The 72,089-nt window shown below is 37.1% G+C and overlaps 1 protein-coding gene across 5 annotated transcripts; it reads left to right on the top strand.

The window, feature by feature from the left end:
- The first annotated feature begins 13,981 nt into the window (after positions 1–13,981).
- Positions 13,982–43,157, top strand: LOC139736237 (uncharacterized). 5 transcript variants are annotated; one of them, XM_071646970.1, is made up of 19 exons: positions 13,982–14,081; positions 16,920–17,027; positions 19,552–19,602; positions 20,147–20,179; positions 23,816–23,848; positions 25,802–25,834; positions 27,102–27,143; positions 27,528–27,644; positions 28,965–29,006; positions 29,680–29,796; positions 30,990–31,031; positions 31,700–31,816; positions 32,929–33,042; positions 36,281–36,394; positions 36,830–36,946; positions 37,552–37,671; positions 41,013–41,177; positions 41,656–41,696; positions 42,165–43,157. In XM_071646970.1, the coding sequence occupies exons 1-19, from the start codon at positions 14,033–14,035 to the stop codon at positions 42,285–42,287; spliced, it is 1,578 nt and encodes a 525-aa protein (XP_071503071.1). In that variant the 5' UTR covers positions 13,982–14,032; the 3' UTR covers positions 42,288–43,157. The 5 variants fall into 5 exon arrangements, with proteins under 5 accessions (XP_071503071.1, XP_071503070.1, XP_071503073.1 ...); XM_071646969.1 differs by having other exon boundaries at positions 36,278–36,394; XM_071646972.1 differs by lacking the exon at positions 28,965–29,006 and having other exon boundaries at positions 36,278–36,394.
- Positions 43,158–72,089: the final 28,932 nt, after the last annotated feature.

Genomic DNA, 72,089 nt, shown 5'->3' with positions numbered 1-72,089 from the left:
TTTCTTTTAATAAAGCTGGAGATACACGTACAACGTGAAAAATGGTAAAAGTAAGACTTATAAGAATTCATACGTGTTGTACGAGCTTGAAGCCGATGAGAAGGATGCTGTTTGTATCAATTGACTGATGAATCCAGAGTAATAGTAATAGAAATGTTAAGGCATTTCCTTTTTTTTTCTTTTTTTTTTAATCTGGCTGTAAATCACAATGTTTTACATTTTCAGTAAGTCACTGGGTCACCTGGTGAAACCGCGCAAAAATATGACAAAATCCACTTTCATACAAATTATCACTGTCATATATGTTGCACATAGATAAACATGCCTTTACCAAAAGTTTTGCAACAAAAGACACAAGTATCGACTAAACATGGATACAAATCATCGCACACTTTGAAAGCTATATGAGATATGTCCAAAGTCATGAAACTTTTGTAGAGTAGCTTATTGATAATCATGAACTTGATGACATGCCCCCGTCCCTCCCCCTTTGGCAAAAAAAAAAAAAGAGAAGGAATAAATAATGAATTGCAACATAGACACAAGTATAAACAGTAAACATGAGGGCAAATTACAAAATATAATACATTGAACATACATGAAATATCTTAACGATTCCTACTACATAATTTGAGACTTTAATATTTGTGTACCTATTGAGCACACTTTGGAAGCTACGTTGAGATTACAGTTAAATAAAGATATGTTCGATTCGATGCTACTTACAGTTGTTTTCTGTTCTGAGGCTTTATGTCAAGAAAATGTGAGTACAATGTAATACAATACTTTTAATCAATGCAAGAATATAAACACTAGGTGTAAGGATAATCATCAAGGTTGTGAATGGTATCATAACAATTTTCCCTTGAAATCTTGGATGTATACATTACAGTACAATTAACGTTCTGCAGCTCATATTCGTATATCTGAAATTATATTCTCGGTAGTAATTTGAATAGATTTATGTATAAATATATGCAATTTTTTGTGAAATATAGGTATTTATTCCTGAGTGGAACATATTCTACATCAGTGATTCTCAGCAGTAAAATTAAGACCACAGACACCATCACTAGGTACCTTATACAGATAGAAATATAAGATGTGATAGTGGCATTATGGCAGCCATTTTGCATTTAATTGAATGCAAATATATGCAAAAAAAAATGTATAAAGGGAAGTTTGAAATTTACTGCTTATATCAAAATTGTATTCCCCGACCTAAAAAAACATAGGTTTAGACACCAGAATCTATTTTCTGCGGGTTTTATGTCCAGATATGTAGCGACTTAACCCTGAGTGTACTACATTAATGGTATACGAAGATACGGGCTTCCAAAGGCAATTTGGCGGCCATTTTGCATGTAATTATATGCAAATATATGCAAAAACTATATAAAGGGATGCTTGAAAGTTGCTACAGATAACAAAATTGTATTCCTTGACCTAAAAAACATAGGTTTAGACACCGGAATTTACTTTCTGTGGGTTATATATCCCGAGATATGGGCATAAATAGGTTGTATGGCGGCCATTTTGAATTTATGCAAATTAGACACTGATCCACCACTCGAATTTTAGGGAACTTTTAATATGTTATTTTAGTTGCCCTTCCAGTTCAAATGCAAGTGGAATCGTTTCTGTTGCAATTAGTTGGGGGTCATTTCATATTTTGACTGGACTATACGTGTAGGGATTTTCTAGCATACCGGACATTCCTGAGGGCGGAACAGGATTTGTGCGAGTCAGCGCATGTGTCTTACTTGCTGGACGCGTTATACTTGCGAGTATACTGTGTGACCTTTATACCAGTCGCGTGGGGGCTGACAACTAAATGACGGAATTCCTCTAATGGAATGGCTGAAATCTCACAGAATTTCATTATCTTGGCTGCATACGGGACTGCGAAGTACCTGCGTGGGAATTGCCTGGGAAGTACTGCCGCTAGAGGTCTCCTACTGGCGTTCTGCGTGGACCTCTACGGGCAATCCCGCGACTCACCCGGAAAAAGTTTTGGTCATGCTCAAAACTTGGCTGCGGTTAAATCGGACTTGCGTGAGCACCTCCGGGCAACTACGCGCTAGATACTGTCAGGTGCGGACCAACTGCGGAGAGCTCCTTGGAGTAAATTTGTTTCCCCGCAAGTCAAGCCGCAGAAGTTCCCCCGAACGGTATGACAAGGCATGAATGAAAATTGCAAACATTCTTGTTCGCCCGCTGAAAATCTTCAACGTGCTGGAAACTACCTCCTCGCCACAAGCCCGCGTTATGGTGTGACACGGCCTTTACCTGCTGGACCCGTGCTGTTTACGTTCTACTTTGGTCCATTCCGTTTGATCTGCGTGTAGGCGCATGGGTGGCGAGTGAGGACTGACAACTCGGCGAAGAAATTCCACTGAAGGAATTTAATATGGCAGATGTCCCATCGAATGTCATGCAGATGACACGCACTTCCGGCGCAAAAGCATAGGTCCACGGGCAATTTACGTACTTCATGCGGGTCAACTGCCTGTGACTTGCGGCAGCTACGGACCTCCTACTCGTGTTCTGCGTGGACCTCTGCGGCAATCCCCGCGACTCACCCGGAGAAGTTTGTGTTATGCTCAAAACTTGGCTGCGGTTAAATCGGACTTGCGTGAGCACCTCCGGGCAACTACGCGCTAGATACTGTCAGGTGCGGACCAACTGCGGAGAGCTCCTTGGAGTAAATTTGTTTCCCCGCAAGTCAAGCCGCAGAAGTTCCCCCGAACGGTATGACAAGGCATGAATGAAAATTGCAAACATTCTTGTTCGCCCGCTGAAAATCTTCAACGTGCTGGAAACTACCTCCTCGCCACAAGCCCGCGTTATGGTGTGACACGGCCTTTACCTGCTGGACCCGTGCTGTTTACGTTCTACTTTGGTCCATTCCGTTTGATCTGCGTGTAGGCGCATGGGCGGCGAGTGAGGACTGACAACTCGGCGAAGAAATTCCACTGAAGGAATTTAATATGGCAGATGTCCCATCGAATGTCATGCAGATGACACGCACTTCCGGCGCAAAAGCATAGGTCCACGGGCAATTTACGTACTTCATGCGGGTCAACTGCCTGTGACTTGCGGCAGCTACGGACCTCCTACTCGTGTTCTGCGTGGACCTCTGCGGCAATCCCCGCGACTCACCCGGAGAAGTTTGTGTTATGCTCAAAACTTGGCTGCGGGTAAATCGGACCCGCAACTCCGGCATCTCCGGCAACTGCGGGCAAGATACGCGCTAGCTACTGTCAGGTGCGGACCAACTATTCGGAGGTCCGGGTAGCAAAACATTTCCCCCGCAAGTCATCAAATCAAGCCAGCAAGGCTATTCCCCCAGACACGGTGTAACAAGGCCTTGAGCGTGCTAAAAACTCGTTCCGGGTGAGTCGCATAGCCAGCAGAGGTACACGCAAAACACCAGTAGGAGGCCCTTAGCAGCAGCACTTTGCATGCAACTCCCATGCAGGTACTTTGCAGGGGTGCTGTTCGTTATTCCGAAGGTTCGCTGTTCCGAAGGTTCGTTATTCCGAAGGGTCGTTAATCTGAAACACGCAAATTCCCTATACCTAGTCCTAGTAGAGGTTCGTTAATCCGAAAATGAAAAGGGGTTCGTTAATCCGAAAATGAAAAGGGGTTCGTTAATCCGAAAATTTGTGGCGTTATTCCGAAGGTTTGTTACTCCGAAGATTGGTTAATCCGAAAATGAAATTCGGAACAATGAACCTTCGGATCAACGAATCTTAGGAATAAAGAGCCTTCGGAATAACGAACCTTCGGAATAACGAGCTGTAACCCTTCGCAGTCCCTGTGTGTCATTCGTAGCTGAAAAAATAGATCGGTTTCGAAGCTCTCACGCAGGTCACATGGAATACAACCAAGTAGCAGGTAAATAACACGCCTCTATGCAGTAAGACGCGAGTGTTGCGACACGGATTGTCGCCCCTACACGGATTGTCGCCTCCTGCTCGGGGCGACAATCCGTGACGGGCGCTGGCGGCACGGATTGTCGCCCCCGTCACGGATTGTCGCCTGGCGACAATCCGTGACGCTTGTGCAGTTCCCAGTGTTTGACCTCGAAGGCGACAATCCGTGTTGGCAAAAAATTTGTTGCGACACGGATTGTCGCCCCGGGCTCGGGGTGGTTCCTCCGGTGTTAAGCTTTGGTGGGATGGGTATGACTGGTAAGTTATGCGTATGTGTGTGTGTGTGTGCGTGTGTGTGTGTGTGTGTGTGCGCGCGCGCGCGTGTGTGTGTGGGCGTGTGTGTGGGTGTGGGTGTGTATTGTGAGCTGCATGATATGTGATGTGTATGATTTTTTTTTGTGTGTGTATGTGTGTGTGTTTGGAGTATAATAATACAATTTGTACAAACTGTGCATGTGTGGTGGTTGTATAGTGGTAGTGGTTTGTTTGTCTCTGTGTATACGTGTACCTGTATACTTACGTGTGTATGTGGAATATAGTGGCGCTACTGTGGCAATACAAACGCCTTCAGAGTGTATGAGCACGTGTTTAAAGAGTTCACACCAGCGTTGATCTAAAAATAGTATGGATGTGTCAACCAATATCAGCGGTGAGGCGGGCTAGGCGACAGAGACCGAGAGAATATGGGTCAGAATTTTGAACGATGTACAATTGAGCCAAAACAAGGCAAATTTTAAAAAGTAGGAAATTCTCCAAATCATTTACCTTATCTGAAAGAGTATAACTCAAGCTTTAATATGAACCCAATTATACTGGGATTTTCCAAGAGGAACAAGTTTTTATTCACCGATAAAGTTAACCATGTCCAGAGCAGCGAACGTCCGTGGGGAATAGTACTGCACTTACATTTGAATACCATTTAACATAGTTTGCAACGATCTGATTCAGTTCAAAATCGTAACAAAGTATCTTAAGGGACAGGTGAACGTGTTGGGAGAATATCAAGCTTGTACTCTTAACCAGTACGTAATGGTAGACAACTGATGATTTAACCAAATTCGTCATTTCTGTTGAAATATTGCTCTTCCGCTAAACACTTCCTTCACTTTACGCGCATTTTATAGAAACTCAATATTTAGACCTCTTATTTCACTATCCAATACTTTAATCCTCACTCCCAAATAATAACATACCCTTCTATCATGTATCTGATCTAGGCAGTCTCGATAAACCAATAAACATAGCATAGTTTTCATCACGGAGGTTCACATATAGCTCACGGACGTTCGGAAGAAACAAGATATTGAACAATGCAGCTCTCTTGAGTTGGAAACGCATTCTACTCACAACCAACCGCAATTTCATGTCAAGAACAAACTCCTCCGCAAAATCCTGAATAGATATTATCAATTCTCAATTATAAAAGCTTGTTTATCTTCTCATACTGAGGAATCAAAGAAAACAACTTTTCCATTTCTCGTAAATGAAAGTAGAAACGTACGTGTAATCTCAGTGACGTATAGTCCATCCTTGAGAAGGAATATATCTATCAAAATTTCGTTATCACGAAGTAAAGATTCAGGTCCTAAATTTGTTATCTTAAAGGGAGGGTATAGTTTTGGTTGAGACCTAATTTCAGGTTTCTAACATTTTTTTTTTTGGTGAGATAATGAGAAACCTCTTGTGAAATATGAAAGAGCGTGTAATTCCACGAGGAATTCAACGTTTATTTGATGAAAATTGGTTTTGAAATGGCTGAGATATCCAAAAGAGAGCGATTGTAGTAAAGTGTGGGACCCACACTTTATTACGATCGCTTTGTTTTACTTTGTTTTTGGATGTTTCAGACATTCCAAACCCGATCTTCATCGAATAAACTTTTGATTCCTCCTAAAATGGTATGCACTGTAATATTTCGTAAGTGCTTTCTTGGTATCTTGCAAAAAGTTAAAATCCCAATTCTCATCTCCACCAATACTGTACCGTCCCTTTAAGTCTACAATGCAAAATTTGCTTTTAACGAACATGGTCACAGCTAATTATGACATAGAATTAACATAGAAAAACAAAAGAAATGTGCTCCGTTATAGAAATACATTGTACGAAGTTTAGCTGGAGAGGGCAAACGAATACGTTAGGAAGAAATCCCTCTGCGTTTGCTCCTTGTGTTACACACTGTTACCGAGGAGAATTTGTGTTATTATATTAGTCAGCAATTATATTTGGTTCGATACTGCGAAGTTTCGTCATACCAAGACACAATAAGTCCATATAACTTGGACGGATGTTTGTGATTTCGATATTATACAATTATGGTTTGTTATAACAAACATTTTGTAGCGCGTCATTTCGGAGGCTCGTTATTCATGCAGTTTGTCAATCCGAAAATTGATAGAGTTCGTATAATCATGAAGCTTTTTTATTCGGTAAATGATAGGAATCTCGGAAGATTAATCGAAAGGTTTATTAATTGGAACATGAACGATCAGGTTCGCTTATCCCAATGTGGAGAAACAAGTTAACAACCAAATCCTCCAAATTTCAAAACCTCATGATAACCGTTTTTACCTAAATGAATGTCAGGCCAATTCCACTTTTAGAAGAACGGACCTAAAAGTAATCAACCTTAATTTTTAATTTTTGGACTATCAAACTTTCGGAATAAGAACATTTTTAATAAGAAACCTTCTGAATTAACCACAATTTTTTTTTAATTTTCGGAAGAACAAACCTGTGGACATTCGGATTAACGAATCTTTGGAAGAGCGAACGTATCAAAGTGCAAACTTTAACCTATTCTTAATCACTGCTTTTTTAGCATGTGTTTCCAAAGTAAGCACAAAAGCACAAACAAATTTACGATCTCTCTGTCTCTTAAATGTAAAATGAAAAAAAAAATCTTAGAAAGAATTAAAAATTAACATTGCTTTTCATTGATGAGTATAAAATAACACTATGTCATGATAAGCGGAGGATTTGCGTGTTTTCATCAGACAACAATTGTATACTGCATTATTTTTGTTCGCTTGTGACGGCATTTCGATGAATAAAAATAAACAAACAAACAAACAAACAAACTTCTTCAGAGGAATTTGGTAAAACGAGAGTGCACTGGCAATTCTTTTCTCTGTTTGTTGGAGCTCGATCCCTTCTCTGTTTCTCCTCATTAATTTTTCATTCAACTGCTTCCACGTCCTTATGAAACTTTTCCGTTTCTTCTTCAACACATGCCCATTACAGACTTCATCTGTCATTATCCTGAATGTGATTGCGGAGCACTTTTCGGATCTGTTTTGGTTTGGTTTGTTTAGTTTTTGTTTTTTGCTTGGTCGCAGCATGTTCAGGCTACTTAGGGGATGAGAGAAAAATCGTCGTGAACGGAAACATAAGAATGAATTTTAACGCATTTAATATCATGACAATTAAAGCGAACGTCCGTTATGGAGACCAAAACTGGATGTGTTCTGTTTGAGACGGCAGCTACCATACTCAAAAGATAAACACTTGGAGCATCTGTCACTAAAAAGTGGCACTGTTCTTCTATCTCCTACTATGTAATCCATTGACTTATTCTACAAACGAACATCCGTGACCAAAATGTTTTCCGTTTGTTATTACAGGTAAATTGAGAGCTGAACGTTATTCACTTTTGGGTATGAGAGACTCGGTGGTTTGGTGATATTTTCAAGTAACATTAACTTACTGAGCAGTGATATATTTGTAATTATCAGAAATTTCCTTTCTCGGACAGAACGTCCGTGAAAGAAACTTTTAGAACTTGTAACAGTACAAATTGTCTCCAGAACCTCATTAGAAAGAAATTTAAATGCACCGAAATTACAGATTACACAAAATTCCATTTTCCTATAACTTTGTTTTCAGCGTTAAGCTGTTTTTTGTATAAATAGAGGGACACTGATCGTAAAACTGTAGGTAAATTTTCAACTGTTTGTTCATCATGATCACATAACGCCTTAAAATTTCTGAGACTACTGCTCTAAACTCATTGTTTATTTTGTAAAACTTTCCGTGTCGCTATCGTAGCCAAATGTTTTATAGAATACAGGACATTTTCGGGACAAATTATACCTATCGGTGGGGTTGCATACGTCACGGACGTTCGCTGGAATTGTCACGGACGTTCGTTCTACAACTAGGGTCATGTTCCAGGACGGATAACTAATCGGCAGAGAATACCTAGCATTCCTAGGTTTTTCAAAAATTTGAAAAGGTATTGTCAATCCAAATTATAAGAATTTTGACATCCTTACAACATATGTATTGCTCAGAGGGGGAACAGGAGGTGAATTTTCAGAGAAAAAAATTAATTATTTGCTTGGTTCTCGGTGAATTGCATGGTCCAAAAACTGCAGACAAACCTCAGTCCGCTCCAAAAATGGCATGCAGCTCCTCTGCTAGAGAGCCAAAGGCAAAATGTACCTCCGCCATCAAAGCAAGATGGTGTCCCACTCGAAAACGTTTCAATCATCACGGACGTTCTTTTTTTCTCGGAGGTTCGTCTAAAAATATAATTTCGGTTCCTATTCGAAAAAGGATGGACAGAAACTCAAAACAAACATATTATCTTGTGGCTACATCTTAGTTGATTACGACTCAGAACAATATCGCTAATAACGTTTAATGGGCTGCGATCTTTACTAGAAAATAGCGGAAGCACGTCCGTGACGAAAACTGAGTATAATTTTGTATAAAAGAATGTAACGCCCCATGTACAGCCAGCAGACGTACAATTTTTGCAGGATATGTTTATTAGGTGAAACACCCAATTTTTGTATACATTACAATTGGGACAACAAAGTAGAATTTGTAGCAGCGATAGAAATAAGAGCATCACGGACGTTCGTCTGTTTAGTGCTTTGATATTTCAATTGTTCTCTGTAATTTTATACGTGCTCATAAAGTTCTTATAATTTTGTCATACATACCCATGATATGTCAGATCCAGAACATGGTCAGATATTAGATGCCACGTACCATAAAAAAGGCACATCATTAGTTTGAAAAACAAAAATTATTGTGAAAATAGCGTTTTTACCGTATTTTTACGCTTTAAGTCCTTGTCAAATGAAAAATATCAGGCAAAAGTCAACCAAACCATACATTTCCTGAAAGGAAATTTACCAATCTTTGAGATGACATGAAAAAATCTGGTTTCTTAGATCATCTTGGCGTGTTCTAAGGGAAAGAATGTCATAAGGTGCGAAAATTGGCAATTGTACATCGTTCAAAATTCTCACCCAATATACATACGAGGGAGGTACCCTCCCCAAATGTTATTTGTCTTTGTTCATTTTTCACTGCAGTCATTTTCTTCCATCAGTCTTATAAACTAGAACGTCCATACCACTATTCTTTGTCCCAGAATAGGTTTGGCATGCTTTATGCATGAGCGAATAATTTCCACACGCCGTAAAAGATTTGTCAATCGTTACTTGATTTTAGCACAAACGAACTGCCATTGCACACCGCTAATACATACGTAATACAAACAAACACCAACAAACACTCAAACAAATCCTCATAATGCAAATAAACCAACTCAATACTTTTTTTCCTTGATATATATTGATTTCATTCAAATAATTCATAAATCGACCCATTCTGGGTGTAACATGAACAAAAAAAGTTACGAATGGCAATTCGAAACACAAACAAATTCATTTGTCAATCTATACCACAAATAATCTCACTTCAACATAGATAACTCGATTATAGACCAACCCTACTAATAATTTCTTCACGAGAAAGTTTTGACATGTAGGGCCCTACCAAACGTATATTCCTTGAATATATTGGTTTGGATCATGTAACACCTTCTTACTTACAAGGGCAGATACATAAAAAAAACCATAAATACATTACACAAATCTAGAATGAAATCAGTCATAAAAAAAAAACCGACCACCCCCTCCCCTCCCTAACCGAAACAAATCTAGGGCCTACATCTAACCTAAATATTAAATCCTACCAACATCTGCCATACCATTTATAACTATCCTTCTTCAAATCCAATCCCCAACCCACCAACCCATGATTAAACAAAACCTAAATCATCCCACACCCACATTCACCAACCCAAATACATACATACATACACACACACACACACACACACACACACACACACACACACATACGAAGGTTCGTTATTCCGAAGTTTCGTTTTTTCCGAGGCTTCATTTATCCGAAACACACAATTCCCTATACCTAGAGGTTCGTTGATCCAAAAATGAAATTCGGAATAACGAACCTTCGGAATAATGAGCCTTCGGACGAATGAGCCTTCGGACGAATGAGCCTTCAGAATAACAAACTTTTGCAATAACGAAATGTAACCCCCTTCCCACATACCGACGCACACCCGAACCGATACCAGATTACCACATTCCTTCCTGATGAAACGATTTCCCAATGTTTGATAAATAAGACATAATGGACCGTATGCTGAAAAGCAGCATCCGCCCGCACGCAAGCTCCACTCCGAATTCATATACAAATCTGCCAAACAAACTCATCAAATTCAAAGCTGCTGATAAAATCAATATCAACGTTTATGCCAGCAACAGCTTACTATAAAATCCCTCCCCACGCGCAGCTAAAAAAACACATACGCAAAAAAACTGACATAATAAACACATTCTTCTATCACACACACACACACACACACACACACACACACACACACGCACAAACGGACACTCATTATCATGTGCACGCGCACATACACACTTCCTTGAAACCTCACCATGACTTTCTACATGGCATGTTTGCATGGATGTAGCCATGTAAGTTATAAGTTAGTATTTCAATGATTATGTCCAGAACGATATTACCCAGCAAAATGTGCTTCGAGGGCGGGCGACAATAAGTGCCGCCAGCCCTCATCACGGATTGTCGCCAGGCGACAATCCGTGACGGGGGCGACAATCCGTGCCGCCAACGCCCGTCACGGATTGTCGCCCCGAGCAGGAGGCGACAATCCGACAATCCGTGTCGCAACACGCGAGTATGGAACTCGCCAGCATCCCGCCATTCTCCTGCGTGCAGGAAAATTCATTCTCGCAACTAGTCTACGTAGCTTACCCGGAAAGGTGTGACAGGGCCTTATGCAGTCACAATCTTAAAGCCCCGGTCACACAGCACTCCACGTCTAAATCACGTACAAAAAATTATGAAAATCTGGTGGACGTGGTCGTAAGTGGTAATTTTTTGGTCAATTTTGGTTTGGCCGTGCTTTGTACAGGGTATGGCCGTTGGCGGCTGTTCCACTGCCGAAGCACTGCCTAAGCACGGCTTACCACGTCCAGCCACGTGTATGTACGCGGAGAAATCCATTTTTCAGTGATAAGCCGCTAAACACAAGCTATTTCTCGTGATAACGACGAGTAATACGCGTCAGATGACCGTGCTCTGCCTGTGGCAGACCGCTAAACTTTCGCGTCTTCCCAAGCTTTAATCACTGACGGAACACGGATTATCACGTGTGTTTCACGTGTGTTGCACGTCTTTACCACGTGTGCCGCCAGTGGTTGTCCGCGGAATAAAATTTTGAGCAGTTCAAAACTTTTTACCGCGTCCTGCCACGTCTATGAATCGACCGTAGCTCGTCGTAAACTCGACATCAACGCGAACAACACCGTCTGCTTCACGGGAGACCACTTTTTGACGTGTTTTGGCCGTGATTAAGCCGTAAAGCGCTGTGTGACCGGGCTTTAACCGGAAGGTAACCGGAGGCTGCGTTGCTATTAAAGACGGGGTATGGAATACTTCTTCTGACTCACATCTGTAGGAAGAGCTGGTATTACTACTTTCTCGTCTCCCTCTCATTCTTTACACCGAATGACCCTAAGTTGTCTACTATCACGTTTACAGGGGTAACCATGTTGACTTGATGTTTCATCGGCAGTGTGCGAAATGCTAATTCTTGATCTGAGAAGTATTTCTGTTCCCTCATAGTAACATCTAGATAGATGCGGAGATCAGAAATATCAACATAGCAAGCACTCGATGACAAATCGCTAGTGGTCTATTGATGTCACGGAACATTAGCCAGCAAGAGAGTGGCATCCTATCTCAAATTAGGAATGAACTGTTTAGGAAACTCCGTCGTGAGAGCAGCAATTTGATTTCACCGTTTGTTTGTTTGTTTGTTTGTTTGGCAATTCGTTTGTTTGATTGTTTGTTTGTTTGACTCTTTGTTTCTTTTGAGGGTTCGCTTGGGGTCACCGACAACAAGCATAAGTTCCTCTATCTATCTATAGATGAAATAATTCAGCTTAACCATCAGAAATGCCAACAAGTTGCCAACTGAGCACTTAATACAATGATATCAAACCAGGGGATAATTGATGGAGAAATGTATGCTTTCTTTACTTGCCACGAATGTCAATCGAATCAAATTTCTTTACACAACGAAGTAACTCCCCATAGGCTAATGCATCAAAAAGCGCTAAAACTAATAGCCGTACACAAATTGAGTTTATGTAAGTCCACTTTGCAGTGAAATAAAGGAGAGTACACTAAAGGTTCTAATTAATCATGATATTGATTGAACAACTTATAATGTGTCAGATTTTTCTTTCTTTAAGTGGAACAAGTGCGAGAATACCCGTCGCCTTCTGAAACAAGAGAAAAAGAAAGTCGATAAAAGTTTATATTAAACAGCCTCACTGTTTTAATGCTAAAGACGCTGTCTTGTAATTCATATCTGCAAGCAGCTGTGTAAATATACACCGCAGCGTTGTTGGAAGTGATTACTTTCATATGACGTTAATAACGTTACTAAAAATAATGAGTACCGGAAAACATAAATTGTCGTGTACAATTGGGGTTACAATATAATATCATTTTCTTATTCCAGGCTTCAAGTGTGCAGAATGATGGCTTCACGTAGTGGATTCGTTTTCGGCGTAGTGCTCATAGGTCTTCTGATATCAATCGCAAATGCTGAATCCGGTAAGAGAACCATGTGTTCAATTTCAATATTCAATCTATTTTTTCCAACTTTCTTTTCAAGAATACCATGATCACAAAATAATGGAATGATAATATGGAGATTGTGGTATTATATGATTTTCAAGCAAACTCGATGAATCATTCAGATACAAAATGTACTAGATTGTTGCATCTTCACTTTCATGACATGATCCACTTTACAGGCCAGAGACGTCAAAATATTAAACCATATGAATTTTAATAATGCTTAATTGAGCAGCTGCCCTTGCCTTGTGACAAAATAACCATATAAAAAAATACAAAAAATGTTATTCTCATAATATCAGTATTCAGATATTGAAAAAGATAAAAAATGTAAAGACGCAAACCATTCGTCTACCGTCACACACGCAGACATACAAACTGGTATTAACAACAGAAATAAAAACAACAATTAGTAGACGTCTGAATGGACATCGACGGAGGTGATTTCCTCTTATCTATCTTTAAGTGTAACAAAATCGTAAATGCAACAAAATCTTAATCTATTTTCTATTTTCTCAATTCGGTAATTTGTTATACTCCGTGGTATTTCTTTGTTGTTGTTTTTTTTTTTGTGGACAGTGCTCTCATGAGACATATAGATAGAATTACTGTCAGTTATCTGTCTTGACTTGTGTATCAAAAAGTATTTAAAAAATGCGCTATAGAATGTCTGCAATCTGATTTGTCAATTATCATGCATTGGTGTTTACTAATCCACACCGAGTCATGCGTCCTGTAAAATTCGGGGCTCAAGGCTTGCATAGTGTTGTAGGTGTACAGGGCGCATGATGAGGAAAAATGTTGAATGTCATGAATTTAAGGGCCCACACACACATACACACTAATGATGCACAGGCCTATTTCGCGGATCGGTGAGAATTGGTATTCTCTTTTTTAACTTTGGAAACAGTCTAAAACCCACTCGCTGCTTCCCAAAGTTAAACTCGCGCATCCAATTCTCACCGACCCACACTGTCCTGTGCATCATTTGTATATTGACATTTCATTATATTCCACTGACAGATTGTGTGGATGAGAGCAACGATTGCGAAAGATGGGCCTCGGAGGGAGAATGTGATTCCAATCCCGGCTGGATGTCAAAAAACTGTCGCCTAAGTTGTGGAGTGTGCCAGGGCGTGATAGGTAAATGATTATTTGACTTCCCTGACAATAAAGATCTTTGCAAAAAGAATACTAATATACTCATAAAATGCGTTTCTATACTTGTTAAGTTATTTCTTTTTTAAGACGTACTGCTCGATCTTCATTCTTAGACGTCCACCGTATGTACCTTATTCAGACAACTTCAGAATGTCATTTCCCTAAACTGAGATTCGACAGAGCGCCCAACAAGGTCGTTATTAAATATTAAATGCATGATAGTCACAGTCGAAGGCGTGATTCATTCAAAACATAGAAAAGAATTGATGACTTGATTTTTACTGGTTAATAGTTTTCATTACACTTTATTTCATTATATTTCTCATTTCAAATTCTGCACTTTCACAAAGTAAATAATTATGACATAAAGAAAAAATTTCCAGCATCAGTCATACATTGGACAAAAAGCAAATATATATATGTATAATCATATTTATGTATATACCAATCATAAACTAGAGTATACGCAAACTGTTACACGAACAAGTGAAAATTCAATTCAATTCAATTCAATTCAAATTTATTCCGTTTTTCGACAATAAAAAATAACATGACACATCACTCTTTCTTCAGTGATAGGAATCATATAAAACAACAAACAAAGTGAGTTTAACAAAGTAAAGCAGTCCTTATTAAACTTACAGTAAAGATACATTGCAATGCCTGAAGTAAATTTAAATAAAGTGGAATATCAACGTACACAAGGCGAAAAACGGAGGAACCCACTGAAAAGACGGAGCTTGTAGAGTGTGGGCCCCTCGGGAGAGAAAGAATCAGTGGATAATATTGGTAGCAATCGGCATCAGAACAGAACAAGAATGACTGAAGCAACAACAGCAAAAAATAATTGTAACAGCAGAAAAAGAAAAAGTAAAGAAAGAAGAAAAGAGAAAAAAAAGAAATGTTTCAAACAATTGACAAAGTAAAAATAGAAATAAACAAAATGAAAATAGAAATGGAAGCCCACACAATCAGAACAACACAACAAAACACAACACAACACAACAAAATCGTTGATTATTCAATCTAATTATTAGTAACAAAATGTAGGAAACCTCTGTGTTTAGCGTAAGATTGATCTTCACTACAGCCTAGTAGAACTACGGTTTACTAATCGTTTCATAAAATACACTCAGCAAAAAAAGTAAACACTTTTTCAAATTCATATTTCTCATCGCATTTTTAGCTAAATATTTATGTTTTATGTACCATTTCAAAGAATATTTAATTGGCTATCATCCTGGTAGGTCCAGAAAGGGTGAGAATTTACGCATGAGTGAGCACATCTATTTTTCTCTTCCAAGGTACAAAAGTAAAAATTGCAGAATGGACAAGATGTCATTCATGTGTACGTATTCTTCCATATAACAATGAGAACAAAAGACAAGCTGATCGCAATAAGAAACACAAATTAAATTTCACAAATCAACCTTTGATCTATACAGTACAATGTCTATGTAGCCCCAAAAGATTAAGAAAGGCAAAGAAAAAATATGCAGGAAAATGAAGACTTTTCGGTCAAATCTAAATTCAAATGACATTAGAGACGAAACAATATCAACAAAGATGGTAGAAATTTGAAATATTATTTCAAATTAAAGAAATTGAAAATAACAGTTGATTCTTGAATTTGTCTCATGAATTTCTAAAATCCATAAATTAAACAAATGAAATAAAGAAAATTTGTCCATTTTGTCACCTTTGCGGCGTACTGCCTTTGTGATGTCAAGTTATAAGTTAACAGAAAATACTTATTTTCCCCTTTAGTTTCCCACTTTCTTTTTGTTTGAGGATATATAGAGTACAAGGGCACGACAACTTGTTTTTGTTTTTTCATTTATGTCTGTAATTGTGCAAAACTGATCTTTTGTTGTCAATGCCACCTTGAAGGGCATTTGCAAATGAATGACAAAATGTCAATTTCTGTAGTTTTTACATGTACTTTCGTGCCTTGGAGGACGATAATGAATGTCTTTGATCATGCGTGAAATTTCCCTTTGTATTCATCTATTAGGTTGATAGCCAATTGAATAAACTTTAATATGGTATATGACACAACGTTTGTTATCAAAATCTTCTACGAAAAAATGTTTACTGGAAAAAGTGTTAGTTGGTGTTCTTTTCTTCTTCTTTTTTTTTGCTGAGTTTTCGCATGAGTAAACACTTTCATTTCTGTCCTCCAAGGCACAGAAGTAAAAATTGCAGAAATTGACATTTTGTCAACCATTTGCGAATGCCCTTCAATATACCACTTTTTATTGCCGGGTGAGGTGAGCAGAAATTTCATCAGTGCATGGATGAGTTTGGGTGCGTGAATGGAGATGCAGTTTTGTTGTCAATAACTTTTGTGTGTGTTGCCAACTCGAAATATTTCCACGTACGTGTCTCCAGGGTCCTGATTTCTAAGGTAAGTCTATGGCAGCATGTGTGGTGAGGACATTTATAATCGATTATATATTTGATAAAACGGGCCCAGGAAGCGTTGCGTAAAAAAGGAATAAACAAATTGAAAAAAAATTATATATATATATATATATATATCAACCGATCAAAACAAGAATCAACGAAATGCCTGTATCAGCTGGGGGAAGATGGTGTGTGTGTGTGCTTGTGGGTGTGTGTGAGAGAGAGAGATGGAGAGTAGGCGCTTGTGTACCGTGTACAGAAATTAAAACCACTAGTTGTAAAAATGCAACAAACCAAGGAAAGCAGAAAATTATGACCCTACAAGGAATCTCTTAAATGAGGCAACCTTATAATGGAATTATCAACCCTTTTAAATCAAGCTTTCATATTACTATTTTTTCCAAATCGTTTTAGAGTGCATTGACAAACACCATAATTGTGCGAACTGGGCTGGAAGGGGCGAGTGTGAGACAAACCCGAGCTGGATGAAATACAATTGCAAAGTCAGTTGCAACCAATGTGGTAAGTTATCTTCCCTGCAAATCACCATTATCCATTAAGCTTGTCAGATAAAAGTATGTTTAAAGTCTATCCTGTTCTTGTTCTCATAATAGAGATGAATCATAATGATTATGATGATGATGATGATGATGATGATGATAATAATAATGATAATGATAATGATGATAATAATGATGATAATAATAATGATGATAATAATGATGATAATAATAATAATAGTAATAATGATAATGATTATCCAATAGTCATAGAGAAATAACGCATTTCATAACTTGATAATTTACTAAAGCAGGGCAGTATCACAGCGCTTATCCATGAGACGACATCTTTTCCAATAATTGGCCAGAGCATCAAAAATAACTAATAATAGCAGGCTTTCTTAAGACGTCAGTAATAATAATCACATCGACTACAAAATTAATACAAATGATTCAAACAACAGAATGGAAACTAAGAGGAGTATTTTCCTTGCACAAAAGTAACAAAAATATTTGAAATGAGTGCAAAGAATAGGCCAGCCACAAACCTGTGATTAGTTGTAACGTTGAAAGAGAGTGTAGTTCCTCATTGTATTCATTTTCATCAGAAAACAAGATTAAAATTTGCGGCCATCATCAGATGAAGCGATCATTCGAAAGGGGAAATCATATTAATAGTGTAGGCCCACAAAGGGGTTTTGAGTCTAAGAATTCAGTTTGGGTCATTCACAATTGCATTGACTTAAGTGAAGTTATGATCTTTCCGCTCTGATTTCAAGAAGCATTCGCCATTTATTCATCAGTACCAGGTTAGTTAAAATATTCAGAACACGAAGCATTACTACAGCATTCATTATGTGTTGATGAATATTCAAGTTGGTATGTTTCGTATGATACATGCCTCTGTCGTAGCTTGCATGGCACGTGATAATTAGTTAATGAGTTAGAGAAATCATATGTGATTGTCTTTACATTATTCATCCCTTTCAAGTGACTTTTAATCTAGGCCTATGACTAATTAGTTTATTGATCGCGGATGTTCCAAAAAGCCCGGTGGTTTATCTAGAATCATCCAGCCACGCGACCCAACCTCCTGGACTGAATGACATTATACCATGACATTTTGCCATTATTTTTGAAGTCAGGTACTTCATGAAGGGTGAACCCACGAGCCATACAGCCCACGAGTCATGCAGCCCATGATTTATACAGCCCACGAGTTATACAGTGCGTATAAAAAAAAGGTAATCCAACTATGGAGGGCTACTATCTTATAATCATCAGCTATGGAGAGTGCAATGTTGGTTGAGAGGAAAGGGGAACTCTTCCTCTTTCCATTGATACCTATTTATGTTGACAAATGTCATGCATGACTGAGCACATGAACTTTAAAGACAACAATGACAAATTGCACGTTTTCCAAGTTTGCATGTTATTGTGAAGGTACAATGCATATCTCACTGCATGGATGAGATATGTCAATGGAGGTGGCCGAATCATCAGGCCAGCCTGCATGACTGCAGGTTCGTGTTAAGGGTTTCTTCTAACCATTTATGGTTCATAGCCTTCAACATGGCCACGTTGTTGTAAACTTGGTCCTTCCCATAAAGGCTAAACCATTATCCATTTTTCTCTCTTCACATTTAAGACATGGTTTGTCACTGCGAGCTATGTGTTGAATATGAACAGAGAAAATGGATTGTGTGGGTTGACCTCTGTGGGAGTGACTTTAGTTATCCAACAGGTGGCCATATGAACCATAAAAGGTAAGGAAAAAAACCCTAAACACAAACCCTAAACACAAATCTGCATTCGTACAAGCTGGCCTCTTTGGCCACTTTCATTGACAGATCTCATCCATGCAGTGAGACATGCATTGTTCCTTCACAATAACATGCAAACTTGGAAAAAGTGTGATTTGCCATTGTTGTCTTTAAAGTTCATATGCTCAATCATGCGTGACATTTATCATCATAAATAGGTATCAATGGAAAGAAGAAGAGTTCCCCTTTCCTCACAACCAACATTGTGCTCTCAATAGCTGATAATTATGAAATAGTAGCCCTCCAAAGTTGGATTACCTTTTTTTGATACGCACTGCATTGCCCATGAGTTCGACACTCAGGAAAACAAGACCTACGAGACCGACACATGCCCCGTGTTGTATCTGTCAAACTCGTGGGTTGTTTTTACCAAGTGTCGAACTCTTCGGCTTTATTTGCCTAGCGTCGAACTCATGGGCTGTATGCCTCGTGAGCTGCATGACTCATGGACCTGTTTCCAATGTCGAACTCATGAGTCGCATGACTTTTGGGTGTCGGTCTCGTGGGATGACCCCCTTTATGAATCGACATTTCTGTTCACTCGCTTTTTGAAAAACAAACAAACAAACAAACAAACAAAAACTTCACGCTGACCACGCAGTGTTTGAGGGCAATCTATTACAATCTTCTAATCCGATATTCATTTTCAAGAATCCACATTTTCATTCTAATTGCGGGATTCGGCTTTGTTTTTTAAATATCTTTGTTTTCCTTATATTAAAGTTCCACGTTCTACTACTGAGAGTCCCTCCTACGCGACAACCATTATCATAGGTAACACAATTCAGGAGACATTTAGCATTTAATCCATGAGTGCAGTAACCTTTTGTGTTATGATATTTTAGTAGGTTTTCTTGGTAACCTTATAAAAGGTGGAGTAATTAATTTCTCAAATACCGTCGTGAATATCACGAGGTATGGTTAACTTAAATTAATCTTTTTTAAATCACTTGCTAACTCCGATATACAAACATAGTTACGAGTCCTTTTTCCGTATATTGTTTTATACATTACTGGATTCTGAGAAATACACCTGTATGATGACAGTCGATTCTAGTAGCTAAACCTGGTATGTATAAGCCTTTCAAAGGGAGACTCACCTCCTTGATGAGAGCAATGGATTATATAAAGTATACCCGATCAACCCACTTTGGTAGTAAAACAAAATTAAGCTGGTGTTTCATTAAACTAGTTAGGTGTGCACGTAGTGACTGTTCATCCATTCACCATCATTCCTGCTTTTTTAAGGCATGATGTTATATATTCTTGTCACGATGCTTCAAATTCATTTCATAACGAAATGCATTTTAACTTTCAGATGATATTACCACAGAGTACGCCAGTACGCCAGGTAAGTCATAATTACATTTAACTAGAGCATATCTTGTATTTGATAAAAATGAAGAATTTCTCATGTATGTATCCCCTGTATAAGTAAGTTGAGCAATCGCTTTCTTCGGGTTCCTTGTATCTCATTCAAAGAACTACACGGCAGGACAGTATACTAGGTCAGCAAATCATCTGACATGTTGTCTTAACTTGGTGGATATGAATAAGAAAATATCAACGTGCTCTTGATGTTTAAGCAAAGATAAATCATATTCGAAAAAAACAGGCTGTTTTTACAAATTTACACATTGTGTTACTGCAGACTGGGTGGATGTTTAATGGAATATAAAACATACCACCGGTCCTGTTTGAATAGTCGTAATTGTTTGCGAACGCTTGCGATGATCTACTTACCTAAAATGTATTTGATATCTATATTGTACTATTTAGGCCGACTCTCTGATTCTCACACATTATTACAGACTTATCAAGTCTCACGCCTTGACTCGAGAGTCAAACTTGTAGGGACCTTTCTCACACCCACAAGCCTGACATGCCTTTTACCACTCCTCACCGTCCCCCCCCCCCCGCCAGAAAAAAAAGGAAAAAGCCACCCACCAACACACGCACACACACACACACATACACACACACACACACACACACACATAATAGATTTGTAAACACCAAAAAGGCACATTTTGACATATTATTCTTTTTATATCAGGTTATCGTACCAAAGACATCATAGAAATTTAATGCGGAGGCTTCTTCGCTCTCCCTACCTCCCCCCCCCCCCCCCCCCCCCCTCCAGGCGTCGCAGAATCCCACGCCTGTTAAGATAACACTGCTATTGGACTTTGGTATCTTGGAAAATATAACGCCAGCTGTAGAACACGCTTCTATATAGTCGGCCTGCTATGAATCGATTTTTCATTAGACAGATGAGTTATAATATTGGTATCCTATATTCTTTTCAAAGAACGACAAGGTATTTTAAACTTGAAACAAATCATTCAGATAACATCATGTCAGAAAAATCGTAGAATACGATTGCTCTAAACCTGGTTCGTATGAAATGAAAAGACTTTGATCCTTTCATGTTTAAACAATGATAGACATTTCAAACAAATTATATTACGCTATTTAACATTTTTATACTTATCAAGACTTTTTTATCAAGACTAATTTGCTTAATCAAAGCTATTTCTGAAACAAAGAAAGAGCAGTATGTGATTGTATTTTCCTTTGCAATGAGATGATATTATATGAAAATATATTACATATATATATATATATATATATATATATGACCGTGCACCTCAAAATGAACATAAAGTCGCACACACTGATTTCGCGTGAGGACTGAAAATAAGTGAAACGGGTCAACCTAGCCGAACTTGACTTTTTCATATTTTCTGAAAGAGCGGGTCTTCTTTTACATTATGCTAAAATTTGGTATCATAGAACAGGCAGGAAAGTGTGTTTTTTTTAGCAGTTTATCTCGAACATTTTGGGCAAAGCTTAAAGTCTGCTCTTTTAGAATATGGTCTTAACTGAAAATTCATGTCTGGCGACTTTTTGTTTGTTTTGAGGTGCAGGGTCACATATATGACCCTGCACCTCTAAACAAACAAAAAGTCGCCAGACATGATTTTTAATTAAGACCATATTCTGAAAGGGCAGACTTTAAGGTTCAAAATGATGTATAGCTCAAATCAAATGGACTCTCCTAACCTATCGAAATATTGGGAAGAAAGCACAAACTCAGGAAAAGTGTGAACTGAGAAATGAGGCTGTGTAGTACAGTGTCTATTCAAGCGTTTAATCTTTAACAAACCGTGCTGGCTGTGCGATGAATGGGACAAAAAACAGGAAGTAAACCACCAGAGTAACAACAATGAAGGGATTATTAGATTAAACTGAAATTAAGCGTGCCTCATTAACACATTCTGTCCATAATCAATGCCAACTTTCAAAGCAGTAGCACTATCCTATTAAAAGTTATTAGAGTTGAAAGTGAAGAGTGTGGACGAGGTTTTTTAGAAATGAACAAGGGATTCTAAAGACACACCTAATCACACTCTTCTACCAAAAATGTTCGAGATAAACTGCTAAAAAAACACACTTTCCTGCCCGTTTTACGATACCAAATTTTAGCATAATGTAAAGGAAGACCCGCTCTTTCAGAAATATGAAAAAGTCAAGTTCGGCTAGGTTGACTCATTTCACTTATTTTCAGTCCTCACGCAACATCAGAGTGTGCAACTTTATGTTCGTTTTGAGGTGCACGGTCACACACATATTTATACAACACCTTTAATAGAATGATGTCGAATTGTGATTGGCCAAGAACATGTCACATGACATTCAATAGAAAATACCTATCAAACTCATTGAGTTGCATGGGCCTATTGCACGGCTCGAAGTTACTAGGCCTATAGCACGGCTTAGCGGGGGGCTACTAATGCACGGCCGCTCACATTAGCAAAGCGCCAGCAAACTACGTGCTGGCTGGCTGCGCTGCCGCCTGCCGATAAGTCTCACAGACCATACCAGGCGCGGCGGAGTACTACTGCAACGTTAACGTGTATACGCGCAGCTACTTTACCTAGCTAGTTGCATGTATAGCGGTCTTACCTACGCTGCTACGGCTGTGTTTTTACTTTTGACTCTGATCTGCTACGTGGACCACAGTGATCCAAAAATCAAGACTTCATATCAAGTTGAGAAACCGTAATTTGATTATTTTTCTGTATTTTTATACAAAATCATTTTCGGAAATAGACAAAGTCTAGACCTACTACTAGATCTACTGACATCTCAGATCGGCCTAAATCAGGCTTAACTCGATCTAACGTTAGTGTAGAATGGGTATAGACCCTGCAGAGTAATTGTGATTCCTGTGACTGTGTGGTCGAATCATGACGAGTGTTTGAAAGCAGTACACTGGGTGGTTTACAATTCTCGGCCTAATTGTTACATTTATTTTTTGGGATTCCTGGGTTGGTGGTCACTAATTTAGTGCTGTGATTGTGGACAATAATTTGTGATTTTGTTCGTGCATTGGAGCACGTAATATCGCACTCGGCGCGAGATTCGCCACTGGTCTATTCAACGCGGCGCTACGCGCCTTGTTGAATAGACCAGTGGCTTATCTCGCGCCTCGTGCGATATTCGTGCCCTAATGCACTCACAACTCATAAACAACTCATATATATATATATATATATATATATATATATATATATATATATATGTGTGTGTGTGTGTGTGTGTGTGTGTGTGTGTGTGTGTGTAAATATGCAAACTGATTTTGGTTTCTTGAATATTTTTTTTTCGATCTCCCTGAGTCCTTTTATTCTAAAGTTCTGTTCTTCATCAATGTTTGAAATGATAATTGACGTTTATCTTCCCCAGTATTCCTTATAATAGATGGAAGTCCCGCCATCGAGCTTATTTTTTTCCATTAACCTTATAGAATCTTGCTTGATCTATTTTGTTATGTATAACTACTTTCATACTTTTGATGATTATCATACTGGTGTGAAAAATTATTAGAAACTGTCATTTATCTCTCTTTAATGTTGTACTTGTTGTATGGAGAATTTATGGAATGGCACTGAAAGCAAAACAATAAATGATTTGAAAATTTCAGGTGCTTTCACCACAAAGTACGTCACTACGCCAGGTGAGTTACATTACGGTTTTTGTAGAGCCCACCGGAGGTGAGGGGAGATTAAGGGATTGGGTCTGTCCGACCGTCGTCCGTCCGTCCGTCGTCCGTCCGTCCGTCCGTCGTCTCTCCGTAACGCTACAAAAATTTCAATAACTCTTTACCCTGGGCTTCAATTACAATCAAACTTCGAGGGAAGAGGGCTCATACAAAGTTTCACATTTTACCATATATGAAGGTCAAGTTAAGTTTTTATGGCACGTTTCTATTATGGGTCATAAACTTTTGATCCATAAGTCCGTTTAATACCAAACTTGGATGGTAGATGTCCCGTAGGGAGTGGATGGTCACCACAAGGTCAAAGGTCACAGGCAGGGGTCAACGAACTTTAAGAGCCCAATGTTAAGTTTTTATGGCGCGTTTCTATTATGGGTCATAACTTTTGATCCATAACTCCATTTGTGACCAAATTTGAATGGTAGATGTCCCTTGGGGGGTGAATGGTCACCACAAGGTCAAAGGTCACAGGCAGGGGTCAATGAACTTTTAGAGCCCAATGTTACGTTTTTTATGGCACGTTTTCATTATGGGTCATAACTTTTGATCCATAGGTCCGTTTAATACCAAACTTGCATGGTAGATGTCCCTAGGGGAGTGGATGGTCACCACAAGGTCAAAGGTCACATGCAGGTGTCAGGAAAACTTTTAGATCCCAATGTTATTTTTTATGGCACGTTTTCTATTATGGGTCATAACTTTTTGATCCATAACTCCATTTGTGACCAACTTGAATGTTAGATGTCCCTTGGGGAGTGGATGATCACCACAAGGTCAAAGGTCACAGGCACGGGTCAACGAACTTTTAGAGCCCAATGTTAAGTTTTTATGGCGCATTTTCTATTATTGGTCATAACTATGGGTCCGTTTAATACCAAAACTTGGAAGGTAGATGTCCCTTGGGGGGGGGGGGGGATGGTCACCACAAGGTCAAAAGTCACAGGCCGGGGTCAACGAACTTTAAGGGCTTAATGTTTTTACTCTTTTATATCTCTTTTTTATCTGTTATATGTCTTTTTTATCTGTTTATATCCCATTCGCGTACAATTTCTCGTATGCGAATGGGCGAGACACATTCTGGGCACTTGCCTTGTTCATTGATGATTTCCTTTTTTTTTTTTGAGGAATACATTTCCTAGAAGTTAGAAATTTTTTACGGCATTAGCTTTCGTGCTTTTTCAATCCATTTGTTTAAAAAAAAAAACAACTTAAGTCTATATAAATGGACTGCAACTTTGTTAACCGTATAATGCAACAACTCAAACCCGTTTCAATTTTATCTTACAACTTGAAGACACATGTAACAATGTATTTACATCTTTAAATGATTGTATAAACAGCCGATTGAAAATTTAGCTTTCGTCAATGTAAATAAAGCGCACAATAATAATCATGATATATTATGTAGGGATGAGTTTATATTTTGTTAAATGGAACTGTAATTTCTGGAATCAAAGTGCAAAACTAACAAAGAAATTAATGATTTTGAACTCTCAGGTGTTTTCACCACATAGTCACTACCTCAGGTGGGTTATTCGATACGTCCTGATTTTTTTTATACATTTGTTTTAGTATTTTGTAACCGTTTTTGAATTGTTCTGTATTTCCGATAGAATTGTCGGCATGTTTTTCCCTACCACACATTAAAGTTAGTAAATCTGAATTGAAACGTTGCAGACCGTATAGATGCAGCAATTCAACTTGACATTCTGATAGACAACTTGAAAAAGAGAATAGTTACAATGTTTTTACTTGAATGTGATGGACAAATTGTCCTTCATCTCCGTAAATAAGCACCTACTAGTCAGTGCTTGTATATATGCATACTCTTACATCTTCTTAAATTGAAATATGATTTGTGGAATAGAGTTAACGAAAACTAACTAACAAACGACTGATTCGAACTTTCAGGTGTTTCCACCACAGAGTACGTCACTACCCCAGGTAAGCTATTCAGTACGTCTTTAATTTGGTCTTTACTATATAATCAGTATATAAAAATCATATTATGATTCTCTTCTTTTTTTGCGCGCGAATCTCGTAAGTTAAGTTTTTTGCAGAAGTTATGACTTTTTCTGAATTAGGGTCTTTTTCAACGTCTATTTTTTTTTTTACTTAGACATTAAACTTGATAAACATTACCTGTATGTCGTAGGCCGTACAATGCAGCAGGTCAACCCCGTTTATATCTTGTTTCGTGTAGTCAATAGACAACTCAAAAAAAAGCAACAACGATGTATTTCAACTGATTGACAAATTGACGTACATAACACCGTCTATGATAAGTGTTTTAGTAGTGCCCATGTTTTAAAGGAAAGGCATGTATATTTAGGTTGGACCAAACATTTGAATTTTAATTATTTGTATTAAGTTGTTGCTTTGTGTGTGTGTGTGTTTGTGTGTTTGTGTGTGTGTGTTTTAGTTATTCCCTGATGTGCTTCTTTAAGTTGGTTGGAGAGGGCCCAAGGGCCATGGTGATTTTGATTGAAAGCTTGACATCTTGTACCCTCTTGTTTTGCTTGTTTTGTTTTGTTTTATCTGTTATCACTTGTATTGTCTTGCAAATGCCTTTTGAATAATAATAATAATAATGATAACTAAGTATAGTTGGCATTAACGAGACTACCACCAAAGATATGTTTTCATGTACACTGCGGTAGAATCATTTGTTTTGATTTTGCAAACAGCAACGGTTCATTTTTGCGAACATTCTCCATCTTTATATATTACAACTTATACCTCTCATGGCTACCAACCTGTAGAGTTCAACTACTTTTCTCATTTCACTATTATAGACATGGAGTGATCAACGAGGTAGATGTTTTGTTTTTGTCTTTGGAATAATCTCCTTGTGATCTATTACCTGTTAAGAAAAATACTGTCTTGAAAACACGAAGACAAGGATTAATTGTCAACGTAACTACCTGGCTCATCTACGTTCATTGATAAAGATATTACAGAAGAGAGGAAAAGGTGGTTTCAACTCAATAACATGTCACACATATCCTCATTGGCACTAAACAGATCATCTCCATACCAGGCTTTCTTGGAGTAACAGCAACTTAACTATATTTCTCCCCTCGAGTCAGTCCGCAGAGTCTCGAAACTTCCTCTGCCCCTCGTGGGCTCAACACGTTACTCTAATTTGCATATCTTACATATTCATAACAAAGGCATACTATCCTTAATTATCACTATTGTTTTTGTCTAGGCTCTACAACCACTGACGAGCCTGAGATAAGCACTACACCAGGTGAGAACGTTTAATTTGTTGCATTCACATGTCGGATCGTGATTCTAGGATAAAATAGACATACAACAGACCGGGGCCATGAAGTCCAGGTTGTGCACATGCGTGCTTTCAAAAACAACATGATTTCAGAAATCCCTCTCTGACATTCACTTCAAATCGCCAAAAGGCAAGGAAAACTTTACATTCAAACTTTCAAAGAAAAATGAATACAATATCACTGCAAAATCCAGACTTTTATATTAATAGCATTAACAATGAACAATTTCCACGTCAACGTACCGTATGCATTTTAAGTATTTTCTTAATGCACATAATAATATTTGCCAAATACATTAAATGTCTTCTTCTCGATAATTTCGGAACATAATTTCCATCTCTTGAAAGGTATTCCTTCTTGTAGTGACTCGCAATTCGCATGCCCTAATGGTCATTGTATACCAGCATGGTGGGTTTGTGATGGGGACAATGATTGCGGCGATTTGAGCGACGAAAACAATTGTGGTAAGTTGTAAGCAACAAGCCTTATGATCAATATCCCCGTAGACTCTAGGAATCGATGAGCTTGAACAATTACTCGAAGCAATTTTGCTATGCTGAGAGTGCATAGATCCTGGACGTCGATGTTGGGAGAATTACATCTTTAATATGTGACCCTGCATCACAAATCAAACAAAACCTCGCAAGACATGGATTTTTAGTTAAGAGCATATTCTGAAAAAGCAGACCGGAAGCTTTAAAAGGATGTACAACTCAAATCAAATGGACTCTCCTAACCTATGTAAATATTGGAAAGAAAGCTCATACTCCGGAAAAGTGTGAACTGAGAAAAGAGGCTCTAAAGCACAAGGTCTATTCAAGCGTTTAATCTTCACCAAGCCGTGCTACCTGTGGAATGAATGTGACAAAAAAGCTGGATGAAAACCACCGATTTAACAACAATGAAGGGATTATGAGATTAAGCTGAAATTTAGCATGTTCTATCAAGACATTCTGTCCATGTAAATGCCAACTTTCAAAGCTGTAGCATTATCCTTTAAAGTTGAAAGTGACAAGTGTGTACAGGGTTTTGGAAGAAAATAGGGGGACTCTAAAGACGCACCTAATCACACTAATCTCAAAAAAAGTGTTCGAGATAAACTGCCACTTTCTTGTTCATTTTATGATACCAATTTTTAGCAAAATGTGGAAAAAGACTTGTTCTTTCAGAAAATATGAAAAAGTCAAGATTAGCCAATTGACCCTTTTCACCTGTTTTCAATCCTCACACAAATCAGTGCATGCGACTTTTTGTTCGTTTTGTGATGCACGGTCACATAATATGTGAGATATAATACGTCGAGATATATCCTGAAAGGACCAACTATGTTAGAGTTGGTCCTTTCAGTATATATCTCAACGTTGCCACAAAATTAAAAGATAATTCAGTGCCAGATTAATCTGGAGCTCAAGTAGATTACATTAAGATTTGTTGTCCTTTTAAAATCAGAAAAGCATTACTTTAGGTCACAAAGAAACAAAAATAACATTTTTTGTTTGTTGCAAATAGCGTCCATCTCAATGGATCAAACATGCAACTCTTATATCTATCGATAGGTACAGTTCAACTACTTTTTTCATGTAAATAAAAGGACTGATCGACGTGGTAGATATTGTTTTTTTTTTCTTTGGAATAACTTTCTTGTAATCTTTTACTTGATAAAACAAATCGATAACTGTCATGAAACCACGAAGACAAATTTCCATTGTCAACTAAACTAACTGACTCATCTATGTTTATCGATAAAGGCACACAAACCTTAAATACCACTTGTTTTTGCCTAGGCTATCTAACTACTGAAGAGCCTGAGATAAGCACTACACAAGGTGAGAACGTGGAAGTTTTTGCATTCATATGACGGAACGTAATTCTAGGATGAAATAGATATATAATACAGAAGGGCCATATTGTATTCATACGTGCTTATAAAAACAATAGGATTTCAGTGGTCGCTTTATGACATATACCTTCAAACCGCTAAAAAGCAAGAAAACGAAAAAAAAAAGAATAAGAAGAACAAAAAGAATCAGCTCACATTATAACATAAGCTGACATTAATAAGCGTTTTATTTTTTCTCTTTTTTTCAGCGTTAGGTTTTGCTTTTTTCTATTTTTTTTTTTGCTTTTAAAGAGACACCAAAGTAAAGTCAACCTCTCCCCTGAAGAATTAATTAATCAATGTAAATGCATAAGAATAATTGCTGAATTGGTTGAAATCGGATGTTTAATGATGATAATGTTCAAAATCATATATAATTTCTCATTCAAGCAGACAAAGAGAAATGAATATAGTATCCCTCTGTAAATTCTAGACTTTTGTATAACATCAATTATGAACATATTCCAGGCCAACGTGCCGTAGCCATTTCACGTGTTTTATTGACACTGCTTATGAAATTGATACAAAGAACCAATATCATGCACATAATAATATTTAGCCGATACATTAACTGTCGTCTTCTTGATGATTTCCCCAACATAATGTTCATCTTTTCAAAGGTGTTCCTTCATGCGGTGCCTGGAATTTTCAATGCGATAACGGTAATTGTATAGCAGCATGGTGGGTTTGTGATGGGGACAATGATTGCGGCGATTTGAGCGACGAAAACAACTGTGGTAAGTTGTAAGCATCAAACCTCATGATCGATATCCTTGTAGACTCGCGATATCGATGAGCTTGAACCTTTACCACAAACAATTTGCAATGCTGACATATGACAGATCCTGGAAGTCCGTATTCAGAGAACTTCTTCAAAATGATCATTTCAGGATATGCCTTTAAGTTGCCACAAGATTAAAACAACAATTCAGTGCCAGACTGTTAAATTTGGAATACAAGTAGATTCAAACAAATATGTTTGACCCGCCTTGACAAAAGAATCCGAAAGTCGCTGACGGCTGACTAAAGAGAATCGAGTTTAAAGTCCGATCTTCAAAATCGCTCAAAACCGGTCTATACCGTCCAATTTCTATTTCGGCATGATTCTGCAGTCTAATGTTTCGTCTACCATCTCCTGAAATTTCGAAGCTACACATGATCAAAGGAAAGGCAAGATATTGGCATTTTTCTAGTCCATGATTTCAAACGGAACAGAAACGTGTCCGCAGATTTGGACTTAGCGCCGCCGATAGACTCCGCCCCTAACAACGAGGGAGTGATCTTATTGGTCAGTGTGTGGCATCCTGGTTACTGACTGGTCGAACGTAGACCGCTGGCACTAAGCTTGAATGAACATCGCGGAGGTTGCTAGGAGCACGAAAAGTGTCTTACTTTCCCTTGATCACAAATACGTCGGAAGAAATCTTGAAGGGGGCTTTTCTCGAAATGCTGATTTCTTACACCATTCAACATAATCTCATAAAATTGTTGATATCTCCGCAACCGAGTACATTAATGAGTCATGTTATATATGCTATAAAAGCAGAGGAGTAAGGGAATAATGTCATGCCATTTTTAGAAAATCTGCCTTCCCGACTTTCGAATTCTTTTGTTGAAGCGGGTCACATTTTGTTTTCAACTCAGACAAGGATTTATGACCATACAAAAGGCAATTGTTCATTTTTGCAAACATTCTCCATCTCTATAGATTAAAACCAATAACTTGCATATCTAGCAATATGTGCAATTCAACTATTGTTTTTAAATTTGTATTTGGAATAATCTCCTTGTAATTTATAACCTAATAAGACAAAAACTGTCCTGGAAAAAAGAACCCCAAGACAAAGTTCAATTGAAAGCCAAGCTAACTGGCTCATCTATAATCATCGATAAAGACATACATGTAAATATTACTATTGTTTTTGTCTAGGCCATCTTACCACTGAAGAGCCTGAGATAAGCACTACACAAGGTAAGAATGTGGAAGTTGTTGCATTCATACGACGGAACGTAATTCTGGGATAAAATAGATATATGATATTGAGAACGACCATGAAGTCCAGATCGTGTTTATGTGTGCTTTCAAAAATAACAGGATTTCAGTAATCGCTTTATGGTGACATATACCTTCATATCACTTAAGGCAAGAAAATGAAAACATAAATAAACAGGGAGAAATGTGTAATGTCTCACAAAATCAATCAGTGTTTCAATTTGTTTATTTTTTTAGTGGTTGGTTTTCCTTTTTCTATTTTTGCTTTTAAACTTGGGGCGGATCCAACTAATTTTGTAGAGGGAGGGGGCGCAGAAATGTTTCTGGTGCCACATCTGGTGAACAAAACTAATACAGTTTTCTTTAATTTCGTCCAAAAAATAACAGAAGGGACATCCGGTACGCCCCCGACACGTCATTCAAATTGAAAGAGAAATGAATACTATCACTCTGTTAAATCCAGAATTTTGAATAGCGTCAATTATGAACATTTCCCACGTCAACGTACCGTCTGCATTTCTTGTGTTTTCTTGACTCTGCTTATGACAATGACACAAGGGACCTCATATATATAATAATATTTGCCAAATACATGAACAAAGCCTTCTTCTCGATAATTTTCCAACGTAATGTTTATCTCTTGAAAGGTGTTCCTTCTTGCAGTGACTCGCAATTTGCATGCGATAACGGTTATTGTATACCAGCACCGTGGATATGTGATGGGGACAATGACTGCGGCGATTTGAGTGACGAAACCAACTGTGGTAAGTTGTAATTAACAAACCTTATGATCAATATCCTTGTAACATAGTCTCTTGGAATTGATGAGCTTGAACCTTTACCACCAACAATTTGCAATGCTGACATATGACAGATCGTGGACGTTCGTATTTAGAAAATTACTTCTTCAAAATTATCTTTTCAGGATATGCCTTAAAGTTGCCACAAGATTAAAACAACAATTCCGTGCCAGACTAATTTTGAATACAAGTCGTGCAAGTAGATTCAAATAGATATTTAGTTTTCAACTCTGACAAGGATTTAGGTCTATACAAAAGGCAACGATTCATTTTTTGCGAACATTCTCAATCTCAAGGAAATAAAGCTGATCTTTTGTCTCACAAAGCGAGGTAAACACAAAAGAATGAATACGACGTTTCGGCCGCGAAATCTGCTAGCCTTCGTCTGCCAAAGTAGACCGAGCGATGTAGTGCGTGCCTATCCATATTGCTCGTGGGACAAAAGATCAGCTTTATTTCCTTCAGTTTCTACCACGATGATGAACATCTTCCGTACTATTCTCTATCTTTATAGACTTAAACCAAATTAAGTCTCATATCTATTGATATGTCTATTTCAATTACTTTTTCATTTCACTGATATACATGAACTGATCGTCGTGCTGGACATTTTTGGTTTTGTTTTTTTAATAGTCCTCTTTTGATCTATCATAACATAAAGACAAAGTTCAATTGTCAACTAAACTACCAGTGTCCTGTTAATTTTTTTTTATTTATTTTAATTTGATAAAAAGGGGCCCTGGCTCATCAATGTTCAACGATAAAGGCATGCTATCCTTAAATATGCCTATTTAAAATCGGACGTCAATTGATGATAATGCACAAACACATACATGTACGATTTTTTTTATTCAAACTGTCGAAGAGAAATGAATACAATATCACTTTGTGCATTCTAGACATTTGTATAGCATCAATGATGAGCATATTCCAGGTCAACGTACCGTATGCATTTCACGTGGTTTTTTGACGCTGCTCATGACATTGATACAAAGAACCAATATCATGCACATAATATTTGGCCATTACTGCCTTCTTCTCGATAATTTCCGAACATAATTTCCATCTCTTGAAAGGTGTACCTTCTTGCAGTGACTCGCAGTTTGCATGCGATAACGGTAATTGTATACCCGCACAGTGGGTTTGCGATGGGGACAATGATTGTGGCGATTTGAGCGACGAAAATTGTGGTAAGTTGTAAGCAACAAGCCTTTAATGATCAATGTTTGTTTGTTTGTTTGTTTGTTTGTTTGTTTGTTTTGTTGTTTTTGGTAGACTCCTGATATCGATAGGCTTGAACAATTTATTACTTTAAGAAATTTGCGATGCTGACATTAAATACATCCTGAACGTCGATTTTTCGGAGAATTACATCTTTGATATAGTTGATCCTTTCAGAATATGTCTCAACGTTGCTACAAGATTAAAACACAATTCAGTGCCAGATTGATCTGGAGTCAAAGTAGACTCCAATAGGATTTTTTTTTCTTTTTTTAATCAGAAAATCATTTATGACTGCTGCGAATATTCTCCATCTCTGTCGATCTAATTTATAACTCTTATATCTATCGACACGTACAGTTCAACTTCTTTTTCATTTCAATAGAAGTCATGGACTGATCGACGTGCTTCATATTATTTTGTTTTTGGAATAATTTCCTCGTGATCTCTTACTTGAAAAGACAATGCCAGTTCTGAAGACACAAAGATAAAGTTGAATTGTTAACTTAACTACCTGGCTCATCTATGTTTATTGTTTAAGGCATAATTATCATCAATCATTATAGGTTTTCCGGGTCAATTTCATACTTTTGTCATTCAAGTTCCTATTCCGAGCATTCAATTTCACGCATTCCACTCTCGCAGCACTGAATCAGCAATCAAATTCAAAATCCGGTCATTCGAATTCACTATCCGAACATTCAAGTTCACTGTCGGAGCATTCAAATTCACTATCGGAGCATTCAAATTTAAGAGAGGAGCATGCATTTCATCAATGAGCATTCAAATTCATGTCAAGCTGACGGCGGAATCTCGTCGGTCATTCAAATTCGTGAATAGGCAACCATGTTCCAAATACATGTAAGTGCATTCAATTTAAAAGAAGTCTGGAATTTAGTTAGTTTGGGGCCGTGTATGCATGTGTTTCTCATTTGGCTTTGAATATATTGGGATTTATGATGATCATTTATTTTGCAGTAGAGGTCCACCTGTTTATTGACAATTTTGGACTCGCGCTTAGCAAATATGAATATACAGGCACATGTCCCTCGGATTAGACATAAAATGGAGGTTCGATGTGTGAGAGAGTCACAACTCATGCACGTAAAAGATCCCACTTCATTTATTCATCGCAAAGAGCAGAACATCCAACTGGACCTCATATGGAAGACCAGCTTTTGCAGCTGAATATGGGCTATCCAGCCATCTTCTTTGATGGAAAATGTAACAAACAAACAAACATTAGGCACTGTAATAGGCCTACAGACGAGCATATTACGGAGGGTTAGTTGACACTTTCGAGGAAAAAAAGACAATTTCGACTATATTGAAACTGATACATGAACATTCTATACGTGTTTTTTTTTTGTGTATTGCTGTTGATTTACTTTTGCGAGACTATGTGAGATCATTGTGTGTCAGTTTGTCTTTTAATTGACGAATTGTCGTTATGTGGTTGGTGTTGGGGCTTTGTCAGCATGCAGTATCATCAAGAAATATGATTACTAGTCGTTGCGTTGTTTGGATGCACTGCTGATTGGACATTACAATTTGAAATTTATTGACACGAAAAAACAATGAATACAAGAAGAGATAAGAATGTAGAACCCGTAAACAATAATAATTACACTACATGCAAGCCTTCATTGGTTGTGTTGGCCCTTTTTCCTTTCTTAAAAGTCCACTCCATGTTCCTCGTTAAATTGATTGCACGAAGTAGGAACTTCATCACCTGAAAATGAATTTGAACGATTCAAACAAGCTTATTGGGACTATCACGTGACTATCGCATGAATGTGAATGCACGAGTGGGAAAGTCGGTGCTCGCATTTTGAAATTGAATGCCCAATCGTTCATTTGATTTCACGAAAAAGAAATAGAACGCCCATAAATGAAATTGATCGCTCGGATTCTGAATTCGAATGCCCGAATATTTTCACGTGCGTGCGCTGCGGGAATTTGAATGCACATTAATGAATTTTAGTGACAAAAGTATGAAATTGACCGGGAAAACCTATTATTATTTTTGTCTAGGTTATCTAACCACTGAAGAGCCTGAGATAAGCACTCCACAAGGTACTTGTATGACGGAACTTGATTCTAAGGTTAAATCAGAAACATATCAGAGAAGGGCCATGAAGCCCAGGTTGAGTTGAATTGAATTTATTTTATTCATACACGGAAGTAAAAGCCTGCTTTCAGCTGGACAGCTGTTTTCCAGCAAGGCCGTGTTTCACATCGAATAACAAGTATACATACACACGGCGAAAATACAAACATATGCAATGATATACAATAAATAATAAGCACTAAACAAGTTACAAAGAAGATCAATGACAAAAAAAGAAGAAAAAATTCAGATATTAAAAACAAAAGAGGAAATCGATATACTTCTTTGGACACATTAAGGGATTTCCGCTAACTTCATGATCTCTTTCGAGAAACTTTTGATGTCACTAATTGTTCTTAAATGAACAGGAAGATTATTGAAAGTTTTACATGCAACATATAATGGGCTATTTCTGACAAAAATTAGATCGAGGTTTTGGCATCACAATTTGAGTATTTGAGTTTCGTAGAGTGTAATTTTCAAATGATCTGAGTTGAACACTAGAGGACAAAGTTGTTGGAGCAAGGTTGTATTCACGTGTGCTTACAAAAACAATAGGATTTCAGTAATCGCTTTATGACATATACCTTCAAACCGCTAAAAGGCAAGAAAACGAAAAAAAAAAAGAAGAAGAACAAGAACAAAAAAGAGAATCTTCTAAGAAAATACCAGAAGCTAACATTAATGAGCGTTTCAGTTCCCTTTCTTTTTAAGAATTTGGTTTTTTGTTTTTCTTTTTATCAGACGCTAAAATGAAGTCACCTCTTCCCCCGAAGAAGTAATCAATTAATGAGGATAATAGATGAATTCGTGGAAATAGGGTGTTCAATGAAGATTGTGGTCAAGCACATATCATTTTTTTTTCATTCAAACTGACAGAAAAAAATGAATACAATATAACTCTAAAAAAAACACGTTTGTATAGCATCAATAATAAACAATTTCGACGTCAACGTACCGTTTGGCTTTGACGTGTTACTTGACGCTGCTCAAGACAATGACACAAGGAACCTCATATACATGATAATATTTGCCAAATACATGAACTGCCTTCTTCTCGATAAGTTCTCAGCATAATGTTCACCTTTTCAAAGAAGTTCCTTCTTGCAGTGACTCGCAATTCGCATGCGATAACGGTCATTGTATACCAGCACCGTGGATATGTGATGGGGACAATGACTGCGGCGATTTGAGCGACGAAAACAACTGTGGTAAGTTGTAAGCAACAAACCTCATGATCAATATCCTTGTAGACTCTTGGAATCGATGAGCTTGGACCTTTAGCACAAACAATAAATATCTATAATGCTGACATTAGACAGTTTATCTTTTCAAAAACTATGCCATTCGAGAATAAATCAATTGGAAAGAATGATTGATAAATGCGTGGAGATGGGATGTTCAATGAGGATATTGCTTAAAACATATCATTTTTTAGTCAAACTGTCAGAGAGAAAGAATGAAATATTATTCTGTAAAATCCTGGTTTTTATACTCATTAATAATGAAAAAACGTCCGTGTTAATCGTATTTATTTTACGTGTTCTCTTATTACAATGGCACAAAGAATCTAATATATTATTAGCAAAATATATTAGATATCATCTTCATTATAGTGTCCAAACATAATGTCCATCTCTTCAAAGGTTTTCCTTCCTGCAATGAGTGGCAGTTTGAATGCGACAACGGTTATTGTATACCATCACAGTGGACTTGTGATATGGACAATAATTGTGGCGATTGGAGTGACGAATACAACTGTGGTAAGTTGTGAAGAGTAGTCGCCATGATCAACTAATGAGGTTGTCGCTGTCATCTTGTGCAGATTCTTAAATCAATGAGCCTAAAGATTTAACAGCAAAACACACTCATATATCCAGGCATACACACACCCATCCACACGCGCGAACACGCACACACACACATACACACACACACACACACACTTTGTTATGGTATAGCATTGGCAGATTGGACAGACACTGGTAGTCGACGTGGAGAGAAGTACCTTGCACTGTATCGTCAAGTTGATTCTTTCGGGATATGTTGCGACTGAGCTTGACGTCATACTTTCATTTTGGAGTTCTAATATGTTCAAATGGCATATAACTTTACTTCTCTACGAAATTAAAACCAATAGATTGAATTGATTCACTAGAGAATGTTTGTTTGATAAACTGATGTTCGCTATTAGATAGTTGGGAATGAAAAATCCACGTGTTTTATATTTGGAATTAATTAATTAGATGGGAAGTTTAACCTACAGACACGTTTAGGAGGAATTGTGTGATTATGTCCATACATAGACTTATTTTCTTATAGATACGACATTTAAACTCTATAATCTACATTCTAATATTTTGCTCAGATCCAGGATATCATTGTGGGTCAAGTGAATTCCAATGTACCAACGGTCAGTGCATACCATACTATTGGGAGTGTGATGGGTTCAATGACTGTGCCGACAACAGCGACGAGCACAACTGTGGTAACTCAAAAAACACTTTCGTTTTCACCGTCATTTCAGTTTTCACCCTGCAAATCGCAAAATGAATAAAAAAAGTTTCATTTGTTTCAAGGGTAATCGGCAATACTCTGCCATTATCAGGAAAAAAATATGAAGGAAAAAATACGACTTTTTATGTTAAGTTTTGTGAATTTATGTCTTTGAATGCTCTCAGTCATCCAGATAAAGTAGGTCATGACTTAAATGAGTAAATCTAGTCAACTGGACTAGTTTTAGAGTTGTGACGTTTTACGTTGTTTTCAGGACACTTCCAAACACCAGTTAGTCCCGGAGAGGACGTGATATGTCGCAACTCCAAAATACAACTAAGTCCGCCTGACTAGATTATTCTTATGACAACAGGGTGGCTCAAAAAGAACGGAACGCCTAAGCTATTTAATTTAAGCAATATTGTTCCTAGTATGTCATTGTTTTGTATACTATTGGAAAGGTCAATCTTTTTCCAAAAGAATGACCCCAAGTTCTTTAGTTAATGCATCATGGTTTTAGGACCATTTTTGTCAACCCTTACAATTGTCAAAATGTGATTATTTTGCACTCTCAGAGACACCGAAATCGGCGAGAATTCGGCTTGCCATTGAAGCAGTAACCTTCACAATGTATGGAATGTGGCTGTCATTGTCCGTTACCATTGTGAATGAGACGACCTGACGACAATAACACTGTCCACCCCACATTCCGCACATTGCGAACGCTACTGGTTCTACGGTAAGCCGAATTTTCACTGGTTTCTGTATCTCTGAGAGTGCAAAATGATCACATTTTGAAAATTGCAAGGGTTGACAAAAATAGGCCTAAAATCGTAACGCATTAATCAAAATTAAAGAGCTTGGTGTTATTCTATTGGAAAAAGAATGGCCTTTCTAATAGTATGCAACATGATGACATATTTGCAACGATATCGCTGATATTAAAGATCTTAGGCGTTCCGTTCTTTTTGGGCCACCCTGTATAGGCCATGATAATATGAATTAAAGCTGAAACTGCTGCAAACTGTGTTTCTGTATAATTGCAGCTTAATCTAGATATACCTTACATCATTTAAAAATATGTATTTTAAACGACATTGAGTATGACGGGCTACCACTTGATCGTACGTCTCTACAACAACGTATGAGTGGAAACTTTTGATTTTAGAGGTGCCCTCAGTATCAATTCAATTCAATTCAATCATAGTTTATTTCCAATCATCGAAAATCAAAAAACATAGTACAAAGTATACATGTGATGAAATATTGTTCAAACGTTTGCATAAGATTCATGTAATATATATGCGAGACATATTATAGAACAACATATAACATGTACAATATTTAGGAAAACACTGTATCAATACTTCGTGGGCGAGCGGAAAATAAATTCGACTATGGAAAATAGTGATCCACTAAAAAGCATAGCTTGTCGGACGTGGATCGCTAGACAAATAATGAGTAAATTATATACTATTCTATAACAATATACATGTAATTATTTTGAGATACACCGGATGGGAAAAAATATAGAATACCAATGCTAGTGCCCGGACACTGCTCACTGAACCACGTGTACCGGGAAAATATGACAAGGACAACACGTTCGTACACACATTCGATTACCCACACGTATACACTGTAAGACGCGAGAGAGTACTGAGAGGAGAGAAGACAGTAACAATACAAGTCTACGAAGAACAAGAGACAGGAAAGGAAGAGGAGAGAAGAAAGAAGAGAAGTCTGCACACAGAACACGCCAAGTGCTGCGACATCAGGACAAGTGAAGGCTCAAACATGAATCAAAACAATTTAAATTATCTAAGATTATAAGTAGAAAGTAAATATTTTCTGAGTTTGTATTTAAATGTAACAAATTTGGGGGAATCTTTTAAACTATTATCTAAATTATTCCAAAGTCTGGGTCCGGTATAAAGAAATGTATTTTGGGCATGTGCGGTTCTCATTAATGGAAGATGAAATTCGTCGGATCGTCGCGTGGGATAGTTATGAACATGACTATTTCGATGAAATGAATCATGGAATATTCTAGGTAAAAAGTTACTGTTGTAATTAAACATAAACTGGCCAAGTTGAAACACATACAAATCATTTACTTTTAATATTTTATGGTCAGAAAACAAAGCATCTGTATGTTCTCGGGTATGTAAATTAAAAACAATTCTAAGCTCTTTCTTTTGCAGTAAAAGAAGTTTATCAAGTAACATCTGACATGTATTACCCCAAGCAAGAATCCCGTAGTTTAAATAAGGTAGTATCAAATTAGAATAAAGAGTTAATAATGCAGATGAAGGAAGAGAATATTTAAATCTATTCATTACGCCAATGTTACGTGATATAATTTTACATATGTTATCAATATGATTCCTCCATGAAAGCTTGTTATCGACGCAAACACCAAGAAATTTAAAGGAAGAAACTTCTTCTAAGGGAGTAGTATCAAATGTTATATTGCCTGGGAGGCTATTTAAGGAATTAGTAAAAAGCATAACTTTTGTTTTTTGAATATTTAATGACAATTTATTTTTCGTATATCCATTGTATAACCTTTTTCAGTTCTTCATTGACTGTTCTTATTAAAATGTTTGGGTCAGGGTGAGAAAGAAAAAGGTTAGAGTCATCCGCGAATAATATGAATGATAGTTTCTCCGAGGATCTATGAAAATCATTAATATAAATAATGAATAACAATGGGCCTAATAAACTCCCTTGTGGACACCAGATGCAATTGTTTTACTTTGAGAGTCAAAGACGTTGACATGTACAAATTGGGATCTTTCTGATAGGTAACTCGTGAACCACTCCAAGGCCTTTCCACGTATTCCATAATGAGACAGTTTGGCGAGAAGTATTCCGTGGTTGATCGTGTCAAAGGCCTTGGAGAAGTCCAAGAAGATACCTATTGTGTGTGAAAGTGTGTCGAGTGCGTGTGTGACTTTGTCGATGAGGGCAAGTAGTGCGTGTGTTGTGCTGTGATTTTCCCTGAATCCAAATTGAAAGTTTGAGAATATGTCGCAGGTTTTAAGAAAACGTACTGTCCTGATATAAACTATTCTTTCAAGAATCTTAGAAATAGAAGATAATAGAGATATGGGTCTATAGTTACATCAAAAGCTACATCAACAAGGGATTCTCCTTAAATCTTGCTTAGAAAGGGAATAAAAATGAAAACTACAGATTAACGAGCCCTGGTCTTTTTTTGCCCGTCATGTACAGGATCATATTATTTATCCGACACTAATCTGAAACAATTGTTGTCAGATGCTCAGTTGTTGTTGTTGCTGTTTTTTCATTCCCATCCATATCAATTAGCGATATACACGGAGCCGATCCCCTACGAAGGAAGTTGCAATGGCTTTAGTTGTGATTGTCAGGGAACTGACTGCCGGTCATCGAACTGTTACTGCGATACTGCGTGCTCTGTATTCAACGACTGCTGCAATGATTACAGCCTTTACTGTCCTGACAATGCACTAGGTATGATGAAATAATCGATATTCACTAGTCCTTGACATTGTTGGTATAAAAACGTCACAGGTAAAGGTTCATGAAATGTCAATAATGGTAGATTACAATTCAGATAATGTTCATAAATTTTCATACACACACACACACACACAAACACAGTGGCGGATCAAGGAGGAGCGTACCGGTCGCTCGCCCCCCCCCCTTTTTTTTTTTTGTTGTTAAAACAAATGAAATAAAAAATTGAGGCGGGTGCGTTAATCCCCCCCTTAATTTTGTAAAGGCGCTCCCTCTTTACGGAATTCCTGGATCAGCCCCTGCAAACTTAATAACACTACCTCATAGTATACAAAAAAAAATAAGGATTCTAATAATGTCCTAGAATGTAACGTCGTTCAATGCAAATATACAGCATGAAGACACCGTCCTAGTGAAAGTGAAGAAAATATCGATATCAAATTGCACTCTTGTTTTGTTTCATTATGTGTAGTGAATGGGATATACCTTTTGCAAGCTGTGGACTCCTTGCCGGTAAGTGTGAATAACTTACTTCCATCTTTGAAAAAACAAACAAACACCTAACACCTATACCGACCAAAAACGACAAAACCGATATTTATTACCTTGTTTTTTCTTGTTTCTTGTTGTTTTTTATATTGTTGTTGTCTTTGTGTATTTGTTTGTTTGTTTGTTGTTGTTGTGGATTTTTTTTTTGGGGGGGGTGCGCGTGGGTTATGAATCGTCTACAAAAGCAAATACAACCTAACTAATTTTTCGTAATAGAATTAGAGTACACTCATGTCATTGTCCATGTCGCCTATTTCTAGCAACTAATGTGTTATCCGAACCGTAGAATGTTCAAATGAAAGTATGTATTTTCTTAATTTCAAACACATCGAAATTGCAGTATTGCCCTTCATGGGCATAATGTAAACATTTATCTGTGATGACGATAAGCCAATTCATCCCTATATTATTATCTTTCCAATAAACTATTAGGTCGAAGTTCGACGCCGACGTGAAGTTGATGCCGTACGACGTCGAAAACGTCGGGATGCTTTGAAGGAAGGTGTCGATGGCAATAACAAAAACCGTCGTCGTAGACGAAAGGCTGTTGCCTAAAGATGTTACCTATCGAAAAGGAACCGAAATACCGAATCTGACTTAAATGTGTATGAATGAATCGTAGTTAGGCTAGAATTGATAAATACCTAAGAAATGTAACAAAAAGAAATGAATATTTGCACATAGTAATTGTATCTTTCTTTAGACGTTGATTTTTTTGTTGTTGATTGCGTCAAAATGATTTGATATGAGGAACTTTTCAGTTCATAAGTACAAGTTTAATAAAAGAACTTTAGCTTTGCGATTACAACAATGTGCCTACCAGGTATATCATTTGCATCACGCTTTATTTCTTTCTAATGTGCCTGTTCCTCTCCAACATGGTCAATGAGGACTATCAAAGCAGCCTGAAATGAGTAGAGATAAAAGTATCTCAGCGACAGAAAGAATTAAAAAAAAAAAAACCACAGCGGTATGTCTTCAGCATGCCAGATTTGTAAACATTATTGTAGATCAACATAACGGCAGTCGCTACAATGTGTTTTGCATAAAAAAATAATAATAACAACCATTTGTTCCTGTCATGAAACCCCTTTGGGAAACAAAAAACCTAACTATTTGTTCACTATGGTAATAGCAAGAAACAGTGAGAGATATCTACATGAACCATCATGCTTTTGGCAAGCAAATACTTTTTTTATTTTCGATCTTTTATCGTATGGGTTTTCCTTGTAATTCCGCATCTCTACTTATGTTTTAAAGAATGTTTTCCATTCTGTGTGTGGTAGTTATTATTGTTTTTGTTTTCTCTTTAAAACTCCTTCATATACAAGTGGATATCATTTTCTCCACTTGGTAGTTTGGATAGAGGAAACACAGCAATGACTTATAATGCAAAAACAATCAATAAAATGATTTTAAGCATCACCTTTTTGTTGTTTTCTAGTAACGTATCCTATACCGTCTGTCTTTTAATGCATGCTGTCTGGTATTACGCCATAAGGAAAATATGCAAAATGCAAAGAAAAATTCTCAGCAGTCAAAGCTTTTAATACAGAGTTCTCTTTTTTGAAACCGAAGTCATATTTCCCTGCAGCTGCAAAGTAGTACATTCGAATCCAACCAACTCATTTCCTTGATTTAAGGCTCTGTATAGAATATTGTACTATCAGCCTCCATGTGGGACATGAAAAAGACGAAAATATCTATTTCAAAGACTGAAAACTGAAATCTGAAAGGCAGAAAAGGAAAAAATAGATCACACGACACAAAAACAAGAGTTATAGACTGTAAGCTTTATAGCAATTAGCGTCCTATGCTTAAATCACCACTCCATCCTTATGTATGCACACGGTATGTATGTATATATATATATATATATATATATATATATATTACATATAACGTGAGTAAGGAGGCGGTAGACGTTGCTTTTGAATCCTCACAAGTGATTTTACTTCAAGCTTTCGGGCTTTCTGCCCTTTGTCAAGACTGAGGACAAATCGGACAAAATACAAAACATGGATATCATATACATAATATTATATATGCTTGTTTATGATTGTATGTATACAAGTTATATTATGTAAGATTAATGCATATAATATTATACACTCCCATCTGTGTATTTATTCTCTGCCGTCTCTGCCTCTATCACTGTCGTTATTTCATTATTGTCTTGATCATGATTATTTTTTGTATATGATATCCATGTTTTGTATTTTGTCTGATTTGTCCTCAGTCTTGACAAAGGGCAGAAAGCCCGAAAGCTTGAAGTAAAATCACTTGTGAGGATTCAAAAGCAACGTCTACGGCCTCCTTACTCACGTTATACACACTCCTAAAAAATGCGACAGCCCAGGGGTTTAGTAGCTGAAGACACACGACTCAAACTTACATATTACATATGTATATAAATATGTATAATATGTGACCGTGCACCTCAAAACGAACATAAAGTCGCACACACTGATTTTGCGTGAGGACTGAAAATAAGTGAAATGGGTCAACCTAACCGAACTTGACTTTTTCATATTTTCTGAAAGAGCGGGTCTTCTTTTACATTATGCTAAAATTTGGTATCATAAAACGGGAGGGAAAGTGTGATTTTTAGCAGTTTATCTCGAACATTTTTGGTAGAATAGTGTGATTAGGTGTGTCTTTGGGATCCCATTTTCATTTCTGAGAAACCTTGTCCACACTCTTCACTTTCAGTTCTAATAACTTTTGAAAGGATAGTGCTAATGCTTTGAAAGTTGGCGTTAATTATGGACAGAATGTGTTAATGAGGCATACTTAATTTCAGTTTAATCTGATAATCCCTTCATTGTTGTTACTCTGGTGGTTTACTTCCTGTTTTTTGTCCCATTCATCGCACAGCCACCACGGTTTGGTAGAGATTAAGCGCTTAAATAGACACTGTACTTCAGAGCCTCTTTTCTCAGTTCACACTTTTCCTGAGTTTGCGCTTTCTTTCCAGTATTTAGATAGGTTAGGAGAGTCCATTTGATTTGAGTCATACATCATTTTAAAGCTTAAAATCTGCTCTTTCAGAATATGGTCTTAACTAAAAATTCATGTCTGGCGACTTTTTGTTTGTTTTGAGGTGCAGGGTCACATATGTGACCTTGCTAGTCGCTATAGACATGAATTTTTAGTTAAGGATAGATTCTGAAAGAGCAGACTCTAAGCTTTAGAATGATGCATAAATCAATTCAAATGAATTCTCCTAACCTAGACAAAAATTGGAAAGAAAGCCCACACTCTGGAAAAGTTGGAACTGAGAAAAGAGGCTCCGAAGTACAGAGTCTATTCAAGCGCTTAATCTTTACTGAGCCGTGCTACCTGTGCCATGAATGGGACAAACACACGATGTAAACCACTGGAGCAACAACAATGAAGAGATTATTTGATTAAGCTGAAATTAAGCATGTTGTATTAACACATTCTGTACATGATTAATACCAACTTTCAAAGCAGTAACATCATAAGTTCAAGAGTTATTAGAGTTGAAAGTGAAGAGTGTGCAGAGGATTTTCAAGAAATGAAAAGTAGCCTGGGAAAAACCTGATCACACTTCTCCACCGAAAAGGGGGTTGTAGAAAAACTGCTGAAAAGGAACCTTCCCATTCAATTCATGATCCCGAACTCAAGAAAATTGAAGAAGAAGAATAGTTCTTTCAGAAAATATGAAAAACTCAAAATTGACTTGGTTGACCTTACCTTTCTTGAGTCCTCACGTAAAATTATATAATGTAAGTTATATATATATATATATATATATATATTATGGATATGATATCCGCAGTATACATTAGTTTACATTATGCATGTACGTGTGTGTGTGTGTGTGTGTGTGTGTGTGTGCGTGTGAGTGTGCGCTAAAGAAGAAAAGGGGTATTATGTCAAATGAATGATATTATGTTCAGGTTTGTTACAAAATTAATGATAAAAATATTGGAGAAGCCGTAAGGTTTTTATCTGTTAAATCACACTTGAACCCAGCTGTTTGCGCTCTCAATTTCTGCCACAGTATTTAGAATTCGTCCTTCTTTAAAGACATTGGGGTGCTGTAACAGCTGGTATTTTTATGTTCACTGCACTGCAACAGGTTGTTGGATGTCTTCTTTTTGTCTGGATCAGGTGCATGTGTTCTCTTCTCTATCCCCTCCCTGTCTCTTCTGAAGACACGAAATGCATGATTTTCTATAAAAACTGTTATAAACCGTGTACCATTGTCATCATACATTGATCCGCATTTTGTTATTACTGCCAATGATAACGGCTCACCCGCTTACAACATGTTCCTTTGATATCCGACCCCCAGACCTGCATAAAAGAAGTATTTGCAATATCCCTGTATATTTGTGTGTGTGTTTGTTTGTTTTTCTGCATTTTTTCTATATTTCGGTCATTTGTTGCACCCGTGCTCCTCGTATCAATTTGTAGCTCGAATTTAATTGGGAACTACGATTCACAAGCTTGCTTTTTAGTAGGTTCCTTCATATCTCTTTAGCATTCACTCCCATATTCCAACTTTTATCGATCGACCACTATGTAATATATGTTTACAGTATTCTATGTATGTCTCCTAGTTGGACATCATGTATTATTCAATTTTGTTACATTCAATGAATTTTATAGTATTAATTGAGAAATATGAAAATAAATGAAATGAGAAAAAAATGAAATGAATAGACGATTTTTTTTTTCATTCTTTCACTAGAAACAACTTTTTCTTCCCCTTTTTTGTTGTTCCTGTAGACTTTGAAAAGGCTTTTGTTTCGGTGGATCATAATTTCTTTTTCAGAGTCTTATAGGTTCGGGGAATCTTTCACAAGTTGGATAAAAGTCATGTATAAAAAATATCAGTAGTTGTGTTACGAATGGTGGGCACCGGACTGGATATTTTTGAAATCAAAGGGGGTGTTTATACTTGGGGATTCATTACAGTGCTATCTCTTTTTGTTAGTCATTGAAATACTGGCTCGTGTAATAAGAAAAAAAATGTTGTGATAGTAAAGGAGTTAATTTCAGGGAACATGAGATTAGGCAAATATTGAAGGCAGATATTAATAATTATCATTCTGTAAAAGACAAACTATCTATCAATAACGTGCAGATTATTTTGTGAAGAATTTGAGAAAATCATTGGCCTTAGAGTAAGGGAAGACATTTTTCTTTTTTTATGGAGTACATATAAGTACATATTATAAGTATAAGTACATATTCAGCAGTTTTTTCTACAACTCTTTTTGTAGAGTAGAGAGATCAGGTATGTCTTAGAGGTCCCTTTTCATTTCTTGATAACCCTTTGCGCACTCTTCACTTTCAAGTCTGATAACTTTTCAAGGGATAAAGCTATACTGCATTGAAAGTTGGCATTACAGATGGTCAGAATGTTTTGATAGAGCATGCTCAATTTCAATTTAATCTGATAATCCCTTCATTGGTTTACATCATGTTTTTTGTCCCATTCATCTCACAGCTAGCACGATTTGGTAAAGATTACGCGCTTGAATAGACACATAGACCCTATACTTCATAGCCTCTTTTCTCGGTTCACACTTTTCCAGAATGCGTACATTCTTTCCAATATTTAGATAGGTTAGGAGAGTCCATTTCAATTGAGCTATACATAATTTTAAAGCTTAGAGTCTGTTCTTTCAGAATCCGCTGTCACATATCCGCGGTCACATATGACAAAATATTCATACTCACATCCGCTATGTATATAATACATATAATATAATTTATATATCGTGCGCATGGCAGATTGTCGTTAGGGTGTGGGAGTGCGCATAGGGTTAAGAACATTCTGCCATGCGCACGGAAGTGCGCTAACAACAATCTGCCATGCGCATGACGATATATATATATATATATATATATATATATATGTATATATGTATATATATATATATATATATATATATTATATATATAGGTAATCATATTTTACTGATGCATTTGTATGCAAAAAGACTTAAATACACACATACATGTAAAACATTTATATGTGACCGTGCACCTCAAAACGAACATAAAGTCGCACACACTGATTTTGTGTGAGGACTGAAAATAAGTGAAATGGGTCAACCTAGCCGAACTTGACTTTTTCATATTTTCTGAAAGAGCGGGTCTTCTTTTATATTATGCTAAAATTTGGTATCATAAAACGGGCAGGAAAGTGTGTTTCTTTAGAAGTTTATCTCGAACATTTTTGGTAGAATAGTGTGATTAGGTGTGTCTTTAGAATCCCTTTTTCATTTCTGAAAAACCTTGTCCACACTCTTCACTTTCAACTCTAATAACTTTTGAAAGGATAGTGCTACTGTTTTGAAAGTTGGCGTTAATTATAGACAGAATGTGTTCATGAGGCATGCTTATTCTCAGTTTAATCTGATAATTCTTTCATTGTTGTTACTCTGGTGGTTTACTTCCTGTTTTTTGTCCCATTCAACGCACAGCCAGCACGGTTTGGTGAAGATTAAGCGCTTGAATAAACACTGTACTTCAGAGCCTCTTTTCTCAGTTCACACTTTTCCTGAGTTTGTGCTTTCTTTCCAATATTTAGATAGGCTAGGAGAGTCCATTTAATTTGAGTTATACATCATTTTAAAGCTTAAAGTCTGCTCTTTCAGAATATGGTCTTTACTAAAAATTCATGTCTGGCGACTTTTTGTTTGTTTTGAGGTGCAGGGTCACATATAATATTGACTGGCCCTGAGGGAGGTACCAGAAAATATTGCCCAAACTGAAAGCATATTGCCCGAGTCGAAGACGAGGGCAATATGTTTTCAGTGCGGGCAATATTTATCTGGTACCTCCCGAAAGAAAGGCCAGTCAATATCGTGATTATTACCTATCCCCTAGGTAAATTAAGGAAATATGTAAATACGGCTATACACTATATATGATACAGATCAAGCCACATTTGACTACCTGTAGACCATCAACATGTTGAATAATTGCAAAATTGTTCATCAATGTATAGCATTCAACTCCAACTTCAAAGATACATGTAGTTGTAACAGGCAAACTTCAAACTTCTGAACGTTTTACACTTTATTTTTACTTCTCTGCTTAAAGTTTGAGAGTTGTAAATCTGATGGTCACTGTGCTATTACTGATCACAAATGGACTAGTCATTGCCTAGTGCTGCTGTAAGTGGTCGACCTTGTATGAGTTGATTTATCAGCGTTCTTCTGCGGTGCGTGTAACTGACACCCTGGACGTCCTGGAATGTTTTCCTTTCGTGGACGATCGGAGGTGGGGAGAGAGATTCCACTCTTTCTCTTCCCACCTCCCCAAACCGGAAGATTGCACTGCTTGCTCATACTGTTACTGTTACGCAGCGACGTGGCGAAAAGCATATTGACTGCTGACCTTTAACCCTGCAAAATAACAACTCCTGACCTTTAACCCTGCAAAATAACAACCGGAATTGCCTCCCAAAACTCCCTCGTATAGGTAATAATCATTAATATCTTACAAAGACAAACTCGTGAGCCATGCAAGTGTGTCATTGACTCGATGTGTGTCAATCAAATTGAAAGGGGAGTTCAGGCTATTTAATTGTAAGATAGGTTTAATCGTGTCGTAGCAAAACCGCGCCATTTTATTATAAACAAAGCGAACGCACCCTCTTCCGAGAGATGAAAAAGAAGCAATATTGGTGTGATTGAATTTTCCTGCAACGATAAACTAAAATGGAGGTCGCAAGATCGAGTTATGTTAAACACTAGTGAAGTCCTTGTACAAGGTGTTCTTACCCCAAATATCCCTGTTAATAGTTTTGCACTAAATATTCAGGCCAGGCGATATGGTGCACTTAACTCCTGCAATAAGACGCAACAAACTTTTGAATTCGTAACGGTCATGGAAGCAGTGTGCGAAGCGAAGGGCCACAAATCTCAAAAGTTAAACCTCCGGTATTTCCCTCAATCTCTTGAAACTTCATTTATGTATTTAATATGGATATGTCATTCTCCAGATGAATTTTGGGCGAAAATGCAGATGCATCTTTTGAGATATTTGTATTTTTCTGTTTGAGTCGATCGTGGGACAGTGACGAGATTATTTCCCGCTACAGCATGAATATGCATTAGTAGTCTGTTTGTCAATTTGTTTCCGTTGGGAAGCCTCGTCTGCGATTATCGGAAAAAAGCATAGGTTCTCAATGACAGTGTTTAGTGAATGATAAGCAAATAATCAACGTTGGTGAAGGTGATGGGACAAACTATCACTTCCGAGGCGATCTGGATGTAGCTATCTTTCCGAACCGCAGCTGAGGGAAGATACCGTACACATTCAGATCGCCGAGGAAGTGATAGTTTGTCTCATTGCCTGAAACTAAAAGTTGATTATTTGCTTTATATTCCACATCTAGGGTCCTAGAAATTCCCATTTTATTCCACATCTGAAACCGTTTTAGCTGTCTTTAGGTCAGCTTAGGGCTTAGGATACGTGTGCGCGTAGATGACAAAACCAGTGCCGTATATTAAGAGAGTCTGGCCAACTCGGTTTTTGGCTTACGTGTTTTGAAGCCTGTGATTGGTCAAAAGCTGGTCCCGTGATCTACAGGCGCCATGTCGTTATTGAAGTGCGCTCATACGCAGTGCCCATTGTTAACTACCCCTTATTTGGCTTGGTTATTTTGTTACGTCTGAGCGTACACGCTAATCCTGTGACGCGTAATACGCGCGGTAACGACATGGCGTCCAAATTAGCAGTTGGCCAGACTCTCTTTATATACGGCACTGGACAAAACCAAAGAGATTATAATCTCTTTGGACAAAACAATGAATTTGCTGCGCGCACCGTGGACGGCACTGAAGAGAAAGTGCGTTGCACTGTGTACTATCAAGCGACCTACTTAAATGATAGTCCACAGTACAACGCACTTTTATTTCGCGCGTACTCGCGTTAAGACTGCATGGGCTGCCAGGGATCAGCAAAACAAACAGCTGTCTTTATAGATGACAAAACAATGAATTTGCTGCGCGCACCGCGCAACACTGAAGGGAAAGTGCAATGCACTGTGTACTATCAAGTGACCTAGTTCTTCTCAGGTGATGTGATGGGCAAAACTACGCTTTATCACGTGATCAGCTCTTGACCAATCCTATAGCAAGATTCTTAGTATGTGGAATATAAAATCAAAATAACAGGGGGGGGGGGAGATACAAAGAAAACCGACCAAAATCGTTGAAGAAAAATTTTGGGCCAGTGAATAGTTTGTGTGATAAGAGAGAATTCAATTTAAAGGAACAAAACTGCTAACTTGTTCAAAGTGGATAAATTGTTAGAGAAATAACGCAAAAAAATACCGTAAGATATCTTTTATTTTCACAGTTGATCTGCATAATATGGTAATGCGTGAGCTTATACGATTTAATTCTTTCTTTGCACACTACAACTACTAACTTGTAACCAGTCTGGAACACCCCCCTTCCCATTAAGGGAAACAAAAGCACACAACACACAGCCCTATCTGTTGGTAAACGGCAGACAGCCCTGCTGAAAAAAAAAAAAAAAGATAACGGTGTCCCACAATGTGAAAGTGTGGACACATTATGTGATAACTCGTCACACTGTTGAACTCGAACGTTTTAACATGGTGAACACATTGTGAATTAATTCACATTGTGGGTGAAACAGAACATTACCATGTGCACACTCTGGAAAAACAAAACAAAGCACAATGTGAAATCATCTTTACACTATCAAATTCAAGCGTTTGCACATGTTCGACCATGTGAACACACTGTGAACACACTGTGTTCTTTCCAGTAGGGAGGGAACGGAAGGGGGGGGGGGGGGGCTCTTGGTCCTGGAGCTGTGAAGGATGGTCCCGTTTATCTAATTCGAAGCAGGCATACTGCTGATTGTTACACCTCCTCTCAGAAAAAAACGAATTTAAGTAGTTACAATTTTCTCTTTTCTATAATACTATTTTAAAAATGCACATTCACACACACACCCGCACACACACACACACACACACACACACACACAGAGGCACGCACACACACCTACACACGTAGCTTGAAGCTTGAATTACTCTGACAAGACCATAGACGGCGTTCTGTAGAGGGTTACACTATGCTTTGCTGTGCCTAATTGCTCTGCTGTGGTTGACGTGCTGGTGCATGAAAATCCGTGAGTTAATATGTACAGAGTAACGGTATGGCGCCCATGTTTAGCACTGTGAGCTTCTCAGCTACATCATTCTTAAACACACACACTCACACACACCCTCTCTCTCTCACACACACACACACACACACATGCACACACACACATACACACGTATATGCTGCATCTTACATAACATCAATATAATTCTCACTCGAACGTACCGACCTTGTCTGGACCAAAACGGCATTTATTTAAGGAAGCAACGGGAACGGGAATTCATGTAGACAGAAAGAGTATCTTTATTAAATAGTGACTAGATATCAACGACGTTGATGACAATGTTGTTACATGTATTTCCTGTATGATATGATAAGAGCACCCAGAAACCCAGATGGACTTCTTTAATAAATTAAGTTGTATAGGACAACCATATTTCAATAGCAGAATCAAGAGCTAGTTGTCAATTTATAGCACTCTCATTAGACGGCCGAGACAGGTGGTTATAGTCAGAGTTTTAGGTTCACAGTATGTTTTTATAGATTATTTCATTCTGGTAGCCAAGACGGCCCGTCACTTCGAAGGAAAAGAAGCTCTTGACCTGCGCCCACGAACCACATAATTACCTATCTAGTTAAAGGAAGCACTTAATGATAACTAAAATAACCTTTTTGAGACACAGGTTCATGCAATGTGACGGAGAGCATGGAGCCAAGCACTTCTTAACTACGATCAGCTTTGTGTATCAAAGAAGCTAGATTCGGTATACAGAGTTCAAATGGTAGCAGTCTTGAGACCGGAAAGTTTATGAATTAGAATGGGATAGGAATATCATAATATGCGAAGTTCTGGCTGCTTAGATCTAATAACCACAAAGTGAAGTATTTTCTTAATCGCGGTCACACTATGGCGATGGATAAAGCAACTTATTTTCTAGACCATTCATCTATTCTTTTTCTTGGCGCTTAGCTTGCGCGCTTCGCCGTTTTCGGTTCAGATGGGCGCGGCTCAGCTTTGCGCTTGACTTTTTCTGTGATCGGCCACGGGAACGATCTCCAGCTCGGCGTCGTCTGCGTGACTTCTCCGCGCTCTGTGCATCTTTGGCACCCGCGGTGCGTCTGGCTCGGAGGAGTTCCTCTTTCTCCTGGGCGTTCATCATTTTCCCTTCCACTCTAGCGTCACCAACTGCTCTCTTTGTCATCGTTCCTCGGTTGCGTTGTTGTCTGGCTTCTGCGCTTCTTCGACGTCGGGTAGGCACCTGGAGCAAATGCGGTATTGAGAAAATAAAAGAAATGATTGAAATAAATCCTATACAGATCACTCCTTGCTGATGACTAGTTTACTGCACTTTAGTTACGTCCCACAAGATTATTACAGCCACAAACACACACACACACACACACGCACACAAACAAACATTTACAAAAACAAGCACCAAAAAAAAAAAATCCTGCTCACCGGTATGTCTTGCACCTGCTCGATGTAGACGATCCAAGTATTGGGTGCTGAAGAAAAGGTATACATATAATATTGTAGTACAAAGAAATCATGGTAACTGTCTGCCATCAATTATCTACATTCTTCTAGTTGGCTGTGAGTATTGGCTATTTAAAATCACAGAAGAATTATCGTATTGCATTGTCGGCAGATTATGGTAAACGCAAATGTCAGTTACAATACGGGATTTTCTTATCAATGGTTTTTGTCTATTTGTTTACTTCGATGGGATCCTGGCCAGGAACCCTGTTGTAGGCCTGCCTGTCGCTCTCTGACAAGCCCTTCAATATCGCACTTAACTTCTGAAATTCCGTGGCCACCGGCGGCCAGGTTCGGAACCCCTGCAGCTGGAATGCGGCTCCTAAACTGTATTCTTTTTCCGCATCTTTTACAACGCGTGTGATAAATTTCTTACCTTCTAAATATGTATTTATGGCATCCTGACACACAAACAAACAAACAAACAAACCCGCCAACAGTCGTTGTTTCCTCTCTGTCCAGACTTCTTTATAATGTTTTACTCATATTGTTGCATCGCGTGGTTTCAAGCTTTTAGTAACAGTTGTTTGAGTTGTTTTTTACTTTAATCATTTCCCGAAATCATATAGTCTAAATAAATATTTGTGTTCCCTATTTCTCTGTGAGTTGACATGCTTGCTTTTACGTAGGAACGTCATATTTCTCGTACTTTTAACCCAACAATACTGTAAACATACCTTTTGTGTTTTATAGTGAATCAGACTGTTGTTTATCCAGGTGAAGTTTTACCTACTTTGTGTTTTGTAATTTTGGTATCGTATTGTATCTTACTCTGTGCCATTTTCATGGCAAACACGGAAATGACCCGAGATTGAAATTGAAATTGAAATTGAAAACTTCGTGTAATATTATAATGGTCTTGTGAATTGTCATTATTATATTAAAGAGAGGAGTCAATAAAGCCCAACCTTCCCGTCAACACTGAATATATTCTCTGTGCACTTTAAATTTGGTACAATTGCTACATTTTGTTTTGGTCCCCCAAAATCCGTATCATGAAGAACCGTGAATATCGTTGTGTTTTCATGTAAATATTTATGTCAATTTTGTTATAAATGTAGACGACAAACGATGTATGGATGGATCAACACTTTTCAAAGTTTTTCAAATCACAAAGTGAAATAAATTGGCTGTTAAATGCAGAAGAAAAAGTAAACCACATTAAATGGTTTGAACTGTAAAGATTGCAATTTTCAAATCAATATCAACTACCCCACTTTGGTATGGATATCTTGCCCACATAATAAAAGAATGGCAGTGACGTAGAATGTTAAATTTGACCCATCAACTTCATAGATGCCAAATTGCATTTTGTATTGAATTGTTAGCATTGTATTCAGCTTTGTTGAAAATTATCTGAATGCCATTGCGCCCTCCGTTTGTGGGAAATAAACCAACACAACTTAAATGCAGCAGCGAGATCGAATGCAGCAGATTTGAAAACATGAGGAAATGAGGGTATTTCACGGCGATCAAATGCTATGACATTAGTAGAACAATAACACTAAAGCTCGACGTCTTATTAGGTGTCGATGCAACCGGTCAACTTTACTTAGATTCTCCTATTTACTATCATAGGTCATTGATGACATTAGAGCATAGCAATACCTATTCACTTACTCTCTTGTTCGCAGACATCGCCGTAGTCTTCACAACAGTCGAAATTTTCAAGGCAGAGCGTGTCACAATAACAGCCAGATACTGATCCTTCACTTCCGCAGCCAGCAGCGGCGCAGCTGCCTTGGGGTGTCTCTTCATAGCGTGTATAACAGAAACGAATTACATGCATACATGTTTGCACATCGACAGGCACACACGTAATCATTATGGATATAAATGAAGAAAGATTTCAGTTGGAATCCAGAGGTGCCGTGGGTTGTTGGGACAAATTACTGTAATGATTTAGCAAAGATTGCAGTCGTATTACAGTCGATTCCCGTCATAACGAAGTCCTCGGGACCGGGAGTTTTCTTTTGTTTTCGTTAGAACTGAACAAATGAACAATAAAAAGTATAGAGCTGATAATGTTGGGGCCTGAATTTTTAAATCGTTGTAACCTGAATTTCGTTATAACCGTGTTCGGTGTTACGGGAGTGGACTACATCTTGCGCATACTTCTTCAAGATAAGAAGCAAAGACAAGAAAAAAGAAATCACAATCTATATCAAGCATGGTTACGCCCTTTGTAAAGACCGGGGCTTTGATCGGAAACTTAACTTATGGATGGAACGTGACTTCCCTTCAGGTTCCCACTATCACGATTGGCGCCACGATTGAAATCGTGGTCTTAATCGCGCAGCAAGCGTGATGGTCTTATCAGATTGTATCAGATCTTAAGGTCAATCGTGGCAATCGCGTTAATCATAGGAAAATTTTGGACGGTTCAAAAATTTTCTACGATTATCACGATTAGTTTTTGATCGTGATCATCGCATCAGATCGTCTAGGATCGTATCCAAGCGCAGCAAATCTCTTCTAATCGTGCTTCTTAATCGTGTTAATCGGGATCGACTTTTTCACTTTACTTCCGCTTATCATTATTATCATTTTTGTCTATTTGCCCTTATTTTACTCATAAATTGATTTATTTTGTATTCTGATAGGTGGTAGCCTGCATCTTTAGATTATTATTTCCAAACGGTAAATTCTATGACGGTGTGGGTTTTAATTGTCTTAATTTTTAAGGTAATTTATCGAAATAATTTTTTTAAATGATTTCATAAAATGAAAGTTGTATTACAGATTTTTAGATGTTTTCATACATTATGAAAATGATGTTTTCATTAATGAGTTGCTATTACCATTATACAGATACACAAAACAGGATATGGGATAACTTTTGTAACGAAAACAAAAAAAATGAGCAAAAATAAAATGGCAATTGTATGTCTGCACGTATTGACTAACGTCAGTACAAAGATGAGAATATGATTTAATGAATCATGCTTGAATGGGTACATATCAAAGGCAAATGGTTAATTTTCATACAGAGTATTTTTTTTTTGGGGGGTGCAGTATCCTGATGTTTGTGTATTGTGCATAGTAATTAAAAGTTGTTGTTTCATCAGCCATCGTTTGACCCCTTTACATCTATTTTGACACTTTTCTCTTTTTTTTTGTATGTTTGGTAGAGCATAATTTTAGAGGGAAATGGTTATTTTCAACTCTTATTATTACTGCAAATGTAAAAGTGACCATTGTCGTGGATGTAAGATCACTCGTATGATTATGACAATGAAGATCACTCTTATTATTTTTCAAAGTTATTTATTCAATAAGTGTAGCAATATACCCCTGCGAAATAATTTTGCGTAAATCCTCCTTTTTGTTAAAAAAGTGACATCATTTTGATTAGGGAGTCACTTTTCTGTTATGTGTGTGTATCAGTTATGTTAAACATTGTTAAGTAAATCACTAAATCAAGCCGAATAAACCAAACTTTTAATAACCAACACATAATACTATATTAGATAACATTCAAAATGATCCCATCCTCTTTCTTAGCTTCCATTTCATCATATAATTATTTTCTTCATGTATTGGAGAGAAAGGTCATTTTGTCTTGCTGTTTTTTCATTTCATTTTTTTTTTAAGGGGGGAGGGTGAGCATGTCGATTTAATAATCTATTAATTTCTTTACGTTTAATATTAGACGAGGGAATATCTGAGGTTATGGCTGGCCTGGGTGCTGATTTCTCTCTGATAACATAATCGTCACTAGCAATACTGCAAAGGTTACGTTGTCATCATCGTCAACCTGTCAAGCCTTGCCATCACCAATGGTTGTGGATAAAATTGATAGGCCTAGTCACTCTGCATGATTTAAGGGAAACAATGAAATCCATCGTCAGGACTATAATATTCCCATTCGGGTCCAATCGCGCCTTAAATGGGGGTCGCTTCTGATCCCGATCGTAAAAGATATCGTATCTTATCTCAGCAGCCCGTATTGGTTCGCAGTATTCGTATTGGAACGTATCAGTACGTTGCTGCATGTACCAGATCGGGGATCCTGATCGTAATGGTCATGTTAGATCGGTACCAATCGTTAACTCAATCAGGACAATCCTGTCGGATCGTATTTGAACGGCAGACCAGATCGTGACAGATCGTATCGCTTGAAATAGACCAATCGTGACCATATCGCATCCAAGCGTACCAACACTTATTGACTCGCATAACCTCGTAGCCAAACGTGAAATGTCAGACGAGTTGAACAAATTTTCCACGATCAGTTACGAATGTCCAATCGTGGCGTTCGCAATGAATCGCACGATAGTGGGAACCCCGCTTACTGGTTTTACTCCAAAGTACAGATTTTTCTCGTGTCAAAAACTGTCATTTATGTTCTTGGCACTACTTTTGTCTCAGAACTTTACTTTATTTTCACGTCATATTTCCGTCACTGTCCGTTTGTGGTTGTTTCTCATTCTCTCCGATTCAGACATTCTCTATTAACATGGCTCCTGTAAATGACCTTGCATGAATAACATCCATACTTGAATATCTATGGCCCATTATCTTGTTCTTCTATAATCAATGCAGTGCTTTTTGGTAAACTGAAAAAAAGCCTTACCGCAATACATTTCGTCACTATTATCGTAACAGTCTGAGTAGTCATCACAGATCCACTCGAATGGAATACATTCTCCGGTCGGACACATGAACTCAGGACATCCGTAGTATTCTTACATACAGAAAGTGTAAAAAAAAGAGAGTATATGGAATCAAGTTAAAAAAGTAATAGTGCAAGTGCCATTGTCCGACCGTGAGAAACATCTGTTTTTACAATAAAGATTACAATATCAATTATCGATGAAAGATTACACTTTAACACGTTTCCACGATCTAAAAAAGGGCCGTAAAGTCATACAAGGAGAAGGTAAATTTGAAGAAGGTTATACAGTCACGTAAGGCAAAGTAATGATGCCGCAATTATTACAGAATGTGGAGGCAAAGGTAATTATTTTTTGAGGAGAATATACGATAACAGTCTAAATTGCATCATAAGATTTCTTTTTTTTATATACGAGGAATATCTACAATCAAGACATGATCATAAGGACCATTTTTACCATTGAAGCATAACCACAGTTGTTCATAAGAAAAGAAGTCCTTGCGCTTGTACATCTTGCCCACTTCATTCAGGCGACGCATGCGTTCTCACATTGACTTATTACTGAGCTTTAGGTCTGCGACGCGAACGATAAGACGACACTATTTAGGAAAAGATTATGTTCTGCACATGCGCGAAGACAGCTGTTTCCGTTGTCCGACCTGGGAGGAAGCGTCGTCTTTGCGTTTGCCTTGCAGATCTAAAGCTCGCCATTAATACAAAACGGCGGGAAAGGCATTATGGGTTCGAGAGACTCATTATTTTTGACATGAAATGTAGAATGGAATATTCATACCTGAATAAGAGCTGAATGAGGAGAAATACCAAGATGGTTCACCTGTAATTGAAGAAGAAAAAATCACACACAAAAAAGTTTACACGCTATTTTGCTACTGTCCTTTTCTGTGTATTTTGAATAATCACTGACGTTACAGCACAAATACAGACTCAAATACTCAAACCTACCTACCTCCATTTAATGTCTTATATACGCACATTTGTGTGCATAAAATATATGCAGAGGATACTACATGTAACACACACACAAACACATAGATATACACAATAATACAGACATACATACATCATTCAAGTTCAATGACATTTAGGCCTATTTCCAGCAAATATGAATATGAATTTGAATATATTTTATCTATATATTATATAAAGTAACATGCGGTCAACTTGAAAATGCTGAGGGCTATCTCTAGTAGTACAAACACTTGTGACGAGTGTACGTGCCCTTAACCTAAATGAGTATTACATTCAATGATACTTATGCAGTATCATGGTAAATGTATAGAAATACAAAAACCGAGGTAAGGACAAAGACAGAGACATAGACAACAATGGAAACAAAGACCAATGCATACATATGATTGTATATTTTTGTTGCTATTGAATACCTTAAAGGGGCTCAGGATTGCCTGCATTTCATAAGGAGCTCATACATTACTACTGTTGTCTTTGGCTGTGTGGCGGTTCGATTAATTCAAGCAATGTTTAGTGATATCCATGCTGAGAAAGATGCGGAATGACCTGGAACATTTACAGATATGTGCAGTTTTAGTTGTGTAATATAACACTTGAAATTCTCGAGGGAGTTATGCTAGAATGTCAGACAAGACACTCTGTATAATTTTGTTGTTACATGTCAAGGAAGACACGCAAAACATTTTCTCACTGCAGTATGCTTCGTCAGTAAAGTCGCCGCAGTCATCAAAACCATCACAGATCCACTCGTATGGATACATTCTCCATTCGGGCAGGTATATTCTGGACATCCGTAAAAATCTGTCAGTATAGAAAGATCGGATCAAAGGTTTATCTGTCAGTATAGAAGGAATCAAGTAAAATGTTCGGTTACGCTTCATACAAAATTGAGTTGCTTGCTAGATGAACAAGATGATTACATGGGAGAGCCTTAATCAAGTGAAAAGGAGTCAAAAATATGTTGTGTGTGTATGTGGATTTCTCTCCGTAACTCAAGTAGATTGAGATAAATGACACGGTGTTGATACGATGTGAAATTCAATATATACCGCGAGTGATTTCGATACTACCATCAGCGGTTACATATGGACAATTGAAGCAAAAACTCACCGCAGCCTATTTCGTCACTGCTATCGCTGCAGTCAACGATACCATCACAAATCCAGTAGTTCGGTATACATTCTCCACTCGGGCAGGTATACTCTTCACATCCGAAATCTGTCATGCACCGAGGAATAGTGAGAAGATACTTATATCGGGTACCTGACTTCAAAACTTAGCGTCTATTTAAAATATACACTGTAAACATATTCCTGTGAACATGTTTTTGAAGCCATTACCATCACATCTCGCACTTCCGCTTGAATATCTTCGACGATATCAATTATCCTCATTAATCACATCTTTCCTACTGGGAATAATCAAAATCCATATATATTTACTATAAAAAGCGTTACTGTAGGAAGAAATTTTGAAGACACCATGAGTTTTTTCCTTTTGCTACCACCAAAATCCTGGAAAGAAGTTTATGATGAATAGCGCAGATTATTATGTAAATTTAACATCACAATTCCAAGTGGACAAGGTTGTATAAAGAAGGACTCATGAGTTCCTGAATCTTATAAATGAAGAGAAATAATAAAATATTGAAGAATACCTGTATACGAAGACAAGGAGCTGGAGAAGGAATCGGCTGTGGACAAAACGAAAAAGGAAATTTCATTACCCTTTAGAATGTCATAAAACAATGTAAAATGGTATAAATTTCTAAAAAAGAGATAACAGTCACTTTGCATGCCTAGGATTGAAAATCAAACATTCACTAAATAAACGACCTGCCGGATAGTGCGCAAAACATGTCAATGTAGGACGACGCACATGTGCCAATATAGACATGTAAGTAATAAGTGACAAGATTAAGTATTTAATTACGATAGTTTATCAATTTTGATCAACAGTACATTAGTGTCATCGCTGGGGTCAAGATAAGCCTATATGGATTGTTCCCTGCAGTAAAGTTAATTGGCGTAAATTTTACTCTACCGTGTTTCATTGGTATCTACATTCAACATGACATTGCTTTATGTCTTTTCTTTCAATGTTTTCTCTTGTATGTACGACACATGATAACAGAATAGTTGATTTTGGTACTGACAATACTGCCAGCATTTTGTGATCTTTTGCATCATTGCATTGACAATGGAATGCAGAAATTAGACTGAACAAAACTTAAATGAAATGAGCCCAACAAATTATGCCAATGTCAATCGGTACACGTGTCAAACTATGGTCGATGGAAATGTGTAGTTCAAATTCTGGTTCCTGTCAAAAACGTGTTGTTTCAATTAATTGTCTTATTTGTAAACTAAATCGCTGTAATATCTGGCATAAGAAAAGAAAACAACAGAGACTCCTCATTCCAATAACTATAACGATGATGTGTGATACTGATAGATCAACAAGAGAGGACAACAATTTGTTTTTATCCGTCTGTACAGTAAAATCTGATGATATGCCCCCCCCCCAAAAAAAAATGACAATTTATTGAATAGGATGGGGTTTCTTTGATAAGCAGCTCACTTGCGAATTCACAGAACAAGCCCTCGAAGCCTACGGGACAGAAGCATTCAAACGACATTAAGCCACCCTGGTCCATGCAAAAGCCTCCATTCTGGCAAGGGTTAGTATCACAAGGTGACACTACGGATAAAGCGAAATGTGGCAGTAAAAAATAAAATGCATAAATAACAACTCATACATGATGCTAACGTGATGAAGAAAGTAGCCTAACAAGCTGTTCAAAAAAAGAATCTAATGAAACCAATTTTCTTGGTATATTCCGAAATAGAGAAGTTCGACTGCAATAATGATCTTATGAATGTATTCTTAGGATCATTAAGCAAACACTTAGACGTTTCGTTATGATATTGAAAGATAATGAAATCATAATGCAATGAGCAAGTCATGTGAAGACACTTGAACATTAAATCACCGCAGCCCAATTCGTCACTGCCGTCGTCGCAGTCAACGATTGCATCGCAAATCCAGCTGTTGGGGATACATTTTCCATCCGGGCAGGTATGCTCGTCACATCCGTAATCTGTAATGGATGGATGATTAATTGTATAGACAAATGTATTCGTTACCTGCCATCAGGAAAAAAAACAAAAACAAACTTCAGGTTAAGAGATTTCAACTTTTCCTATCATAGTGCCAATTTATACATGTATATATGCTATGTTTCCCATCCCACACTGCCATTCAGAATAAACTACTGCGAAAACATGCAGTGTACTATCATGTATGCCCATTCCAAACATCACTAACATAACAGAAACATAACATAACGAGTTTAAAAATCTTAGATGCGGTCAAGTTCGCATGGGAATAGACATTTTAACAATAAACGAGCAAACCCCCAAAAGTATTGTACTCTGAACACGGATTTCATAGGTTTTGAAACAATATGAAAAGAAAGCTGCTTACGATATTCAGATATTATGTTAATACAAATATGTATTACTTTCCAGCATCGTCATATCTTTTACTATTCCTTCGCTTGGATGTTGATACCAAAGTATTGTTGTGACTTTTTTCTTTTAAAGCTATCGGTATTCTCTCGTTGAATGATACACCTTTTTCACTTCCTAGATCAACTGTCATCAGGTTGCAGAAAAAAAAATATGAGGGTAAAATCGTAATAGGTACATTCATAAACACATATTTGTGTCAGAAATACCATACGCCTCTGCAATTTTGTTGGCATCAAATCATGCATACCAAGGAATGACTAATACAAGTTGGCAGATCCATAAGATTCAGAATTTGATTCCGACAACATTTTCCAGGGAAATATCCAATACGCAAGTTATAGTAATAATGATAAAAAATAAATAACTGTAAACTACAATACAACTGCAGTAGGAAATACTAAAACATTGGCCCTACCTGAGTACGAGTTGAATGACGAGAAAGGGAAGCTCGGGTAGCTTGGAAAGGAATCTGTTAATAATATAAAAAAGGAAAGATTACATAAGAATAATGCATTCTGACGCATGTTTAAGTCTTACAGAATTTATAAACACGTCTGAGGGTGTGGATTGATCGCAACCAAAGTTGCTATGTATGTACACACATTATATATACATTGTACATATTATATATATATATATATATCTATATATATATATATATATATATATATATGTGACAGTGCACCTCAAAACAAACAAAAAGTCGCCAGACATGAATTTTTAGTTAAGACTATATTCTGAAAGAGTTGACTTTAAGCTTTAAAATGATGTATAACTCAAATCAAATGGACTCTCCTAACCTATCTAAATATTGGAAAGAAAGCACAACCTCAGGAAAAAGTGTGAACTGAGAAAAGAGGCTATGAAGTACAGTGCCTATTCAAGCGCTTAATCTTTACCAAACCGTGCTGGCTGTGCGATGAATGGGACAAAAAACAGGAAGTAAACCACCGGAGTAACAACAATGAAGGGATTATCAGATTAAAGTGAAATTAAGCATACCTCATTTACACATTCTGTCCATAATCAATGCCAACTTTCAAAGCAGTAGCACTATCTTTTCAAAAGTTAATAGAGTTGAAAGTGAAGAGTGTGGACAAGGTTTTTCAGAAATGAAAAAGGGATTCTGAAGACACACCTAATCACACTATTCCATCAAAAATGTTCGAGATAAACTGCTAAAAAACACACTTTCCTGCCCGTTTTATGATACCAAATTTTAGCATAATGTAAAAGAAGACCCGCTTTTTCAGAAAATATGAAAAAGTCAAGTTCGGCTAGGTTGAAACCATTTCACTTGTTTTCAGTCCTCACGCAAAATCAGTGTGTGCGGACTTTATGTTCGTTTTGAGGTGCACGTTCACATATATATATATATATATATATATATATATATATATTATATATATATAATATATATATAATGTGTGTGTGTGTGCGTGTGTGCATGTGCGTCTATGTATATATTTACATGGTCCTCTCAGCATTTTGCAGTTCACCAAATGTATTCGACTGTATTAAAGTACTGTTGCGATTTTGTTCAAAGAAATGTAAATAATTTCTCCTTGCAGATTTTGAGATCGTAGCTTCCATCAAGACGCCAAAGAAAAGTTATGGAGTTACAAACATGATATTACAGAAAGGCTCAGAAACACCTATTCTTCTCAGGAAAACAATACATGTCTGTCACATTTGTTGTCATTAGATTGAAGACGGGCAAATTATGAGGATTGAGTATGCATGATTCAGACTGTCATTCAGCAATGTAGCATCACCAGAGAAACAATCAAATTGAAAAGACTTTATTTTCTCGTCGAGAGAACTAAACCCAGGCTAGTAGGATTGCTAAGTCATACCTGAATACGAAAAGAATGAATAGGACGGAAAGCTGGAGAAGGAGTCGCCTGTGAAGGAAATAAAAAAAAGAACTCAATATCATTTTTTTCCTGTAATAGATACAAGGATACTTTGGATGGCGAAGAGGCGAAGATATTATTGCATGCTGTGCGAAATATCCTAACCTTCATGATCAAACAAGCTATATCGTTATCATTCTTCATGAAAAGATGCAATCGTATTACAAGACGCACTGACTCGACATTAACTCTTCCTGGTCGCTGCATATTCCTCCATTCAAGTATGGTTTACTCGCACAAGGTGACAGTATTGATTAAGAGAAAAGTATCTGACGGAGAAAAAAAATCAATAACGGTAAATAAATAAAGCTGAATAAGATGACAAAGCATTTCATGTTGCTTCAATACTGTTTGCTCATTTTATTGTCCTCCAAAATTATGTTGTGCGATTATATTCGCTTACGTATTTATGCACGTATTTATGTATTTATTTGTATATCAAAATGTGTTTTATTCAGGATGGCTTGATCAGCATTAGCAATTTTCCAACAAACTCCTGAGATAAAACACAGGAAAACAAACAAAAAATGCATTCATATGGAATATATGTATATATACATATATATATATATATATATATATATATATATATATATATCATGAGCGTAAAAATCAAGGTCAGCTGCAGTAATATAAATAACAAAAAGATAAAATTAACAAATTGAAAATAAACAGATGAAATTATTAACAGGATAACGTCTCACATCTACAGATTTCAGCAACCCCTTTCTTATTAAGGAGAGAACTTTTCTCTTTAGTTTTAAGTAAGTCTTGTAATCGGATGTTATTATTCTTTTTTACAATATCTAGTAAGCACTGAGGAAACCGAAATGATGACGTTTTATCGAAAATAGAATTGCAGTGAATTAAAATGCAATTAATAAGCAGCACGTTTGCACGCTTGGAACATAAATCACCGCAGCCTGTTTCGTCACTGCCGTCGTAGCAGTCAACAATGGCATCACAAACCCAATTTTCCGGGATGCAATATCCATCCGGGCACATATACTGGTAGTCCGCACATCCAAAATCTGTAATTGAAGGATAATTAATTCAATAAAGTTAATTTTCTGAGTGAAGTGCCATCAGAAAGACCTGCAAAGTTTTCCTTTTCCTGATTTGTATGTCAAACACCTATATGAAAATATGTAGTTGATGCAAATCCGCACACTAAAGATATAAAACACAATCGGTATCGAAGTACCGCTGTTTAAGCATTTTTTTTTTATTTCTTTAAGAAGAGAAATACAATACCACGACATAAAGAACAGTGGAACATTGGTCCTACCTGAAGATGAATCAGACGAATAGAATGGGTAGCTAGGGAAGCTTGGGAAGGGATCTGTTCAAGAAAGAAAAAAGGAATGAAATATCACACATTTTTACATAATTAATCGTAAATTCACAATTTCATAACAGAGGTAAGGGTCACTTGGGATGCGTTTACAAGGTAACAATGTTGCAGGATACACCTAGTTGATATGTCAGTATTCAGTATTCATCAACGAGCAAACTTACGTCGCTGGTGTTCTTTATGTCAAAATGCAAAATCACTATGACATCATAACAAATTGCATTGATTTATGTTTCAAACACACACACAAGGACAAATCATTACAGTTTATTTACCCTCCAACAATATCAAAGATGATAATAAAGATCATGATACCAATTCACAAAAAAAAATCCCCGAAAATGTACTTGTATGCTTGTCTGATCTTTATCTATTTGTCTGATCATATCTATCTAATACCAGAGTTTCCTGACATTTTTGTTTGATTACTGCTAGCAACCCCGGCTAAAACGCTACGAAAGAAGCCCGTTTTTTAAGTTATGGTGTCGAGATTAAGTACTTAGATAATGTGTGGAAAATCAGGATAACGTATACTAGCGCGATCTGCAAACTCAAAAGGGTCATACTTTCAAATTTGAGTTTTTGGACTTTGAAGGCATAATTCACTATTTGCAGATGAAACGAAAACCCAACATTAGTGCTTTAAAATACACTGAGGTCCTAAAACGCGAGTTACGGATAGAAACGACCATTGTAAAAATGTGAGTCATTATTATCGATGTTAAGCATTGTTAAATACACAAAATGTGAACAATAGTTATAATAAAAATGTTTCCAGACTAAACCGTCTACCGTTATGTTCATTGTGATTTAAGATACTGATATCTCCCGATATTTTACGCTTTATTGCGAAAATTTGATATGGTAGGATGTTTTTGTGATACAACAGACCTACACATATGCATCAAATGTGATCTTATTTTATCAAATCACTGCTCTAAATGGTAAACAGGACCGTTGGCACGTTGGCAGACGAGTACTAGACATAACCGGGGAACAAGCAAGTTCAAGAGTTTTCTCTTTTTTTCGAATGAGATAGGTAACACCACGTTTAGTAGAAATTACCTGAATATGAATCAAATGAATAGGAAGAGAAGCTGGAGAAGGAATCTCCTGCAAAGGAAATAATAAAAAGAATGGAATATCATGTATTTTCACATATTTTAGAGCTGTACCAATTTCTTACGAAAGAATTAGAGATACCTAGAATAGGTAAACACAATTGACGGAAATGTTCCAGGTGTACAAAATATTCTTTTATCAAACAAGCTCATATTGCTCGTGACATTAAGCTCTCACTGATCCACGAAATGGGCCTGTCCATCCTTTGTGTTATAAAATGGGCCCTTATATTTATTAAATACAACCATTTTCCCCATCATGCGTCCGGTACACCTACAACATTATACAAGACTTGAGCCATTGCCATACATTCGGATTTTACCGGACGCATGGTTCCGTGTGGATCAGGAAAAATCAATGCATGGCCAATTAGATTGCAGAGATTCTAAAGCCCACTTTATAACACAAGATAACACTATGGATAAAGATAAATGTCGCTGGCAGAGAAAAAAATAGTGACACAGTAATAACATTCTATCTGATGGGGAGAATGAATTACACTATAAACCGTCTGCCGTATTACGTTGTTTCAACTCTCTTCGTTCACTTTAAAGTTCATCAAAATCATAAAAACCATGGTATATTACGAAAGACAGAAGTACCTCCTTACTTTATGTCCGTCTTGTAACTACATGTTTATTTTCTTTAATCTAGTAAGCACTGAGGAAACCGGTATGGTATCATTTATTGTAAAGTAAAAGTGCAATGAAATTATAATGCAATCAAAGATCAAGTCTTCACGCTTGGAACTTAAATCACCGCAGCCTGTTTCGTCACTGTTGTCGTAGCAGTCAACAATGCCATCACAAACCCAGCTCTTCGGGATGCAACGATATTCATCCGGGCACATATACTGGTAGTCATCACATCCAAAATCTGTAACTGAAGAATGATTAATCCCATAAAGTTAATTTTCCTAGTTCTTTAAAATTGATTGGAACAATAGCTGCTTGATGAAATATATATATATATATATATATATATATATATATATTGTGTAGGTTCTCCACGTGTTGGCAAAATGTCAAGTTAAGAAACAAACTTGGAACAAAGTTCATGCTGTATTTACCAACGGTTTATTTCTGCCCACAAATTTTTGAGCGTCTCGCCGCCCTTTCTCAAGTATTGATACTCGAGAAAGGGCGGCGAGACACTTCAAAATTTGTGTGCAGAAATAAACCTTTGGTGAATACAGCATGAACGTTGATCCAGTTTTGTTTCTTATCTTATACACAGACGTGTATATATACATTGTACGTTAAAACAAAGAAAGAGAAAACTGACCAGAAACAAATGATAGATAGTGAAAACTTTGAGAAAAGAAAATGGGTTTCCATTGGGTTTCGAATCTCGATAGAAATCCATTTTCTTTGCAAGAACAACTACAACAACAAATAACTGAAAAGTACAATACCACGACAGTAAGAACAGTAAAACATTGTTCCTACCCAAATATGAATCCGACGAATAGAATGGATAGCTCGGGAAGCTTGGGAAGGGATCTGTTCAAGAAAAATGAAAAAAAAAATGAAAAAATGAAATACCATAATTTCCTAACAACGGCTGGAACACACAAACACACACACACACACACACACACACACACACACACACACACACATACATTTTCCCCGAAATATTGTACGTAAGTTCATAAGCTATTTTCGCAGTCATCAAATTCTTGCATACAAAGATTTAATCGACAAAAATCGCCAGATCATGGGAAATTTATACGCTCGATTCAGACTGCCATTTCCCATGACCAGTGAAGTATCAAATTAGGAAAAAACAATATAAGGGGATATACCATGCTAGTAGGAGTTTACACAAGATCTGGAGAATAATTCACATTTTTTCTTTGTTTACAAGCTTTTAAAAGCATCTTGTATTTCTCTGTTTCATTATGTAGTTTTTATTGCTTACTCTAATAGTCTTCCGAAACATAAACACAAAATGATAATTATTGTGTAATGTATCATTGAAATTTGTGTGATTTAACTCATGTAAGCATTAAGTATTATGATTTGTACTATACTTCATTAATAGAAATCAAATTATTTGAATTGAATTGAATTGAATTGAATTGAATTGAATTGAATTGATAGAGGGCAGCTCTTACCTGAAGAGGAATAGTATGAGTAGGATGAGTACGATGGGTAGGAGGAGTAGCTGGAGAAGGGATCGGCTGTTAAAGGAAATACGAAGATACAGCAAATCATCTACTACACAATTGCACATATCTTTTGAAAATAGATTGATTTACCACTTTCACAAACAAAGGTGAAGTACCTATGATTGGATTTACAAGCATGAAAATGCTGCATGATAAACGTAGTATGATTGTATCATCAGACAAACTTATGTCGCTGATATCATTGTTTATGGGATAATGCAAATTCATTATATCATGCTATTATGAAATCGCAGCTATATATCGAAACACACATGATCCTTGTGGCATAACCAATTACTAACTTCATCTGTATCCTTGTCATGCTATTAATGTAATAATCAGTGACCTCCCCTTCAAAAATACAATTTAGAATGATAATTAAAAGGAATTTCCAAGAGATCTCAATAGATACATTCTTGAGAGTATGTCATGCTGTGTCTGTTCGTCGAATGAAATAGGAATAGCACAATTTACAACTCACTGGACAACTCGCAAGAAAGTCCCGCGAATCCTGGGGGACACAAACAGAGATATGTTTCGCCTGCCACGGCGTTGAAGCATAAACCTCCATTCATGCACGGACTGTTGTCACATGGCGTGTCTATGGATACAGAAATGAAGGAAAGAACATTATATTACATCTCTCTTCTTTTCTCTTCTTCTGTGATCGACGCCAAAAGTACGATGTGGAAATGGCTGGACGCGAATTATACGCTAAGCGCATTTTTGTTTGTTCCCACTATCCTTTCACAATAAAAACAGGCATATTTAGATCGCGTTTGACAAAATGTATGTCTTTCTTTTTTATCATCAGCATACATTTCAAAGAACTGGAGTATAAAATACTTTGAAAGAAAACGCCGCCTCGGATACCTCTCAAATCATAGGCCTATACGGCAGAAGAGCTCAACGATAAATAGTCGAGTGCATTGCTTTTTCGGATTGGCTTTCTGCCTCGTCATTTGCCTCTTGTGCGTTGATAGTATACTCACAATGTCAGTGCGATGTGTAGAATCATTAACATACTTGTGCATTCGAATTTTTTACCTAGAAAACCTCCGCAGCAGCAGCAGCAAGCCCAAGATTTTCCCTTGTCTGCACGCATTGTCTGCACGCTTTTCCATATCACCGTGATTACATGCACATCAAGGACTCACGTTGAAAGAGCTTTATTACATGTTACAGCCTGTTTATGTTTTTTTTTTCAAATAATTCGAAAGGTATCTTCTTAGGGGCCTACGTGTATTGAAATGTTAAACATTTCGGTCATGAAAATTAATCATTTCTTTTTGACAAGGAAAAGCACATCAAGTCGCCTATTATGTCAAAGGACAATGTGGAGTGGTCTGATCTTATCCTGTCGAAAAGAACACAGTGTGCCACAGTGTAAAGCAAAACATTTCTACGTGAACTCTTTTCCTGTGAAAAACAACACGATAATGTGAAATCATAATTCAAACTGTTGAATTCGAGCATTTACACATAGTCGAATATGTGAACATGATTATTATGAACACGCTATGGGACACTAAGAAAACAGCAGGTACTCTAAGGCCTTCATTTCAGGTATGGTTTCATCATGAACCCCACTTCAAAGCTAAATAATCCAAAGCGTATATGGATTTGAGGGAATATGATAAGCGTTGCATCTTATATCTCTTCAAATTTATACTTACATCATAAAAAACTGATATCATGAATTATCATCTGTCAGAAGTGTTTAAAGATCTTTAAAAATATAACATTTGTTGAGTTTGTATGTCATGTATGTTTTACTGCATTGCAAGAAAAAAAAAGTTTGTCATATTGGCGGTTTTTATTAGCCTCTGCAAGTTCTTTCAAGAGATTAAAGAAGGAAAACAAAATGCTCCTTTTGTTCCATTATTCTATGTGGATATAATTTCATTCTATTATTTCAGTGTCCTTCTCACTGGGGCCTACCCCTTTATCATTTTTTTTTTTAGGGGGGGGGAAATAAAAGTGATTAAAGATAAAAACGAAAGCTGCACTAAAGCCCCCTCCCCCCCTTTTCTTTTTTTTTTCTTTTTTTTTTCTTTTTGCTTGTCAGCAGACGAAACCTGGAAGTGGGGAACAGTACGCCACTGTATTTCAACACTGATGAACGGAGCTTTCAGAATACAAACTAATCTACTGGATTTCTTTTGATATCTCAATTAGTTCAGAAAAGAAATTGAGGAAATAAAAGAAGAAGATATTCGCTCTTACATTCACATCCTGTAGTCTCGACCATCGCTATAGAGTCTCATTTGCCAACCCACAATACTTCTAATAATGCCACCGATGAAAATCTCTCCGGTAAAACAGATTGCATTTCACGATGCTGAATGTATCGATTAAAATTTACGATTTCTGTTTCTCTACGTTCATTTTTGTGCCATCAATACAGTATGTTTATATGCCATCTACAATCTTTGAAAGCATTTATCCAACTAACGTCAAAAGGAGGAAGGAAATGAAGAAGAAAAAGATAGACAGGTGCACTCAAAAATTGCTATCTGCATGGAGGTTATATCAAAATGATAAAATTTAAAAACGGCATGTTAAAGTTTGAAAACGAATCTCAGAAAGTGTCGCACTCTTATTTCCTTAAAACAATATGGGCAAATCCATTCTCTAAAATAAAATGGTAAATCAACGAAACCTTGTTAAAATTTTAAATTTAACACTCAAAACAATGGATTTACCCCCTTTTTTAAACTGAACTTAATGAAATGGTAAATCCGACATTTTGAGTGTCAGATTTAACATTTACATAGGTTTAGAGCAGTGACACCATATAAAAAGTTGATTTACCACTCCATTCTTTTAGATTGCATCTTTAAAAAATGCTGTTAAAGTGTTAAAAAAAACTAGGTTGATATAATGGCTAAGACATTTTGGGAAAATCTGTTCCATCACCTAGTAAAGATATTCGTATTCTCTTCTTGTAACTCCCGTCAGGAGGCGTAGAAAAACTG

This window comes from Diadema antillarum, unplaced genomic scaffold, assembly GCF_040938485.1.
Source record: "Diadema antillarum isolate AM-2024a unplaced genomic scaffold, OU_Dant_1.0 seq00000634_RagTag, whole genome shotgun sequence".
Classification (NCBI taxonomy): Eukaryota; Metazoa; Echinodermata; class Echinoidea; order Diadematoida; family Diadematidae; genus Diadema; species Diadema antillarum.
Note: the sequence above shows the minus strand (reverse complement) of the source record. Positions and strands in the feature narration are given on the sequence as shown.

Coding starts and splice junctions, on each gene's coding strand:
- LOC139736237 (XM_071646969.1), top strand. CDS start 14,033: ATGTCAAAAAACTGTCGCCTAAGTTGTGGAGTGTGCCAGGGCGTGATA. Junction 25,835..27,101: donor AGAGTACGTCACTACCCCAG/GTAAGCTATTCA, acceptor GTTTTTGTCTAG/GCTCTACAACCACTGACGAG. Junction 36,947..37,551: donor GAGTGACGAATACAACTGTG/GTAAGTTGTGAA, acceptor TATTTTGCTCAG/ATCCAGGATATCATTGTGGG.